Genomic DNA, 72,089 nt, shown 5'->3' with positions numbered 1-72,089 from the left:
TTCTCACCATGAGAGCAAGACTTGCATCATCAATCTCCTCATCACTTGAGCTATCATGATCAACACTTGCTTTGCCCCTCTTCTCTTGGCTAGCCTTGAATGCCAAATCTTTCTTCTTAGTGGAAGAAGAGCCATCTTGTGGAGTGATGTGTATGTACATCTCATGTGCATTGATCTTCCCTAATATTTGAGTTGGTGTAGCGGTGGAAAGATCACCTTGACGAAGCACCATCACAATATGCCCATACTTGTCAATGGGGAGGACACTCAAGATCTTTCTCACAACATCAGATGGTTGCATTTGTGTGAGTCCAAGCCCATTAACTTCCTCTATAAGAACATTCAAGTGTGAATACATCTCATTAGCACTTTCTCTAGGAAGCATCTCAAATGAATTAAGCTTTTTCATCACAAGGTGATAGCATTCCTAATGCTCACTCTTGGTTCCCTCATGGAGCGCACAAATGTCCGACCATAGTGCATGGACGTCTTTGTGGTTCCACACACAATTAAAGACATCCTTGCAAAGGCCTCTAAAGAGGGTGTTTCTAGCCTTTGCATTCCACTTCTCGTAGTTAACCTCATCGCCTTGAAGATTGGTGGGATCCTTAGGTTTTGGGAAGCCTTGTGAGGCGGCTCTAAGAACTCCAACATCTAAAGCCTCTAGGTATGCCTCCATGCAAATTTTCCAATAAGGAAAATCATCTCTCTCAAAGATAGGAGGGGGTCCATCCCCGTGGGACATCTTGCTCTAGGTGGTTATGCCTAATTTAGGGAGCACGAGGCTCTGATACCAATTGAAAGGATCAAAATACCCAAGAGGGGGGTGAATTGGGCAAATTCTATTTTTTTGCAATAGTTAAGCCCTACACTTACCCATTTCACTCCTTGTGTCTAGAATGTGTTTCTATTGTTCTACCGTACAAAAGTTTTGCATCCTAGGTTCCAATCCTACTCTAGCATGGCAATTCTAAGAATGTAAAGATATGAAATGAATTGCTCAAATGTAAATGCTCAAAATAAAGAGGGGGAAAACAACATGGTGATGTTTTCCCGAGGTATCGCAGAGTCACCACCCCCACTAGTCCTCGTTGGAGCACCCACGCAAGGGTGTAGCACCCCCTTGATCCACACAAGGATCAAGTGATCTCTACGGGCTGATTCTTTGACACTCTGTCATAGTGAATCGCCCACAACCGCTCACAACATGACTTGAGTCATCCAAAAGCTCCATTAGATGATCACCAAGCTCCTAACCACCACTAAGCTATCTAGGTGATGGCGATCACCAAGAGTAACAAGCACAAACTCTCACTTGACCAAGACAAGCCTAATGAGAAAGATGGATGCACACTTGCTACTCCCTATGCACTAGTGAGGTCCTTAATCTTGGATTATCAACTCTCAATCACCACACTAGGCTCTTGCTCTCCCTTGCACTCCAAAGGCGTTTCACAGCTGAACAATTAGGCAAGAGGCCTCCCATGAACGAGTGGGATAAGTATTTATACCCCCTCATTCAAAACATAACGGTTGGAGGCCAACTCAGCAAGTTTTAGGGTGACCAGACATGTCGGTCAGGGTGACTAGATGCTCTAGTCAGTAGTACACGTCACTGTGTCAGATAGAGCCATTAGCTCTAACCAAACTCTGACCTATGTCTAGTCATCACCCACCAGACGTGTCCGGTCAACAAAATACCCCTACAGATGCTCTCTGATGTTGATGGAACATAGGCAACCTATCATCTAGTCATGTACTATTTAGCATCATATCAGTACATGACTATAGCTGTTGATCAAATGAACTGACCAGACTATTCACATTGTGTCCGGTCATAATCAAACCAGCGTCCAGTCAGTCATTTGACCCTCCATTCACTTCCAATTTAAAATCCTTCGAGAATGAAGTTGACTTCTATAGATCTTAGGGCTATTCCTGAGCTACCTAGTGCTAAGTTTGACATGTGTGCACCACACCTAATCCATTAGACTCACCTAGGTTAAGCTACTAGTCCATACCCCCCTTAATAGTATGGCCAAAGGAAAAACAAAGTCCTAAACTACTCTAAGTGTCTCTCTAACGCCAAACGACACTTAGAACTAGTCCATCGTTAACCTTGTCATCCATCCTTTGAAAACTGAAATGATTTCCATCGACAAGGGCATGACAACCATGATTGCCCAATCAATTTCCGTTACCATGACCTAACTCAAATTGTCCTCTGCAAAACACATGTTAGTCATACTAATCTCGTGTCGTCATTAATCACCAAAACCCTACTAGGGGCCTAGATGCTTTCAATACTCTTAGATAAAGATGTCTATGTATGTGGAATATTTGGTGGCTAACCTAATTCTACTATGCTCCTTGAAACATATCTCTCTTGTTGAAACTTGAAACATTTTCCAAGAGTAGGGGCTATCTCTCTTTTTTCATAGCGGGCATCTATGTACCCACTGTTTTCAATACTCCGGACATCTTTGTGTCCATTTTTTCTACTTTTTTTCTTTATTTCTTTTTTTCACCTTTTCTTTTGCATATCCCCATGTCTCTTTTCTGCAACAAAACTTTTCAAGAGAGATATTCACAAGAACTTGGAGCATTTATTTGGTGGAATCCTAACAAACATATTTTTGTGTTTACCCCTAGTGTAGGAGTAAAACATTTTGAGGTGGATCAAAAGCATGTTTTTACATACTTCTAGTGTAGAAGCAGCACATATATGTGGCGTGTACGTGATCTTGATCTTGGGGGCATGATAAATCTCTCAACAAGGGTCAACAAGACTTGACAAAACTCAACACAAAGCAAGCAGATTATGTGGAAGGTTTGTATCCTAGAAGTATTTATATGGCTCTAGTAGGAATTTATCACCATTGAGGAGTATGTGACACTATTATTTTATAATATTTTTATCAAAAACAAATTCTCCAAGCACCTTGACTAGAACCGGTAGGATTTCTAAGCCAGAACTATATCACACTCCACAACAACTTAGTCAATATGATTTTCCTATATGATATTTTTCCACAAGCACCAAGTATATGTAAGCAATAAACATTATGCATGCCAATCTTAAAGAGCTATATTCGTATTTGTTTTCAAAATTTTAATCTTTAAGTGTGAAACTTGGTTCTTTTTAATTTGCATGTTTAAACAAGTGCAAAGCAGGGAGTAAGCATATGAACTAGTGAAAGAGAATCAAACCGAATTCTAGAAGTTGCGTGCATGCTCCTTCATCACTTCATGATGTGCTTCAATGCTTTTGTTCACAATGGAAGTTGGCACGACTATCGCAGAACTGACCAATTTATAAGAGCATATGTACAATGGTAGCCCACAAGCGGTCGCACTGTCGTACTTGAGCCTATATAAACCTGGTAGTCCATCGAGTACCACGATGGGTCTTGATAAACAATCCACATACAACCAAGATCGTACATAATTCAACATACATGTCACATATTACATAAAGTTCACAATTACAATCCAATCATTAGAGTACGAAATATGGTTATTACAAACCAAGTTTGATAGATAGTAGCGTAAGCAAATTAAAGTTCGAAACTAGCATTTGCCAACATAGTTCAACTATAGTGCCAACTCATGATCATAATCCACAAAAGCATATAGAAGGATTATTAAAGATGCCTGCCCAAGGCTCACTCCTCATCCACGGTAGGATAGAAGTAGTTCTTGCAATATCCGTGATAGGCGATACCATCTGCAGCAATGGGAATAAAACCCTAAGTACAAGAAGGTACTCAGCTAGACTTACCCATCATAAACCAGAAATAAATTGACTCCAAGGATTATGCAAGACTTTATAAGTGGAGGTAGCTTGACAATATTTTGCATAAAAAGCGATTAATTCAATTATACAAGTATACTTTGGTCATCTAGTTAATTATAGCTATTCATTTCTAGATTAGCAACTATCCTATGCCAAACATGTGGTATATCATATAATATATACAATAGTAACCATAGTAGGTGTAGTAGTTCCATGTTTATCCGAACCATCACATTCCATAATACAATTACTACGATGTTGGGGCTAGCCAAGTTTCTCATTATCTAGGAGAGATGGCGATTCAAATTGATTTCAACCAGCTAGGAATTTATTCCTAACACAAACCCAGGCAGACTAGATCAATGGTCAACTTAGGTCACCTTTGGTACAACTCAGGTACATATTTCGTGGGTTCGACTAGCGCCACACAATCAGGGACAACCAGCTACCAGGATGATCAGGACTACCCTGCCCTTAGACTCAAGGCTGGCTCCCCACACATCCTTACTACCATCCAAAGTGCACACTTTTATAGAATGGGCCCCAGCCTAAGTTGAGCTACTCGGCTTTGTGGTCAGAATGAGTTATCCGGCCAGCTAAGTGATAGGCATGCGTTCAATCTTGTCAGAAGTGCCAACAACGGTACGGTCCTTAACCAGTGCAGATAGAATCACATGAGCCAACCTATGCATAGACTCCACCTGGCCTCCATTTATATTACCCCATGGTTCTTTTCCACGATAGCAAATATAGCCAACTGTGCTCTGGTATCCACCTATATCTCACAGGTGATAGGAAATCACCCAACTTCTACTGGTCTAAGCATGGCTAAGCATATATTCGATCTTGGACCTACACAGGGTTAAAGGTATATGTATCTAGACAAGGTAGTTCTATGCATCAAGTGTTTCCAATCAACTCTTGTAACCTAATGCATCAAACATAAAGGACTCAAGTAGTATTTTGTAAAACATTGAGAGACTTAGAATGCTCTAGGGCTTGCCTTTGAGGAAAGAGGTGGGGCAGTGATCTAGGCACTCAGGGAGCTCTTTGGAAGTCTACTTCTCTTCTCCTAGAGCTGCGACTTGAGGAGTCTCTTGCTGATCTCCTTCCTCTTCTTTGTTGAATTTTAGCAACGTTATCTCCTCGGTCGATCCTATATGCATGAGCATGGAATAATATATCACGAATGCATGTATGATGACACATATAATATGATAAAACATGATGAATGCATCCTCATAAGTACTTTCAATATCATGGTATTAAAGTAATAACAAGTGCATCCTATTCTACTGAGTAGGTGCATATCTCTTCTCTACTACTTAAGTAAACACTTCTGTGATCTATTTACCGGACTACAAGACAACAGCTATTTGTTTTAACCATAACCAGAGTTATATACATCAAAATAATATGGTTGTAGACATTCTAGAAAGCTTATGAAAATTTATACAACTTTCTTCTAATACCCTTGATGTGATTCAATAGTTATCTAGGTCAAACAATTTAGTCAATCAAATCTATCCAGAAAGTAAACAATTAGGACAACAAACTTCTACTAGCCAAAACTCTTAAACCCTAAGGCCTATGAATATGAAAATTTAACACAAGGTAGATCAATAAGTTATCTACAACTTTGTTATTAACAAGTTTTACAGAAAAGACCATTATCAACATGAAATTATCCACTCAACCAAAACTATACATGCAGCCTTTTATTTGCATTATAAAGCAATAATTAATTAGTTGCATACAACCAATTACTTCTATGCCTTACTATTAACATCAGCAGTTACTATGCATCACAAGCACCATAGAAAACATTATGGTCAAGCACAATTTATTTATTTAAATGCCTTTATTAATTTAATTAGATAATTAGGGGAAATAACAAATATATACCAAATATGCACAATAATTTCTCATAAAATTATAGTATCTTCCAAGTGCTCACAATAGACTACTGTGAAAATTTCATACCATTTCGACATGTATAACATCCTCTAGAAAAATCACAAGCTAGCAAGGTCTATTTTAGTGAAAATAGTTAACCCTGTAGAAAGTGTCAAACAATAGGATCTATATTTTTATTAGCTTCATACTAGTGCCATAATACTATACAAAAATTTATAGGGCAAAATGTTACTTATTTTTATCCCTATAATTTTCTTCAGAAAACACCATTTATTAATAGATAAATAGAAAGATCATATTTCACTCAAGTATACTGCAAGTTTATTATTTTTCCTAGATAGAGCATATCAACACAAGACTAGAAAAATTAGAATCACAATTTTATCACATTCCTTGCTCAAGTTACACATTTTACAAAATTGTAAACATTCAAAAAGCACTTATCTAGCTATATTTTATTCACCAATAAAAATAATAGAAACTATACATCTCATATTTTTTATAAAATACTATACTTCATAAGGAACACAACAAAATTTGGTTCACCAAAATTGGACATCTACAACTCAACTTATGATTTTTCAAAGTTAGTACAAACATCTGTAAAAGAATTAACAGAAACCCTAAATTGCAGTCGCTGACAGAGGGGACCCACGGGTCAGCGGACCCCACCCGTCAGTGAGCCTAAGCAGGGCATGGTGGTCGACTGACGTTATCTCACCGACAGCGAGCACTCTAGTGAAACTAACCACACCATCGTGATCTACACACCAGCCCGCATCGACTGGTACCCGTGGTGGTAGCGCAGACACAACGGAGCATGCTCGTCGCCAGCCATGGTGGCACGGCGGCGCTGCGTGGAGTTACACCGACCATCTCTGGCCATAGCAAAGCTAGGCGAGGAGCGCACGAGCACCACAGTGACTACATGGATCTAATGAGACCTCCTAGGCTAGATGGGACACGCCGATGAGGCATGACCGCATGCGCGGTGGCGTGGCGGTGAGAAAAACAGCACAATGTTGAATCTTGTGAGCCAAATTCAAGCATGTTAGGGGCTGAACTAGCCTATGACCCAAAAATAAAAGTTGTTACACTACTTGATTTCTACAACTTTCTTTAGGGTACATAGCCATGCAAAGTTTCTAAATTGATATTCAACTCTAGTCAAACACACCACTTGAAAGTGATGACTTAGAGACCAAACTAGCCCAAGTCATGAATACCAAAGTTGTTCATAGGGACATTCTAAACATGTTTAAAGTATTCCTAAGGTCACACAATCATTTCATACATTGATTACATATAATACTTCCTAGGTCAACAAACATATCATCACTTAGGAGCTTAATTAGATAAAGTGATCTACATGAACATTGTTCCATTAGTCATCCTAAGTGTAGATAAGTTGTTGTAGTGACCAACATCAACCACTTACACTTATTCACACAAGATCATAAGCATACACATATGGAAACATAAAATAACAAGGCATGTTTCAATAGTACATTTCATATGTAAAAGATTATATATGAATGCTTGATGATTATGCTCATGCAATGCAAGTGAAATTATGCAAGCCTAACACCTAGGGTGTTACAACGACCCCCACACTTCTTCAAAACTATACCTGACTTTTATTCATAGATAGAAAATGGTGAAAACACAAGGGACTCTTCTGGCGAGGGACACCAAGGAGCCAAAATTTTATTGAACTATTGAATTAGCCTAAGATCTAGAAGGAAATAAGAATAAGATTGAATTTTTTATATTGGATCATTAAGTTGCAAAAATTCAATCAAGTCAATTTCTTCTAAGTTTTGAGGTTCAAGAAAAACATTCAAATGTTGACCATTTACCTTGAAGGTGTTACCTGTGACATCTTGGAGTGTGACGGCACCATGTGATGAGGCTTCAATCACCTTGAATGGTCCTTCCCATTTGCTTCAAAGTTTCCCATGATCAAAGAGCTTTACTCTTAAATTGAATAGTAGAACCTTATCCCCAGGCTTGAACTCCTTATGCTTGATTCTCTTATCATGCCATCTTTTTGTTCTCTCTTTGTAAATCTTGGAGCTATGATAATCCTTTTCTCTCCATTCTTCTAGCTTAGATATTTGCATCTGACGATTCTTGCCAGCTAGATCGAGATCCATGTTCCATTTCTTGATTGCCCAATGGGCCCTGAATTCTAATTCAACAGGAAAATGGCATGTTTTTCCATATACAAGCTGATAAGGTGACACACCTATGGGTGTATTTTATGTCGTTCGATATGCCCAAAGTGCATCATGGAGCTTGTACTTCCACTTCTTCCCCATCTCATCCATGGTCTTCTATAAAATGTTCTTGATTTGCTTATTTGATGTTTTAGCTTGACCACTTGTTTGTAGATGGTATGGAGTTGCAATGTTGTGCTTGACTCCATATTCTTCTAGGAACTGGTAGAAGGTCTTGTTGATGAAATGCAGCCCTCCATCACTAATTACCAATCGAGGTGTTCCAAATCATGGGAATATCACTTCATGGAACATCTTCTTAGCGTGCTTGGAATCAGCAGCTTGACATGGTAATGCTTCTACCCATTTGGACACATAGTCCACTGCCACTAAGATGTATTCGGCATCTCTAGACTTTGGGAATGGTCCCATGTAGTCGATTCCACAGACATCAAACAACTCCACTTGGAGGTTGTTCATGAGTGGCATTGCATCCTGGGCATTGATGTTTCCATGTTTCTAACATCTGGCACATCTTCTGACAAACTCCTTTGTACCTTGATACATCGTTGGCCAGAAGAATCTGCTTTGCCAGATCTTAGCACTTGTATGGTATGCTCCATAATGTCCTCCATAGTGTGATGCATGACATCTTTCTATGATTTTTGTGGCTTCAACCATAGGGATGCATCTCTGTAGCAAGCCATCAACATAGACCCAATAAAGATATGGTTCATCCCACAAGTGCAAACGGCTTTGTTGCTTGAGCTTCCTCTTGTCCTCCCCTGGTGCAACATAACCTGCAACCATATAGTTGACAATATTTGCATACCATGGGTCAGAGTCTATTACCTTGAGGAGTATGTTGTTCCTTACATAGTCATTAATAGGTAACTCATGTGTTTCCTTATATTGAAGCCTAGACAAGTGATCGGCTACTGAGTTCTCTACTCCCCTCTTATCTCTTATTAGTATGTCAAATTCTTGGAGCAGAAGAATCCATTGGATTAACCGACGCTTAGCATCTTTCTTAGTGAGGAAGTACTTAAGAGCAGCATGGTCTATATAAATAATTACCTTTACCCCCACTAAGTAGAATCTAAACTTGTCTATTGCAAAGACAACAACCAACAACTCTTTTTCAGTGGTAGCATAACTGAGTTGTGGCCCAGACAAGGTTTTGCTAGCATAGGATATAGCATAGTGCTTTTTATCCTTGGTTTGGCCAAGAATGGCCCCCATAGCAAAATTTCTAGCATCACACATGATCTCAATGGGTAGCTTTCAATCTGGTGGTTGGATGATTGGAGCTAAAATGAGCGCCTTCTTGAGGATTTGAAAAGCTTCATGGCACTCATTGTTAAAAATGAAAGGTGCATCTTTAGTTAGGAGGCTAGTCAGGGGTCTAGCGATTTGAGAAAAGTTTTTGATGAAACGTCTATAGAACCCTATGTGGCCTAGAAAGCTACGAATGCCTTTCACATTCGTAGGAGGTGGAAGCTATTCGATGACTCCATTTTTGCTCTATCCACCTCTATACCTCGAGTAGACACCTTGTGTCCTAGCACTATTCCTTCCTAGACCATAAAATGACATTTCTCCTAGTTTAGGACTAAATGCTTTTCTTCACACCATTGTAAGACTTTGTCTAAATTCTTAAGACGATCATTGAAGGTTTTGCCATAGATAGTAAAGTCATGCATGAACACCTCCATGATTTTCTCAATCATATCAAAGAAGATGGACATCATGCATTGTTGGAAAGAAGCTAGAGCATTACACAATCTGAACGACATTCATCGATATGCGTAAGTTCCATATGGGCAAGTGAAAGTGGTCTTACTTTGATCATTAGGGTGGATAGGGATTTGGTGATATGCGGAATACCCATCAAGGAAATAAAAGAAGGAATCGTTCGTTAGGCGTTCTAACATTTCGTCAATGAACAACAACGGAAAGTGATCCTTCTTAGTGGCCTTGTTAAGTTTTTGGTAGTCATTGCACATCTGCCACCCGGTGATAGTTCGTTGAGGAATGAGTTCATTCTTCTCATTCCTAACAACCGTCATCCCTCCTTTCTTTTGTACAACTTGGACAAGGCTAACCCACTCACTATGAGGCATGGGATAGATAATCCCAGCATGCAAAAGCTTAAGGACATCTTTCTTAACAACTTCTCGCATAGCGTTGTTAAGCCTTTGTTGTGGTTCCCTCGATGGCGAAGAATTGGGATCGATAGGGATACGATGAGTGCAAAGAGTGGGACTAATTCCCTTGTGGTCTTGGAGTGAGTAGCCTATGGCTGATTTATGTCTTTCTAAAACAGTGACAATTTTATGGGTTTCTTCTTGGGAAAGCTTGTCACTTATGATGATAGGAGTTTCTCGATTGTTATTGAGAAAGACATATCTCAAGCCAGAAGGAAGGGGTTTTAGCTCAATTGTAGGTTGTGATGGCACCTCCATTGGGTCTAGCTCAACAGGTTCTTCTAGCTCTTCCTCTTCTTGAATGAAGTGTTCATCATCGAGAGATGGTTGGGCCATGTCTTCTAGGGATGCTATTAAGACATCCTCAATAGGGTCTTGTTTGGGCTTGGATTCTACTATCGTGTTATTTGAGCGAGCAATTGAAACGACAATAGGAGAATTTCCTAGCTTTAAATTCAAGAGACCCTATTTTGGTCTCTCTCTCTCTCTCTCTCTCTCGAAAGAGTGTCCCTAAAGGTACTCCAATCAAAAAGGACATGTCCGAGATGTCATAGATGTGAAAATCTAGATGGTGCTAGGAGCCTCTCCATAAGGAATTCTCAAAAGCTTATGAGATGGGATCAAGGACTTATTGGGGCAAAGTTTTTTAGCCAATGCCTTTGAAATGATATTCATCCCAATGGTAAGACTATAGTGAGCCTCTATGGTTGTTTTCTTTAGGATGTAAGTTAGAACATCTAAGGGGGCAATTATTCAGGCTACTTAGTGGATAACTCCATTTTCGCCAACCACTCATGGCTCATGATGGCCGAGAGTCCTTTGCTTAGTTCCATTATGCAGGAATCATTGTGTGGACCATCATCATCCTCAAATGGTGCAGAGTGCACCATAGGCTTCACTTCAACTGGTAAATTCGAGGCATTCCCAAAATCTTCAAAGAGATCTTCCTCGATTTCAAAGGGGAACATGGAAGGATGGGGTTCATCATCCACCATAATGTGTTGTGTTCCCATAGTGGAAGGTTCTTCGATAACCAAATCATAAGAAGGATTTAATGGAATTTCATATTTGGATTTAGTTGTGTGTGCCTCCTCTTGTTGGTCGGGGCTTGGCTCGACTTCTTCTTCTTCAGGAAACTCATCAAAAATGTTAGTGTAGGTGGTGTTTTCAAGGATTTTCTCTAGAATGGCTTTCCCTTCACTAATGGTTTTATGCAAGAATGAACCTCCTGAAGATATGTTGAGGTGGAGAGCAGTTTCCTTGCTAAGGCCAAGATGGAAGTGGTGTAAAAGGAGATGGTCAGGCAAGGAAAGGTTTGGACTAGAGTGAATAAGGCATATGAACCTAGCCCAGGCTGCTCCTAATGTCTCCTTCTCCTTCTATTGAAAGGTAAGAACTTCTATTTGTAGAGCGGCAATTCGAGAAAGGGGAAGAAAGTAAGACAAAATTTGTCTTGAAGTTCATTGTTGGTATTTATTAACGTGTCACTTGTTTTAAGTAGTCATGCTATGTTGTTGACATCCTTAGCATCACTTTTACTAAGCTGTCATCCCTAGCAATGGTGAAAGTGCTACAGATCTCTAGGAAGTGTTGGAGATGAGCACTCGCATCTTCATGTGCCTTTCCACAAAACTGGCTGGCTTACACAATGTTGATGAGAGCTGGTTTGAGTTCAAAGCCATTGTCTCTGACATTGACCACCGGTCTAGTACGGATGTTGGCCATAGTTGGAGCAGAGAATTCATGGAGAGTCTTGTCAGCCATGGCTTCGAAATATGGTGTTAAGCTCCACCTTGTCTGGTTGTCTTTCAATTCTAAAACTGAGACTTTCTTAAGTTTGGCTCTAATTCTCCTAATTAATGCTTCTAGATCTTCAACGTAGTTTGTTGGAAGGTCAAAATCGGTCATACATTACCCTACATAAGATATAAAAGTGGATAAAACAAGGGTAAGCCTATTTGAGCAAAGGTCAATGGTTTATCTCGATCACATCAGTAAGTACAAGTTTTTCAATATTTCCTTCTTGCCTAGCTACCTTCCTAGGCAATGACACCAAAAATGCTTATTGGTATTTATTAACGTGTCACTTGTTTTAAGTAGTCACCCTATGTTGTTGACATTCCTTAGCATCACTTTTACTAAGTTGTCATCCCTAGCAATGAATATATATATATGTTTGTTGGTACTACCTAGTACCACTTCTAGAATGACACTAAGAAGTACTTTAATATTGCATGTGACTAGAAACAATATATATAAATGAAAGGAACCTACAAGCACATAGATACTTTACTCGTGAGTATTCTAGGTATCGTTATTTATATTTTTACCATAGGGAAGGATGGGCAGTTGGAATATATTGATAACTCATGTGTATGATGCAGAGATTAACCATGACCAACTTCTACTCACAACAGGGGTAAGTCAAGAGATTAATATATATGAATGGTAAATAATAACTAATTATTGATCACTCAGAGTACTCCTTTCTATGGCATTAGCATGGCTAAGTAGAATATATGAACTTATGTTTGAATATAATGATAATCTAGCTATACTAAGCGTATAATCAAAGAAAGTGATGAACATGATAACTAGGAACATGATTAATATGAGGAATAATGTCATAACAATTGTAGCAAACATATAAAAGTAATGAGAGATACAAAAGAGAGGGGGTACAAAAGTTATACCAAGCCACGCTCTTGACAAGATCAGGAATCCAAGCGAAGCTTGCCTCCCTCTAGACCTAGCCTAGCTAGCTATGCCCTAGAATATGGTGGAGCTTTGAGGATGATTAGGGTTTCTAGTCTTCTCAACTGACTTGATCAGGGTTTGATGCATCAGGGGGTGGCAGGGGCTGATATATATAGGGCGGAGCGTCAATCCTGAGCCTTCAGATCAAATCAACTTGAATAAATGGCATAGATGCAATCTAGGAGGCGATGGAGAACCGACATAACAAGACAGAGGCTAATAGGTGGGGCCCCATACCGGTCGGTCCCACTTGGCGGCCCCTCACCCTCTGCTTCAGTGTGGTGTCCTTTGGAACCTTCTAGAGCTGTTTATGCGATGATTAAGCATGATTAATTCTGACATCTAGGTCCACCTTGATGATTTTTCTAGATAAACCCTGTAGAAAATACAGATTCACCAAAACTCATGGAATTTGTTAGTTTAAACCCCTAAACCTATGTTGGGGGTTATATTCATATTATATTGATGGTTTATAATGTTCGATAGCTACCGTCAATATTCATCCTAACTTCCATTTACTCCTCCTATGGTATGAGCATACCATTGTTTCACTCTACCCAAAAGGGAGAACGGAAACAATTTAATGGTCTCTTGTGTCATGCCAGCAATAGTCAGGCAAGAACACAATTGCTCAAATTCTCTATGGTGGGTGTAAGGATTTTTGTCTTCTATGCCAGAGAAGGATTACTCCTGAACCATGGCTATGAAAGTAGGATGAAGCTCATAGCCATCAGTAAGAATGGGGTGTGAAGATGGTGGAGGCTCTAACAATTCACCCTTCGGAACCTAAAAGTTGAATGATAGGTGTGGAATCCATGTGATAGGGGTGGTTGAAAAAGGTAAAGGGGTATACGGACTGAACTTGGTTCTAAATTAGCACAGCTACTGTTCCCCGGCAACGGCGTCAGAAAGTTTGTTGGTATTTTTTAACGCCCACAGAAAAATTCACAAGCGCATGGATACCAATGTAGCTTTTACCCCGAAATATTCCAAGGTATCGATTTCCATAAGGAACACAAAGTGTACTAGAAAGAATCAAAGTCAGTCTAAGGAAAAGAATTGAAAAGTGTTTTTTGGGTAGAGGGATTTTCTATGGCTTATACTAGATAACTAAGGATCTGGATTACTATACTTTACTTACTTTGGAGCAACAGTACCTTTTCGACTCTCGAAGGAGGTGAGAAAAAGGTAGTCAGGAGAAGGCTACCAAAAAGCTCTACGAAACACAAATCCTAACAAAGATGGATTACAATGGCCTGACAGAGCTGATCACCTCTAGGGCTACCACAACTAACCGTAGGATAGGACTGTAAACTCAGGTAAACTCTAGCCTAGACACCATGTCTACTCTAATGATTACTACTGTAATCACAATTTATAATTAGAGCACTCAATGCAAGCGGAGTTCCCATAAATAAAATATAATAAGAACTAAACTTAATTAAATAGAGAACTTAAAAATACCAATAGAAGAACCTAGATGTAATTCAATGATGAATCAGATCTGTAGAGGTACAAAGTCTAGAAGAATCTGATAGATCCGGCTTCTCCTCAGATCTCTCTCCTCTTCTCTCTCCCTATTTTCTATAATTCAACTAGATGAGAATCATCTAGAGGGACACTACTAGAATTTGTGTATAAAATAATAAAGCTCTGAAGCATAGGGTGTGTAGATGTGTCTCCTGGAGGGGGTCTGGGCATCCTTATATAGGCCGAGGCATAGTAGGGAGCAAAAAATCACCACATCATCGATTCCGTGCCATGTTTTACGGCCACCATCAGATCAAACCTGACCTTACATGGACGGTGGAGATCATAGGGATCACAGTCTAGAAGCTTCCCAACTGACCTCCAAAGAAAATCGGTAGAGAACCAGACGTTTATGCCCTGACCGGAGCCAAATCGGGTGACTGCACGCTATTTTTCGTTTCTAGGAAGGAAACCGGACTCCTGGGCAACTAGGCCGGACTGGTCCAAGCGGCCCAACCGCTTGTGAGCGGGCAGACCATGCACTGCCTTGGTTCCCCCATCCCTGCGTTGACACGTGTCCCGCCTGGAGGGAAAAAGCCACGGCCGAGCGTGCGCTCTGCTCCTGCTCGTGAGCGACACCAGCGGCCAACCTACTGCCGCCACCTGTCCCACCTAGGTATAGCACCGCGGCTCCATGCCCATGGTCGAGGCCAGTGGCCAACCCGCCGCTGACTGCCTGGCCAGTCGATCCTGCTCCCCCTCGCGCGCTGGACACGCGCCCGTGCGTGGCCGCTGATGCCACAGTGTCGACGTGTGATGGGTTGGGCTGGTCGCCTGCCTCCCATCGCGGGGATAGCTAGGCCCCGCCTGGCTCGCCATGTCTCCATCGTGCGTAGGCAACGCCTACTGCTGCATGGCACCTTTGGGGTGCTGACGTCCGATGTCAGCACTCCTTTTTAATTTGTGAAATTCATATCTTTTTATTCTGAGCTTCAAAAATAGCAAATAATATATCCATTTCGATCAGTCTCGACTGAGCTCTTTGCAATGGTGCACTCCAATTCAACATTTGATATAGTTTTATTTGGTAAAAATTTAAATATCCTGCAAAACATGTGAGAACACCAAAACTCATGGAACTTGTTAGAATCAAACTCTGTAACTATAGTTTGTGATTCATTTCATGTTAATTTATGCAATAGTTGACGGTTAAATTTGGAGTTTAATGACCATCAACACATACAAATCTCCAGTCATCCAGATATATACATATCAATATTGATCTACATAGAATCTACCACATTGATCTGAAGAACCTATCACACTCATTGCGGATCCTACATTCCTCGCTGCATAACATAGTCCACTCCTCCCAACCTTCCCATCCTACATGGACGCTGTAGCCTTCGCCTCCGCACTGATGTCTATCCTGGAGACGCATCGACATGGCCAGAGGAGACAGAGGACTAGACTCACCCGACATCGACCGCAAAGCCAAGTCCTGCAACATGAACATGACCTGTTGGAGGCATCGTGTGCATATCTCATTCTTCCATGTCACATTTGCCACCAGGCCCACTTCATCAACTTCGACCTTCCTCAACCACCACGGGCAATGTTGTCGTTGTCGGCATCGCTATTGGACCTGTGGAGCAAAAGGGAGAGAACAAATGCAGCAACATCATGGCCTGCCATGGTAGAGTGCTCAAGCATGTTGAGCCACTGGCATGAGCGCACTATGGTCTTCCACGAAGACGACGTGCATCCCAGCATAGAAGCAGGCCTCCAAGTTGCTGACGTTAGCAAGCCTGACTGATGAGCTTGGCGTCGTACTCATGGTCGTAGAACCGGTTCCAGGTCCCAAGTTGTATCACACGTAGCAACACTCACCGCAGTGGTATGCTCCGTCCCACTATGGCGTCGCCACACACCCTACGCATCTGTGAATAGGTTGCTAAAAGCTCTAGTTTGGTATTGGTAAATTGATAAAACCCAAAGTGCTAACCTAGTTTATCTAAGTGATTATGAGATAGGTGACACATTCCAAGTGGTGAAGCAAATGAAGATCTTGACATGATGATGATGGTGATGGCATGGTGATGATCATATGCTTGGACTTGGAGAAGAAGAAAGAAAAAGAAAAAGCTCAAGGCAAAGGTGGAATTAATGGGAGTTTTTTGGTTTAGTGATCGAGACACTTAGAGAGTGTGATCACTTTTAGGATCAATAGTCATACTATTAAGAGGGGTGAAACTCGTATCAAAATACGATTATCAAAGTGCCACTAGATGCTCTAACTCATTGCATATGCATTTAGGATCTAGTGGAGTGCTAACACCCTTGAAAAAGTTTTATGAAAATATGCTAACACATATGCACAAAGATGATACACATTGTGTTTAGCAGCTGGGAGCAAGGGTAAGAAACTTCACCGGTGGAGTGTTCGATGGTGCCATCGGTGCCCTATATAGAAAAGACAGGAATTCACAAAGTGCACCGAACACTGGCCTCAACTGGACCAAAGCGTCTGGTCAATGGAAGCAGTGTAGACGCTGGCGTCAATCTTTGACCGGACGCTAACAGGGTGCGTCCGGTCTTGCTGATGTGGTAGCGCATAGAGAAAAGGGTGACTGATCGAACAATGGGTGAGTTCGGTCAAGGGTAACCGGACATGTCCGGTCGCAAATGGAACCTTACTGGAAATGACCAGACGCTGAGGTCCTGCATCCGGTCACTTTGAAGTAGTGCGTCCGGTCATAACTTAAATGTACTGATGATCGTTGAGATCGGGTGATCTACGTTTGAAGCAGGTGCCACGTGGCATGCATCGCGCGATCAGACGCTGGGGTCCAGCATCTGGTCGATCTGACCGGTGCGTCCAGTCACCCCGATTTTTAGTAGACTGAGGATCCAACGGCTCTATTTTGTGGGGGCTTCTATTTAAGCCCCATGGCTGGCTCAAACTCACTCTCGTGGCCATTTGCATTGACATAGCAACCTTGTGAGCTTAGCCAAAGCCCTCCCACTCATCTCCATCATTGATTCATCTTTGTGAGATTGGGAGAGAATCCAAGTGCATTGCTTGAGTGATTGCATCTAGAGGCACTTGGTGTTCGTGTTTTGCTATGGGATTCGCTTGTTGCTCTTGGTGGTTGCCACCACCTAGATGGCTTGGAGCAGCGAAGGAGGATTGACACGAGTTTGTGATTGTTCGTGGCCATCTCCGGTGATTGTGAGGGGACTTGTGCCTTCCCCTACGGAGCACCGAAAGGTAACCTTAGTGGATTGCTCGTGTCATTGAGTTACCTCACTTGTGGGTAGGTTCTTGCGGTGTCCTATTATGTGGACGAGGTTCGTGCAACAACTCTTAACCACCAAACCATCAATAGTTGGTCGACACAATGGGGACATAGCGTATTAGCAAGCATGTGAACCTTGGGAGAAAATTGATTGTCTCTTGCCCTTTGGTATTCTCTCGGTGATTGAGTTAGTATTCATCTTATGATTGGTTCACTCCTCTATACGGTGGTATAATCACCTCACTTACTCATTTACATTCCCGTAAACTAGTTGTAGCAAGCTCTTTAGTGTAGCTAGAATTAAGAACTTGCTTTGTAGATTAAGTTCATCTAGTGGAGCTCTTTAGTGTAGCAATTGTGAGAGCTCTTAGTGAGTATTGACTTAGTAAATTGTGTGTCTAGTAATCATAGTATCTAGAATTGTTGGATAGGTGGCTTACAACCCTTGTAAAGCTAGAGCAAGTTTGCTTTTCACTATTTGTTATACTAATCAAATTGCTCTAGTTAGTTTATAGATTTTTAAATAGGCTATTTACTCCCCCTCCAGCCATATTAGGACCTTTTAGTTGCCCGTAGGATGCCAAGATCTTCCATGGGATCCGCTATAGCCGCAACGATGTGGCTAGCAATCTCAACAGCCACATCCGTTGGGAGCAATCTCAATAGCTATTGAGATGTTCGAGTCCTTAGGTCATTGAGTCCTTGAGTTGTCTAGCCCTTTTTTCCTTTTTCTCCAGCCAGCTTTTAGGAGAGAGCTCATCCCCTTTTATAATTTGAAGGGGATGGCCTTAAAAGTTAGAAAGAGAGTGTGTGTGTGTGTATGTGTGCTACCTAGTCTTGTTGCCCACGCTGTTGGGTACGAGACAGTGATCGGCAAACACAATACTATTTATGTTCGGACACATTTGGAAGGCTCTACTGTGTTCGCCTAGTATGGCAAACGTCGACGCCTATAATACTATTTGTGCTCTGACATGTTTGGAAGGTCGTATAGTGCCCGTCTGGCATGGCCTGGTGGCACCGTCCTATAGGTGCGTAGGGCAAGGTAGGGTATGGTCCTCGGTATTGTAGTTGACTTGAGTGCCTTACCTTATCTACTTTGCCTGATCCCTGGGCCATCACCGAGTGGGCGTCCTCAGTCAGTCATTCCTAGTCGGTCCCAACCATGTCGGTTAGAAAAGAGCAACAAGCAGAGGTCTGGCGTATCCTTGGTCGAAGAAGGAGGTTAGAGCTAGACTGCAGTCCCACCTTGGCTAGGCCTTCTGGTCGGGGACCAAATTATTATCCTGGCCTATTATTATGTACCTACGCTGGCCTAGGCGCGTGTTGTTGTTGCATCGCCTGCTAGGCTAGGTTTTATAGGGAAGCGGGTCTATTGGGGACCCTAGGTTTATGAACCCAACAGGTGCCCCCAAGCCCCTTTGGGACTTCTGTGAAGTCGTGAAGGGGTTGTTTACACTCGTTTCATGAGCGCACCCGATGGGTGTTAGGTTATGGGTCACTGTCGAACGAGATAGAGCGCGAACCTAAGGCATCGAGGGAGATGGAGCCTACGGCGTGACCATGGGATTGGATGAGACGAAGTGTGAATCCAAGGGTCAGGCACGACCAAGGGGTCAGGCGAGATGGAGCACAAACCCAAGGATCGGGCGAGACAGAGCATGAACCCAAGGGTCGGGTGAGACGGTGCATGAACCCAAGGGTCGGGCGTGATGGAGCGCGAACCCAAGGGTCAGCCGAGACAGAGATGAGCATAGTCCCTGAGTCTATAGTTGGTTAGAGGCTAAGCACATTGGTACTCTTGTGTTCTTTCTTGTTGGGGTGTTCACCCATGTCCGTTGTGACCGCAACCTACGTTGTCGGTCGGGTTCCTAAGTAGGGACCTGGCAGCTCGGCCCCCTAGGTCCCATTGGGCTCGGTAGGGGTTGGCTGAGTTTTATGCGTCACCCCATTCATGGTTTCTACAATCGGAGGGGTTGAGCTAACGACACTTGCCTCGATGGCTCAAGTGTCGGCTCGACAAGCTCACTAACGGGTATGTCCGAGTGGAATCTAGGCTCGTCGTTTGTGATGGGGTTGGCATAGCCCTCATGTGGCATTCTACTACTCCTTAACCTGCCTCTCGGTAGATGCTCGAGTCCTTTTGAAGACCGACTCAGGTGGCCCGCTGGCCTCCCCTCGATGGAGATTCTATGGGTTTGGCTCGAGGTTAGGATCGAACGAGAAGGTTGAGATGACTCTGTCCGCTTTTGAGCGGATCGGGTGAGGGCCGCTAGGGCTTATCTATGTTTTCTCCCCTAGCTCTGTTTGAAGTGAGGCGGCCTCAAGCCCTTTGTGGCCTAGCCTTTGAACCCTAGTCGGTCATCGTTCATATTGAATGAGATGACTACCACTTCATGACGCGATGTGAAGCGTTGTGATGCAATAATTGCGTATGCAATGCTTTGATGTATGGGATGAATGTATGAATGCATACATGAGAATGGATGAATGAATGATCATGCACTAAAAAAGTAGAATGGGGGTTGGTAAAGTTACCTCGATGGCTCGAGTGACGGGTCTAGGGAGCTCCTATCGGATATGTCCGAGTGGGATCTATGTATGTCGTTCATGACAGGGTTGGAATAACCCACATGGGGCATCCCACTGCTCCTTACCCTTCTCTCGATAGCCGCCCGAGCCATCCGATTAACTCAGGTGACTCATTGTCTTCTCCTCGATGGAGATTCCATCGGTGGGCCCCTCCTGACCCTGCCTGGGAAGGCATAGGGTCATTTGCGTGTTGTTACGCCTTATTTCTTGTGTTCGGGTTGCGGTAGTGGTGGGCCCTGCCTAGGCCACATCTAGGTAGCCAGGCGATGTTTCATCAGGCAGGCTGCGTCCCATCAGCCAGGGCCACATCCTGCCGCATGCCTTTTCGCATTAAATAAGGGGAAGGGAGAGGATTTTCCTCCTATTCTTTCACCTTTCCTCAACTGCTGCCGTTCCTCCTTCCTCCTTTTTGCCAAGTCTATTCGTGTGCCATGGCAGTTTCTAGGAGAGAGAAGGGTAGAGTGAGGGAGAGGAAACCTCATAGATTCATTCATAAATCTAAGGTGCAATGTCGAACTGGAGGCCTTCCAATGTGGATGAGGAGGTGCTAGCCGCCTTTGCCAAGAAGGGGCTACTCCCATCGAAGGAGGTGGCACATTGGAGGCCTCCTGTGCCAGGGGAGGTTGTTCCACAACCCTAGGCCGATGAGGTCATCTCCTTCCTTGCCTTCCATGAGCGTGAGCTTGGGTATCCCACGCATTGGTTCCTACACGGGCTCCTCAACAAGTGGGGCCTAGAGTTGCAGCACCTCAACCTAACTAGGATACTGCACATCACCGGCTTTGAAACCATCTATGAGGCCTTCCTTGGGATGGAGCCGCATGTGGACCTCTTCTGGTGGTTTTTCAGCAGGCGACCCCTATCCGAGGGAAAGCCGCCTAGAATCACCCTAGTTTGGGGGGTTTGCCCTGCAAAAGAGGCCAAAGCCATCGATCCCCTACCCCACTAACTCCCCTTGTGACTCTAACCAAGGGTAGCATGGTGAGTGGTTCTACATTAGGAACCCGGTGGAGGTGCCATTCCTAACGTTCACTAGGGAGAGGCCAGAGAGGAGGGAAAGTTGGTCGTGGGGTCCTACCCATCGGCAGAACAAGCTAGAGATTATTGAGATGGAGCTTTGGAGGCTCATGCGGCATGGCCTCGATGGGTTGCGAGTCTTCCATACCTTCTTCTGCTGTTGGGTTGCCCCATTAGCGGAGAGAACACGGCCAATGTGGGAATACTCTGGCCCGATGGATCCCAATCGCGCATCTCTAGAGGAGTTGCCAAAGGATCAAGTCTGGAGTCATATTGATCGAGTGCTACAGTTGAGGGATGAAGACTCCCTTGAAGGGACTCTCGGTCCCCTTCATGCCACTAAACTGTCCAATTTGGTATGCTTTGTTCTCATGACCTTTTCCTTCTTGTTTTGATGTTTTGACTGATTTTGAGTTGCCCATTTCAAAGGGACTCGTGGTCTATAAATCACAACCACATCTTCCAAGAGAGCTGAAAGGCGTGGTTTAGCAAGCTACCTAGAGGGAGGTTGTGCTTGCTGAGATGAAGAAAAAAGCCGAGAAGGTCTGGAGGAGGTTCGATAAGGAGAAGGAGATCAACCGGTGGGTCCGAGGGGCGAGAGCCAGAGCGACATGGAGGCAGAGCTCGAGTCAAAGGAACCCATGAAGATGGGTCATGACATGAGTTCCTCGGAGGATGAGGAAGATAGGGGTGCAGCTATAACCTTGGTGGAGCATCATGAGCCCACGACCACATCCATTGGCGATGGGCGTGGTATGGAGACACGCGGCGATGTTTCTGAGTTGAGGAAGCATGCCACAAGCAAAGACACTGCCCTTGAACAAGAGGCGAAGCGGGTGCGGTCGCTGCGCCCTTCGAAGGCATCATCGGCTCCATGGCCCCCTGCTCTGAGTGTGGCATAGCACGCAGTCGGTGGGGGGGCGTGATCATTCCCCTACATCTTTGGGGTCGATGTGTGTGCGCGACCCCCAATGGGGAGATGCCCCGTTAGTTGCTTTGGTGGTTTCACCATGAGTTGGCGGTCATGGCCGTTCATAGGCCGATCGGGGATCAGTCGGGTTGCCTCCTCCCTTGGCTGATGCGAGGGGGCACGGGTCACGACCCATGAGCGATCCTCGTCCGGTCATCTCGTCGTCAGCTGATCGAGGCTTTAGGGCTCTGTCGCTTTTGTCTTGGTATGCATTCATGGTCCCTTTTGTTCTCATAGTTGATTCTTTGAGTGTGACTAACCTACGCTTGTTTGATAGTGGCTAGGGGTTGGCAGGACTGGGGATCTCCCTACCTCCCATGTGAGAAGAGTGGAGTCCCAACCTACAGTGGGTCACAATGAGCAGCAGGGGAAGTAGGTTGGCGGCAGCGTGACCTTCCTTACTGGGGGTTGTGTCTTCCCGGCTGGTCATGAGCACAGCGGCAGTGGCGACGGTGGTGATGGCGGTGATCCCCATGGTGATGACAAAGGTTGGGTCAGAGGTGACTATCATGGTCCCTCCCCTAATGGTTGCAAAGGAGGAGAGGAGGGAAACTAGGCTCCCTATCTCGCCTGGTGGAGGAGCGCATGGTTCACTCACCTAGTTAGAGCTGGAGGGGTCCAGAGGAACTATGGCTAGGCCAGAGGTAGAGCAGCCATTGGTGAGCCATGGAGTCCTAGCGGTGGACATCCCCTTCTCCGGTGAGGAAGACACTGGGGTGGAGCCACCAGCCATCCCACTATCCTAGGAGTTAGTGATGATCCAGTCGTCGCATGATACTGCGATGGCTAGATCTTCTAGCAGGTCAGGGGTGACCCATGAGCTAGTGTAGCCTTGTCCCAGCGAGCCAGAAAAGTCTCGGCCTTCATGACGAGGAGGAGGTGAAGCTCTAACACCTGCTAGGGGAGAGAGGATTGATCTCGCCCTTACTAAGGTGAGGCTCAAGGAGGCCTTGGAGAGGGTTGAGTTCATCCATCAAGCCATGACAGTCAACTTGCCATGTGTTGCAGAGGTAAGTTTTATGCGTTCTTGGTGTTGTCTTTGATACCTAAGCTTTTAAATGGTTGTCTCAGTACGCCGCTTCTTGTCTCATAGGACCTAGAGATGATATCGATCTATAAGTCCCGATTTCTTCGAGAGGAGCATGGTCGGATGGAGCAAGAAACAATAGCATCATGGTGGGTCAATGAGCTCAAGCACCAGCTAGAGTCTACCCGTCATGAGTCTCAAGAACCAGGTGGCCGAGGAGATGAGAGCATGGGTGGTGGGGCTATGTGCGGTCGAGCAGGTGACTGCTGTCGAGCAGGAACTTGATGCGGTGAAGGTCCACTTGGCGAAGACAGAGGCAGCACTCCAGAAGTCCTTGGAGGCTCTAGTGGTGGAGCAAAAGACCTAGTCAGACGCCGAGCAAGAAGTGGTCGGACTCTAGGGGCAGATGCTTGGGGTAGAGAAGTCGAATGCTCGGCTGCTCAGGAGGGTGACCCAGCAAGAGGAAGGGCTCTCCAATCTCGAGAGCGTCTGCCTTGGTACGTATCTATTCTGCCTCGATTGATGCCTTGATTTTTCCTTTCCTTTGCTTCTAAATTTGTCATTTGATTCTAGAACTGGGTGGAAAGATCAGCTCTCTGGATCAAGAGCTGGAGATGGTCAAAGTGGCAGTCGCTCAAGGCACAGAGGCGCTAGCCTAGTCCCTTGAGGAGTGACACGCTCTTGAGGGAGAGCTCGACCAGATTTGCAACATCATGCAGGTGGTCGTCTATGAGGTGTTTGGGTTAGGACCAAGCACCAATACGCCCGTTGTCCAGCTAGCGGAGGTCCCGAATGAAGTTCAGGCGCTCATCTCCGACAGCATGTTCTACGGGATGTCAGGGTGCTAACCTCGATGGTGACCCATCACCCCAATCTAGACTTCATGGCCATCTTTAGAGGATATGCCGATGGGTGGAGCGCAGACGAAATCCATGTGCTGGGGGAGAATTTGGTGCCACATGCACAGAAGGTCACGGAGCAGGTCACCGCATAGTGGGTGATGGAGGCTCGCTGTTCGATTGTGGCTAAAGACATGCACCGAGAAGATGTCATATAGCCTATGGAGGGAACAAAGGCTGGGTCAAAGGTGAGCGTCGTCCTGCCCCAACCGAGCCAAACATCATCCCGACCATAGCCGAGCTGCCTTTGTCCTCATCAACCATACCGTCAGCCGACGCTGTCGGGGGGTCATAAGAGAATTAGAGTAGATGTAGTTAGTTTATGTAAAAGATGAGTTCATGGGGGGAGCCCCCGTGTGAACAGTTTTACATTCATGAATATTTTAAGTTTGTTTTGTGATGAAATCACTCGTGAGGGGAAGCTTGTCCCGTCTGCCCTTGTTTTTACCCTTGTGTAGCTTTGTTTTTTGTCCTTTCCTTTTTGCACCTGCCCATTGACCCATAGGCTACAACCTTAAGAACCCGAGCATGGCCCGTGAGGCTTAGCTGCTCGTAACCATAGGTCGTGGCAGGGTGTGATCGGTCGGAAGGTTAAAACGCAAGTTACGTAGGGTAATCAAAGGAACAGAATGCTCTTTCGTTTAGGCGATGCCCTTTCATTTGGGCGAAAAGTTTTACTACATGATAGTAAAAAGGGAGGGTGGTATCACACCCTCGTGGAGCCCCTGAGTGACCTAGGCCAAGAGTGCTCATGATGGGGTGTTGTAGGAGCAAACGCTAAATGGAAAGAAACGGTAAGACTGAGCTTTAGGGAAAGAAACAATGTAACTATTTGATGTTCCATGTGTTGGTGAGAACGTTGCCATTGTCGTCCTTCAGTCGGTAGGTGCCTAGTTGGATCACCTCGGCCACCGCATATGGCCCTTCCCATGGGGGAGAGAGCTTATGTTTGTCCTTGGTTGACTGGGTCCTCCTAGGTACGAGATCACCAGCCTTGAGGATCCTCCCCCTGATTTTTCTTTCATGGTACCTGTAGAGAGTTTGCTGGTAATGAGCAGAGCGGATGACAATTGTCTCATGAGCCTCCTCGAGTAGGTCAACCAAGTCCTATGGAGCCTCCGCAACTCAGTCTCGGTCGAAGGCCTTTACTCTTGGGGCACCATGATCAAGGTCGGAGAGCAACACTGCTTCGGCTCCATATGTGAGGAAGAAAGGGGTGAACCCTGTGAACCAATTTGGGGTTGTTATTAGGCTTCGGAGGGTCGCTGGGACCTCTACAACCCATCGCTCGGCATACTTTTTGAGTTGGTCAAAGATGTGGGGCTTGAGTCCTTAGAGGACCATGCCATTGGCCCGCTCAACCTGACCATTAGTACGTGGGTGTCCGACTAAAGCCCAATCGACCCTGATGTCATATCCATCACAGAAGTCTAGGAACTTCTTCCCGATGAAGTTTGTTCCATGGTCAGTGATGATATAGTTAGGAACACCAAACTAATAGATGATGTCAAGGAAGAACTTGACCGCCTCTTCCAAGCAGATATTGGTGATGGGCTTTGCCTTTATCCACTTGGTGAACTTGTCCACCGCTACAAGTTGGTGAGTGAAGCCGCCTAGGGCCTTTCTGAGGGATCTGACCATGTTGAGGCCCTAGACCACAAATGGCTAGGTGATGGGGATGGTCTGAAGCTCCTGCACCAGTAGATGAGTTTGTCGAGCGTAGAACTAGCATCCTTCACACCTATGGGCAACCTCCTCTGCATCTCGGAGTGCAGTGGGCTAGTAGAAACCTTGGTGAAAGGCTTTCCTAACCAGTGACCTTGGGGCTATGTGATGTCCATAGATTCTGGCATGGACCTCGAGGAGGAGCTGTTTCCCCTGGCCGGTCAGGATGCACTTCATGAGTACTCCCGATGGACTCCATTTGTAAAGTTTGTCGCCGATAGCGACGAACATCTTGGCGCGTCTAGCGATTCATCGTGATTCAGCCCTTTCTAATGGGAGAACCTCCTTGTGGAGGTAGGCAAGCAGTGGTGCTCTCTAGTCGACCGAACTGAGTGCCATCATGGCAATGTTGCTAGGCACTCGGTCGGGGTCAGGGCACGTTGAGAGGTTGGAGCCTCCGAGTGCTAGATTGGTGTTGGAGCATGTTTGAGTCAGATCCTCTCAGATGCAGGTAGATGGCTCATGGAGGTCATTTATAAAGACCCTACCGGTGAGCGGTTCCTGTTTGGCCACTAATTTTGTGAGGAAGTCGGCGGCATCGTTGTCCTTTTAGGGGACATGATGTAGCTCGATCCCTCAGAACTTGTCCTCAAGCTTGTGCACCTCCTGGCAGTATGCTGCCATGAGAGGGCTCTTGTAGGTAGACTCCTTCATGACTTGGTTGATGACCAACTCCAAATCGCCACGAACATATAGCCACATGGTGCTGAGCTCGACGGCAATGCACAGTCCGTTGATGAGGGCTTCGTACTCTGTGGCATTGTTCGAGGCTAAAAAATGGAGACAGATTGCGTAGTGAAGCATGCTCCCATCTAGGGAGATCAGAACCACTCCAACCCTCGAGCCAGGCGCCATGATTAACCCATCGAAGTACATCGTCCAGTACTCATGGGTGACATCCAGGGTCAGGAGCTAGACTTCTATCCATTCGGCGATGAAGTTGGCGAGAGCCTAAGACTTAATAGTAGTGCAAGGATGTACCTGATGTCATTGCCCATGAGCTCGAGAGCCCATTTGGAGATTCGTCCCATGGCATCATGGTTGCGGATGATGTCTCCCAGCGAGTACAAAGTGACGACGATGACTTCATGATTAGTGAAGTAGTGTAGGAGCTCTTGGGTCACCATCAAAATGGAGTATAGAAGCTTTTGGGCCTAGGGGTAGCAAACCTTGGCGTTGGCGAGTACCTCACCAATAATGTACATAGGTCGTTGGACCTTTAGGGGGTGTCTTGGCTCCTCCATCTCGACAACGAGGGCGGCGCTCACAACATGGTTGCTTGCCACGATGTAGAGGAGGAGGGATTCTCTCTGCTCAGGAGCGACAAGGATTGGGGCCAACATCAGTGATGCTTTGAGGCTTTCTAAAGCCTACAGTGCCTCCTCTGTCTAGACGAATGTGTCTATCTTTTTAAGAAGTTTGTAGAGAGGCATCCCTCGTTCACCTAGTCAGGAGATGAACTGGCTCAGGGCGGCCAGACAGCCGATGAGCCTCTGTATGCCCTTGACGTTGTGTATTGAGCCCATGTTGGAGATGGCTATGATTTTTTTGGGGTTGGCTTCGATGCCACCTTTGGACACGATGTATTCGAGTAGCTTCCCCTTTGAAACCCCAAAAACATATTTTTCGGGATTCAATTTGATGCTGAACCTTCGTAGGTTCATGAATGTTGCGGCCAAGTTTGTGATCAGGTCGCTGGTTGAGCCGTTTTCACCACTACGTGATCTACATAGACGGCGATTGTTGGTTTTGGCTGCTCGACTTGGTCAAGTTGCTCGGGTGGGTTGATTTGGTCAGCGAAGCATCATTGCATGCACCGTTGATAGGTGGCACCAGTGTTCTTCAGACCGAAAGGCATGGTTACGTAGCAGTATGAACCAAATGGGGTGATGAATGATGCCACGACCTGGTTGAACTCTTTCATCATGGTGGTAGCCTGAGTAGACATCCAGGAAGGAGAGGATTTCGCACCCTGAGGTGGAGTCAACTATCTGATCTATGCGTGGTAAAGGGAAGTGGTCCTTTGGGCATGCCTTATTGAGACCAGTATAGTCAACACACATTCTCCATTTCCCATTCTTCTTTTTCATAAGAACAGGATTAGCTAGCTAGTTAGAGTGGTATACCTCTTTGATGAATCCGGCTACTAGGAGTTTGGTGATCTCCTTGCCTATGGTCCTATGCCTTTCATCGTCAAAGCGACATAGGCATTGCTTAGTGGGTTTTGAGCCTGGTATGATGCATAGTGCATGCTCGGCAACCTCCCTTGGTATGCCTAGCATGTCAAAAGGTTTCCATGCAAAGACATCACGATTGGCACGTAGGAAGTCGGTGACCTCGCTTTCCTATTTGGCCGAGAGCTTGGTCCTGATCCACACCGTCTTGGTCGGGTCGGTGGGATTGATCCCCACTGCCTTGGTTTCCTTAGTTGGATGGAAGGCGCTTAGGAGGTTGGCTCATTGCAATTGAGGACTACTAGAGTCGCTAACTTCCCAAGTTCTGGGAGCTCAGTGGAGTTGATGACGGTAGTGGCAAGCTCATAATGCTTGTGATCGCATGTGTAGGCGTGCAAAAAGGTGCTACCCATGGTGATGATGTTGTTTGGTCCCAGCATCTTCAGCTTGAGGTAGGTGTAGTTAGGGATCACCATGAACTTGGCGTAACATGGCCGCCCCAAGATGGCGTGGTAGGACCCTAGAAAGTCCACCACTTCGAAGGTCAGGACCTCTAAGTGGAAGTTGGCTCGGTCACCAAACGTGATGGGCAGGTCGATCTGTCTGAGTGGGTACGCCTGTGTCCCTAGAATCAAGCCATGGAAGGGAGAGCTCACTGAGCAGAGTTCTGATCAGGGGATGTGCATGGTGTCGAGGGTGTCGACATAGAGAATGTTGAGGCCGCTGCCTCCATCCATCAGTACCTTGGTGAGGCGCTTCTTGCGGACGATGGGGTCGATAACGAGCGAGTAGCGACCCGGTCGAGCGACATGGGAAGGATGGTCTCTTTGATCAAAAGTGATTGGGGAGTCCGACCAACTAAGGAAAGAGGGGATGGCTGACTCAATGGTGTATGCCTCTCTATAGCGTACCTTATGCTGGCGCTTAGAGTGGATGGTGTCAGATCCCCCAAAGATCATGAGGTATTCCTCGAGGTTGGAGAAGCCATCTTCATCCTTGCCCACCGCGCCTCCTTTCTTGGCCTCCTCCTCCTTGCTTTTCCCTTCCTTTGGCTTGCCAGCCTATCATAGAAAGCGCTTGAGGAGCTTACATTCCTTATAGAGGTGCTTGACGGGGTAGGCGTGGTTGGTGCATGGACTCTCCATAAGCTTGTTGAAGTGGTCGGGCTGGCCCTGCTGGGGATGCTTGCCCACGTGGTCGGTCATGGTCACCAAAGCTAGGTTGGCCGGTCAGCACCGATCCTTCTTGTTCTTCTTGCCCTTTTGTGTGGAGGGGCCCTTGCCTTGGTCCTTGAGCTTAGCCTCCCCCTATCCTGACTACCGCTAAAGACTGCCCCGACTGCCTCCTCACTGGAGGCATGGTTTGTGGTGATGTCAAGTAGGTCATGGGTGGTATGGGGCTTCAAACAGTCAAGCTTGTCGATGGACTTGCAGGTTGTCCTAGAGAGGAACGCACTAATGATGTCTGCGTCAACGACATCAGGAAGGGAGTTGCACCGCTTTGAGAACCTATAGATGTAATCCCGTAGGGACTCATTGGGCTCCTGCTGGCAACTCTTGAGGTCCTAGGAATTCCTAGGACCAACATATGTCCCCTGCAAATTTCTGATGAAGACCCTCTTGAGATCCTCCCAATCACAGTTGCTGTCGAGTGGAAGGAATTTGAGCCATGCTCGAACATGCTCCCCCATGCATATGGGGAGGTATTGGATGATCAAGTGTTCATCATCCACTCCTCCAGCTCGATAGGTGAGCCAAAAGTCTTTGAGCCATATACCAGGGTTTGTTTCCTCAGTGTATCTAGTGATGTTGGTGGGTGGTCAAAAGTGCTGTGGGAACGATGCTTTTTGGATGCAATGACCAAAGGCCCATGGCCTTGGGCCTTCTAGGCTAGGGCTCTGGTCATTTGGTCAGCCACCATGCCTAGGGTGCATGTCCCCATACTCCTCGATGGTCAAGCCTAGGCCCATGCCGCCTGGTCTCGCCGCCATTCGATAGGCGTTATCATCATGTCGAGCATGGCGTTGATTGTTGATGACACTGTGTGCATCACGATTCGGCCTGAGCCATTCGTGCATAGGTGGTTGGTGTGGAGCGGGTGTTAGGTTGGGCTATGGTGTAGCCGTGGCTTCCTGCTCCACACCCGGCAACTACTACAGTGAGTGGATGGAGCAATTCGACTGGTGTGGCCCTAGTCCCCTGGTTGGGCAAGAGGCCACAAGCTGGTGTCATGACACGGAGCTCTCTGCCTACTGAATGGTGGTGGTCTCCACTAGTGCCTAGAAGTTGCGGTGGATTTCCTATTCACTAGGGGGTCAGCAGCCTCTGGGAGGCCACACAGAAGCATCGCCGTAGCAGCGATATTCTGACCAGCATGAGCAAACTAAGGGGGCTCATCCCCTCTGTCCAGTATGTTACGCTAGACCTGATGGGCATGACCCTGAGCACCGCTTGCCAGGTTATGCGCATGTGGCGCATGGTGCCACGCCGAGTGCGCCAGCGTAGGCGATGGCTGGCTCTGTCACCTTTGTCGTAACTCCTCGCCGTGCTCCTATGCACGCGCGAGGGCCTTCATATGGGGGTCTGGAGGGGTGTGAGTCTATAGAGACTCCACTACCACTGGTGGCTATCCTGGGGCATTCGCTATAGTGCACTCCCAGGACAGAGGGTGGCTAGATGCCATGACATCGCCGATGCTGGAGCCGTCGCTTTCGACCTCGTCATCGACGAGGTCATGAAAGGAGGCGGGAGCATAGCCCGCCATCCCCATAAACTAGGACGTGAGAGGGGGTGGCGTTAGCATCCTTTGGAGCCCCCATGCACACGTGTTCATGGGGGACACAAAGCCATAGGGGAATCAGTCGCATGGCGGTCGTGGTTGGGACAACGGGGTCCCTCTGGAGAGTCGGCGGAAGTTGTTAAATAGTGAGTAAAGAATAATATGTAGATCACTCACCATGGGGTTTCAGCCCAGCATGGGCTCAAGGCAAAGCACAAGTGTCTCGACGTTGTGGTCGTCGAGTGGCCTGGGGCCGGTGGAGGGTGCTCCTCCTCCAGTGGATGCCAGGACGAGCGCCTCCTTACGGAGGCAGAGTACACCAAGCTAGTCGGTAGCGAAGTCTAGGCTTCCAAAGAGGAAAGTCTAGAGTAGCTCAAAGACAGGAGGAACCCACATCCCAATAGGTGGGAGCATGGGAAACTCCAATGATCCAAAGTGAATCGTATCTCTCGAGTCCGTTATGCTAAAGATGGTGGAAAGGTGGGCCATACGATGACCAAAAGCATGAACGCACGTCGTCTTCCCCATAGGCGGCACCAACTATCGGTGCGAAAAGTGACCAACAAATAAATATTTATAGTTTTGCCATGTGTTGTGATCGGATGTGGCCTAGCACTCAATGACATAGGATTTATACTAGTTTAGGCAACGTGCCCTACGTCCAGTTTTAGTCGATCGGTGACTTTATTCCTGAGCCTAGGTGCTCAAAGTTTGCTGTGGGGTTACAAACGAATAGGAATGAGAAGGGGTGTTAGAGGTCTAGTCGGACTCCGATCCGAGTGGCTGAAAGTGACGGATGCTCTAATGTGCGCTAAGTATTAGAGCATATGCTTTGTGTAGCTATTGAGTTCTAGAGCTATTGAGTTGTTCGAGTCCTCAGGTGAAAGCTCTAGTTTGGTTTTGGTGAATTGATGAAACCCTAAGTGCTAACCTAGTTTATCAAGTGATCATGAGATAGGTAGCACATTCCAAGTGGTGAAGCAAATGAAGATCATAGCATGATGATGATGATGCCATGACAATGATCAAGTGCTTGGACTTGGAAAGAAGAAAGAGAAAAACAAAAAGCTCAAGGCAAAGGTATAAATGGTAAGAGTTATTTTGTTTTGGTGATCAAGACACTTAGAGAGTGTGATCACATTTAGGTTTGATAGACGTACTATTAAGAGGGGTGAAACTCATATCGAAATGCGGTTATCAAAGTGCCACTAGATGCTCTAACTCATTGCATAGCATTTAGGATCTAGTGGAGTGCTAACACCCTTGAAAATGTTTGTGAAAATATGCTAACACATGTGCACAAGGTGATACACTTGGTGGTTGGCACATTTGAGCAAGGGTTAGGAACTTCACCGGTGGAGTGTTCGCCCGTAGAATGCGGATAGTCCGACGGTGCCACCGACGCCCTAGACAGAAAAGATGGAGGTCACTATAAGTGATCGGATGCTAGTCTCGGTTGGACCGGCATGTTCGGTCAGTGGTAGCAGAGGGCGTGCGTTTCAGTCTCATGACCGGACGCTAGAGGTAGGGTTCGGTCCTATTGTCAGGCAGCGCACAGAGGCTAGGGTCTCTGACCGGACGCTGGTAGGGTCCAGTCGTGCATGACCAGACGTGTCTGGTGGGTAAAATGCATTTCTAGAACCTTACTAGAAACGACCGGACGTTGGTGGCTCAGCATCCGATCAGTTATAGCGCAGCGTTTGGTCAACTCAAGTGACCATTGAGATCGGGACACATGTTTATCATCAGGTGACCGGACACTGAGGTCCAGCATCTGGTCAACTTGACCAGAGCATCCGGTCAGCCCATGTTGTGCCCAGTGAAGGGGTACAATGGCTCTATTTCATGGGGGCTTCTATTTAAGCCCCATGGCTAGTTGAAGCTCACACCTTTGGCCATTTGCATTGACATAGCAACCTTGTGAGCTTAGCCAAAGCCCTCCCACTCATCTCCATCATTGATTCATCATCTTTGTGAGATTGAGAGAGAATCCAAGTACATTGCTTGAGTGTTTGCATCTAGAGGCACTTGGTGTTCATGTTTTGCTATGGGATTTGCTTGTTACTCTTGGTGGTTGCCACCACCTAGACGACTTGGAGCAGCGAGGATCGTCGAGTGGAGGTTGGTGATTGTCTCCAGCTCTGATCGTGGTGATTGTGAGGGGTTCTTGACCTTTTCCTGGTGGAGAGCCAAAAGGTACTCTAGTGGATTACTCATGGCTTGTGTGATCCTCATCTTATGTTGGTTGTGTGGCACCCTATTGAGGGTTTGGCATGTGAAGCCAATTAGCGCGTGAACCTCCAAATGAGTGAATCGCCACAACGAGGACTAGCTTGCCGGCAAGCAAGTGAACCTCGGTAAAAAATCATTGTGTTCATCATTGATTCCAAGGTGATTGGTCTTCATTGTTATTCATCCTTGTGATTGATTGGTTCCTTCATCTACACAGTGGTATAACCTTCTTGATCACTCCCTTTACATTACCGCAAACAAGTTGTCATGCCTTTGTTCAGGTAGGTAGTTGTTTTGCTTCTATATATAGGTCAATTTGGGCTTCATAACTAAAGGAGTGTGTGTGTTGAATATTATTAATTGTGCTGCTTTGTACAGGGGGAGCCTGAGTACTTTTGAACAATTTTCCTGCATTGTCTAGGAGGAAGAAGAGGGGTTCCATGGTGCATTGCCTACCAATTCGAATGATGCACTAATTATATTTATTTTTGCCAAGCAAGCAGTAGTGCCACATAGGAGGAGCACAGCTACGTCATTTCGTTATGTAAGTCTGTAGAGATTAGTACCTTTAGTTTGTAATTTATGTACCGCTTGTGTTAGGACAACAGTTGAGAAAGATATTATAGTAAGCGTCCATTATTATTGTAAGAATATAGTTTATGGATGCAATGATTATATTTGTATGCTTTGTGTTCAGTAAGCTATTAAGGGTCATTTATTGTTTTGCTACCACCACCATCGTTGGTGGTGCAAACGTCCAACACCATCGCTATACGTATTATGCGGTAGGGATAAAAGTGTATCACCGTCGAATCGTTTAGTAACCCGACACCGACTAAACGATCATCAAAGGTGGATCATGATGCAAGGTGATGGTGACCATGACCTTTGTACTGGCGGATCATACGCTGAAGCGACGGTGGTGTTAACCTCTACATAGGCGTCTCGGCCGTCGAACCGACAATGAACCCGCACTGTTGACAGTCGGGTCGAAGTACAAGGCAACGGTGCTGGTGACTACTACATAGGCGGTTGACGTGCCCACACGACGGTTTTGATAGCCTCGACACAATCGGATCATTTGCCAATGCGACGGTGTTAGTGTACATCCACAACCGGGTCATGCTCTAATATGACTAAAGTAAGGACCTAATCACGGACGGATCATAAGTCAATCGACGGTGTTAGTGTACACCGTAGTCGGTCCCAAATGCCGACGGTGAAGGCTATGACCATCACTGTCGATAGCTTACCGCCGAGTCCAAAATAGGACTACGATGTGGGTTACGACGTGGCTGTGAAAGGTGCGAGTGTAGTACTGGATGTATTTAAGTACATGATAGGGAATTAGTAGGATGTTAGGAGGCCAGGCCCCCAGCCCCCCTTCCTCCACCCTTGCATCCGACGATGTCTACTAGTCTAAACACCATGTTTACACTAGCAAACACTACTCATATCCTTCGAGCAAGAACAAGAGCAAACCAAGGGCACGCCAGACCGATATTCAAGTATGAATCACCTGTTCTACTATCATATTGCAAAGTAGTAACATTTAAACTATGTAACCAACATGATAATATGATCATACTAGTATGAGCAAACACAATCATAATATCATATGAACCATGAACACAACATAGTAAAGATGAACATAACTTGCTAGCTCCTAGAGGCGGGTGGTTCGGTTGGACCCCAAGAGGGTTCGGGTGAACCCTCCATAGGCCAGGGATCCGGCGATCCTTGGTGGCCTCCTTCGAGGTCCATCTTTGGTCGGGTGTCCCACCATGGAATTGTTATTCTAGGCCTGCCTACATCCCTCTGGTTTGGGTCGTGTAGGAGTGAATTTGGCCTTTGAACCCTTTATGTGTGCTTCAACGATTTATCGTGTTGATCGGAGTTGAACTTCTTTGCCATTTGTACACATATTTTTATGTTTTATGCTAAAGTGTACCTACAACCAAATAACTTCAAGAACAACTGGAAAAAGTATTACTATATAAAGAACTTTAGGAGATAGCCAATTTTCTTAATGGAAGCGGTCACAAAATGAACCTGATCCTAAAACACCTAAAGGTTTTTGGAGGCGGTTACGGAGACGACAAAATTTGACCACCTCCTAAGTTGATTAATAGAGGCACTATTTTAGAGGCGGACCTCTTAAGAGGTCCGAAGCCCAAAAAATCCATTACTAGGTTTGGAGAGCATGCTATCTCTTCTCTCCTCGTAGCGGTCTCTCTTATTTCTCTCTTCTCTTCCTTGAGACCACGACTCCTCTCCCACGGCTCACGAGACACTAGGCGACGACGCGGCCCTCGAAATGCGGCATGACCAGGAGGCAGCGGCACGACCAAGAGGGTAAAAAAATATTTCCTCAAACTTTTTTTCTTGAAATCTGAAAATAAATAAAATAATATGTTATGTGTTACGGCAAACATTTTCACTATGCAAATTATCGCTAAAATGGACCTTCATTTGGTGGCAGCTAAAAATCGATGGGCCAGAAAACGGTCTACCGAGCGACCCAAATAGCCTCCTCCGAACCGTGTCGCCCAGACACTCTTCTCTCCCACTTGACTCTCTCCCAGACTCCTACTCTGCGCCTGGTCCCCGGAGCCCCGAAGGCGGCGGTGGACCGGAGACGGCGGCGCGGCGCGACTCTCCCCAAGCGGCAGTGGCGGCGGCGGCTGCAAGGCAAAGGAGGCTGCGAGGCGCCGCCTACGGCGGCTACGAGCGGTGGCGGAGGCAGATACGAGCGGTGGAGGCGGCTACGACGGGTCAGCGGCTGTGAGATACTGAAATCCCCACTCCAGTTCTCTTCTTCCCCAATCAGCACCACCAACTCCAAGTGGCAATCACCATGGGAGAGCAATCTGGCAAGTTTCTTCTCTGCTCACATTGCATTCTCATCTTTGCTTGTATGTTGTGGACATCTTTAGTAAAGATTTAAAGATATTTAGTAAACATCTTTAGTCAATTAGTTTTATTGTGGCTTAGTTTTAGACTTGTCATATGATCTACGCTTTCAAGTAGTAAAGGTTATGAATCAGTTAGTAATGGTTATCAGGTTGTGCCAAGGTTCTGTGTTTTTTCCCCCATATTTTTTGCAAAAATAGCTAAATCGCTTAGCTGCAGCTATCTACGGCTATAGCTGCACTTGGCTGTTGTGGAGGACAACAGCTAAGAGGCTTAGCCGGAGATTTAAAACCTTGGATATACATTATCTATATCATATTTCATACTCACTAATTTCGAATTTTGGCGAAAGAACTATTGATGTACACCCGTGTCCTAAACTGTGTCCTGGCCTTGTGCTGCTGACTTTTGCTGGTTTATTTGATGTTCTGAAGGTTTTAGAAATGGAGCACAACAGAAGTCCGTATCCTGATGCTGTTACATTTCAGGGGCCCAGAATGCTTGGGATATGCTCTCTGACGAGCAGTCACAGAAACACATCACTACTGGTTCTGGTGACCTCAATGACATACTTGGTGGCGGGATTCACTGCAAAGAAGTTACTGAGATCGGTTAGTTTACTTTCTAATACTGTTCCTAACAAGGATCAAATGGGAGCTATTGGGCAATTTTTTAATCAATTAGCTAGGTGTATATGTAACCTGTGCTTCTTTTTTGCTTCATGTCTACTACTGATGATCTCTCAAACTTTTGTGCTATTCTGAAGATTCGTAGTGCTTAGTGTGTCTCTTGTTCTATCATGCTTCGCTCCTAGTGTTCAGAGATCAGAAAATGCCCTTAATTTCCCTCTATCAAGTAATTTAATAATTTTGATTCTCTCAGTCGATGTATCTGAAGCGACTGACCTAATGCACAGTACTAATTTTATTCAGGTGGTGTCCCAGGGGTTGGTAAAACTCAACTGGGGTATGTTGTGCTTACTAATGAATACAAGCGCAGCAGATCTTCCTACTAAATACGATCTTTTCTTCAGGATTCAACTAGCAATCAATGTACAAATCCCAGTGGAATATGGTGGCCTTGGTGGGAAAGCAGTTTATATCGGTAAATAGCTTCACACAGGAATACATATCATCTACATCTAGTGCTTTACTGAGAAAGCCTAATAGCAGTTGTCTTCATCATAACAGATACAGAGGGCAGTTTCATGGTTGAACGTGTCTACCAGATTGCTGAAGGGTGTATCAGGGACATACTGGAGCACTTTCCACACAGCCATGAGAAGTCCTCTTCTGGCCAAAAACAATTACAGCCTGAGCATTTCCTGGCGGACATCTATTACTTCCGAATATGCAGTTACACCGAACAAATTGCAGTCATAAACTACCTGGAAAAGTTCCTCGGAGAGCATAAAGATGTGAGTTCCTTCAACAGTTGACTTCTCAAGTCTAACTTTAGCACAACTATTTCTGTTGTGTTGTCAATCTTTTTTATCTTGATACTTTACCTTTTCTTTGCAATCAGGACATTATAATGTACGCTAGTTTTTTCTCTCCCAGTTTTGCAATGTACTCCAACTGACCTTGTGTTCAAAAGTAAAGATTTGGCTATCTACTTTGCAGGTGCGTATAGTTGTTATTGATAATGTTACTTTCCACTTTCGACAAGATTTTGAAGATCTGGCACTGAGGACCAGAGTGCTAAGTGGATTATCATTGAAGTTAATGAAGATTGCAAAGACATATAACTTGGCAGTAAGTTACCCATCATGTGTATGAAGGGTATTAATTCTGACTGTATGTTACCTATTTGATGAGGCTAACATATTTATCTTGTTCTGCTGAGCAGGTTGTCTTGTTGAACCAAGTCACGACTAAATTTACAGAAGGGTCATTTCAATTGACTCTTGCTCTAGGTCAGTTTTGTGTCATACAATTACAATCCTCCATTCCTTCATCTTCAAATTAGTACTGGATGCTTGTGGTCTTTATTGTTCACAGAGCAGGAGGAAATTGGCAATAAAAATTTCCTAATTATGTGCTTATGTTATCAAGGTTGCCTTTCTGTTTTATTTCTGGGCACGCATTTCCAGTGATTAAGTCAAAACGGCTGAAATGCATATGGGCAAGCTTTTACTAATTGCAGCCAAAACTTTGGTGCCGTGATAATGTTGCCGGATGAAATTATCTAGGCAAATCATACACAAAAAACTGAAAATCTTGTGCTTTTTGTATAGTTGTAGCATATGTGATGTACATAACTTTCAATCTATACCGCAATCTTGTGGCTCCATGACAATTGGTGCCACAAGCTGTGCCAAACCTTTTGCACCAGCCATACACCAGAGACTCCCTTAAAAAAATTCTTCTAAGGACAACTTGGACACTTGGTGCAGCACCATTAAAAACACACTCATTTCTATGTCGCTAAATCATCCATGCTCTCAAGGAGATCAACGAGTTTACTCCACTTTTCCAATGTCCTGGAATTAAAGTATTTATCCGAAGCCTACCAAACTTGTCCAGAAGACACAGTTTGTCAAAATTTGTTGAATTGTCTCCTGCTCTTGAACACATAAAGGACACTGATTTGGATGTTGGCAGCCCTCTGCAGGCAAGTCTATCAGCAGTCCAACACCTATTATGAGCTGCTAACCATAGGAAAATTTGACATTTCTTAGGTGCCCATGATTTCCAAATAAGCTCCCATAGGGGAATGGAGGTGCCATGATCTCTTTTCAGTCATTCATATTCATATTTGTATCCATGTTTGTGTCATCAATATTTTTGTACAAAAGTAAAATGCGCAGACCCCCCCCCCCCCCCCCCCCCCCAAACACACACACATGGATATATGACTTATATAATCAGATCGTGTCCAACAATCTCCACATTTCCCTACCTTTGCAGTAAGAAACTGGTATTACAGGCTAAGTTCCGGTAAATTGATAAACTGGTTATAGTTCTGATAGTCCAAGTTATGACAATAACTACAATTTTTTTCTCCAGTGGGACTGGATGGATGTTTGCCAAAAAAAAAAGAAAAAGAAAAAAAGGGTTTTCAAGTAGATGGGTGACTGTAGCTTACATCTTCTGTTCAGTGACATATTTCTTCTGAATATTTCATGGGCACTGGACACTTGAACCGATTATTCCAAGATAAGATAATGACCTTGTTATGCAGGTGACAGCTGGTCCCACTCATGCACGAACCGGCTGATTCTGTACTGGAATGGGAACGAACGATACGCACACCTTGACAAGTCTCCTTCACTTCCAGTAGCCTCAGCACCGTATGCAGTGACAGGCAAAGGGATTAGAGATGCTGTGAGTTCACACCACAAGCGAGCCCGAGTAACGTAGCATTCTTGGTGTCAAGCACTTCCATCTCCACTGTGCTCACCACGGATCTTTTGGCCAAGTTAGGTGAGACTGGAGAATCATACCATTTTGCTGATTCTCAATTGCTTTGTGCTGTTAGCTACATACCAACCTTAGAGAAGTAGATGCAACAGAACAGGCTACTACAGTGTTTTTGTATCTGAACATGTGGCACATCTTACATTCAGTAAGCCTATAACAACCGGCATAAATGTGCTTCTCTGATCACCGATCAGCAAATCGAAAAACAGCTGCAAGGTGGGCAATTGCCAATTGGCATGGATAACAGTTAACAAAAACGTGTGGAAGAATGTTCTGAAGTGTAGAATATGATGGAGGGTTGCTCAGTTTCCTATTTTTCATTGCTTTACGATTTGTGGGCATATCAAGATTCGCACAGTGGGGGCCTGTTTAGTTGTCGGCCGAAGTTGGCGTCGCCGGAATTCAGAGCACCGTAGCGCACCTGTAGCATTTCGTATTTCGTTTTTCGTTTGTATTTGGTAATAGTTGTTCAATCGTTGACTAATTAGGCTCAAAACATTCATCTCGCAAAGTACAATCAAACTGTGCAATTAGTTTTTGATTTCGTTAATATTTAGTACTCCATGCATGTACCGTAAGTTTAATGTGACGGAGAATCTTCTTTTTATATAGTGCCAAAGTTTGAATTTTGGTGGAACTAAACATGGCCTGGATTGAGAATGGTAAATACGAGCTTTGATTATGCTTGGTTGAGAAACTAAATTCCAAAGCTATTTTTCCTTTCACCTTAGACACTAGGGACTTATCACTGTTACGAAATGGTGTCTCTTAACAGACGTTCCTTCGGTGATCTCATCAACGACGTCATGAATAGATATATGTTCACGAAGTGATCTCATCCATCAATTACAAGATTAGTGGATAGGATTAGACAATTAGTTTTACTCCAAAGAGCATGTCCTTTGGGAACAGTCGTGTCCCTTCGTGACACCCCTTCACTTATATAAATATATTTCAGAGATCCATGAAAGAGACATTTCTCCCAAAATCTTGTTCATCTACATTCATACTTTAACACGTTATCACGCACTTTCGCTCTCCACCGAGTGAATCACGATCGCAAATTGGCATTTACTCGAGAAGGATGTTGTTCTTTCGGAGATGGGCCTACAAGCAGATCCCTGGAGAAATTTCATTCCAGTGCTACTCAACGCCGAAGATAGAGAACAAGCACGAAGAAGTTCACGCTGGTCCTCGCTGCAAGATCGCCTGTGTTCTCAGTTCTCAATCATCAGCGTTCTGCACAAAAACAAAGATCCAGACGTCTCCTTCGCATGAAGAACATCTTCGGAGGAAGAAGAATCACGGTAAAACCATCATCGTTTACCTCTAGGCACTCGTCATTGCGGTTGCTTTTCTGCGCCGCCCTTCGCAAGCGTACCGATCCGCGCTGCACGGAGGTTGTCGTGGCTTGGAGCGACGGCTGTCCCACACGGCGTCCCTCTTCGAAGCACGCAACTGCACGTCCATGGCAAGCCTGGCGGCGGTTGGCGTCTTCAGATCAGCCCCAGCAGCGTCCACGCTTCAGGATGGCGAGCCCGCGTCTGGCCAGCAGCGCCGCCTGCGGTTGGCAACTCCAAGGCTAGGCGCCCTTCGCGCCGTGGCCCCGCGCCTGTGGCCTCGCGTCGTGGCCGGCGACCACCGCAGCGGCACGGACAGAACCGCCCGCGCGGCCTTGTGCCCGTTGCAGGCATCCTCGTCCTCGCGGTACTGGCCCCCGTGGCCGTGCACGCACGCAAGCCCCGCACTCGCGACCGTCCTGCGGCCGACGTCAGCGACCTTGCGTCGCGGCCGGCAACCCTAGCGCGACTCCGAGCTCGCGGCTGGCGACGGCGGCGTCGTGTACCCCGGCTGCGGTTCTTGGCTAGGCCCTGGCATGCGGCGGCGATGGTTGTGCCCCGTTCGCCCAAATCGGCAACGGTGGCTCCGCTATGACCGTGGCACGCGGCGACGGCCGGCCCAGTCCGAGTCCCCTTCCCCGGCGGCATCTCGTCCGGGCAGGGGGACGGGATGGATGGGAACCGTCTGCTCGAAGGTAATCTTCCTGAGAAAGGATAAGGAGGTGTGTTTTTGCATAAAAATCCTTATTTCTCCTATGAATTATATGATAATCCTAATAGATTATTGATGTATTTCAGATTTATGTTTAAGCCCTTAGGTTTTAACATACTGCGGTGTACTATATTTACCCCACGCAAATGCTCATTTTACACCTTAGGTTTAAAATGCATTATGATGCATAATATTTACCTCCTGTAAATAAGTATTTTTGAGACTCATGTGTTATCAAGAATTGCATCGTGACATGTACTGCTGCAGATGAATTTACCACTGTAAACTCGCTTTCCAGATCCTATATTTTCTGGAATTTTTTTAGTACTGTTCAAAGCGTTTGTTCAAATTGACAAACCCAATAAACATGTGTTATTATTACATTGTTCAAAATGTTTGTCCAAATTGACAAACCCAATAAACATGTAATATTATTATCACGACCTTTGTATTGCAACTACTTTGTTATTTGTAATTTTTATTTTATGTTAAGCCCATTTATGCTTTATTTAAAGCTTATTGCACTTACATTTTTAATGCAAAATTCATTAAGTGTATTAGCTCATTATTTGTATATAACATAAATATTCCACATTGTATGTTGGTCATACACAAGGTAGCGCCATAGTTGTTACTGTGGGATCTACACTAAATTCTTAGTGACTATCCTCAATATGCGTACCCAACATCACAAATTGGAACATATGGTCTACATCTTTTCACAAGATGACTACCATTAATCAGCATTCCTATTGGCCATACACGAGGTAGCACCATAGTTGCTACTGCGGGATCTACACTAAGTCCACAACTTAGTGACTATCCTCAACGTACGTACCCTAATTCGTTTGTGGATTAACTAAGGTCTACATCAATCTTTTGATGACTACCTTAAAATATGTTTATACAAATTATATACACCACTTGGCATCTACTGTTCAACAGACTATGTCTATATTATTAGAGGTCTATATCTTTATGATGACTACCTCTAATGTGTTAGCATAAATAAGGTTTACACTATTAGTGAGATAGATCTTGTCTCCTATTTATTTTGCATTAATTAATACAACATCACCATAGCAATTTTAAATTTACTCTTAGCGTAAATTCAGAAAATCTATGGTTTAAACCTTGTTAGAATAATAGCCAGCAAAGAGTTTGATCTCTTGCTCTTGATGGTCACCGTTATCTAACATGATCAATGGATGTAATGTTAAACTTGATGTTCTATGGATTCATGACAATATTTGATGCTCCTCATAAGAGAGCATCACCACTTATGATCAATTTAAATATGGAGTTTTATTTAAATAAAACACCATATACATCCAGGTCACAGGTATGTGTATCTCAATGGGTGCAAATCGAAGCACTATATGGCTAGCTTTCAATGAGTGATACAAACAACACAAGGCAGTTATTCTGTCCAATGCCAACTATGATTGACCATAACTTTATCTATAGGATCTTAAGTCAACTTGAGAATATAATTATGTTGTTCTAAAATATCCCCCAATATTACGTTTTTGCGAAAGCACACTACTCATCAAATGTATTCTAGATTAATTCCTACATTACTTCAGGTCTAAGTGTATGATAAACTCTTATCAATGAATCATCATTAGCATTATAGTGATGCTCTATCATCTGAAGTACATTGAATTTTCAGAATCATAACAAGTTCGATGCCATGTAATAATGCCATCCATAGAACTTTAATGGTAAGATTTAACGCAAAAAGAAGTAGTAGCCCCGTGCATTCTTTAGGGTCAAGGCATTTCCCAAATATGACAGAACCATATTTTGTACCAATTGTGTATGTTACTGCCACACAACATGGAAATGTCATGCCTTGAAACATTTAATTGATCGGTATTACAAATCCATTGGACATAAATATCCGGCCCAACAATAAAGATATGAAGCACGCTTCTATCTTCAACCTGACACCACCAGGAAGGCCAGTTGTTCATAACAAGTTTCATGAAGAAACCAAGTAGCAACCAAACACTTAATTAATAAGTGGGTCTTATGAGCATGGAGAGCACGATCATCGAATTTACTTCGCTTAGATCCATTTTGGGGACCAAAATTTGTCTCCCGTTTACAAACATACCTAGTTTCTACGTCCCATTTTGGTGTTGTAATATAAAATATTGTCATCAATTTCAATTGAATATCACAATAATGTGCCATCACATTTGATATTCCATTAATTAACTTGTATGAAATCTATATATCTGCAAAGATTGTCATTATATTCTTCATGCTATATATAGACCTATACGGGAGTCAATCCAAATGCAAAGAGGAATTTTGCCTAGTGGATAGTTGCACCACAAACTCTATATATAGGGAAGCAAAATATTCCTAAACTCTTACATAGAGATAAGAAAATATTTTGTTAATCGCTTGACGCGATGTCATGATAGTGGGCTTTGGTCGTGCTACTATCATCCTCCCTATTGGTACTCAAATAATAATCATGAATCCATTCTTGTATTCTAATTCCATAATGTACCCAATTAAAATTATAAAGATATCCGTCAATGTGGTTTTCATATGGAAACCCCAAGATGACAACTAAGAGGAGTATTTTTCTCTTAACAACGGATATGACAATACTTAAACAAAACATCCTTAGTTCGATTTGACTACACATATATAACATGTATCCAATGTTGCGTACAAATAATTCTCTCTCTTGATGTCAACAAGACTTGGCACATTTGCCTTGGTTATTCAACTATAGAGATAACTTGAGAATTATTATCAATTCTATTGGTCATAGCATCAATATGAGCCACTACATTTCTTGAAGAAATTTAAGAACATACATGTGACTCTATTTACCATTTTATGGACCATAAAGATACTATGTAATGCACATTTATGCATCCATAATATAGTCCTAGGTGTGTCTCTTAGTCATGAGAACCATCACTATACTAAACTCATTGCTCGAAATCTTCAATTTAGAGCAAATTATCCTGAACACGGGATCAAATCCATTTTATATGGAACAGTTTGGCTTTTGGGTACAATATATCAAGTACCTTATGTCCATACCAATAATGGTTTTATTGAGTCTCTTATTGAGAATCAAATTGCATGACATATTAAAATAGAATTGTAATTTACTAGAACTAAGTTGATTTCATGTGGATTTACACACCGCATCATTAATTCAAATTTATCAAGCTACACTTATACAACTCCCTCCGTTGCAGTATGTACATGAAACTTTGGCCGCAGCCAAACATTTCCCATCTGCGCATCGAGTATATTTTCACATATCCATATCACCACCCCCAACATACCAATGGGCATTAGGGATCCCAAGAGGTAACTCTGCAGGTGATTTATAAATTGCCCGTATGTTGATCACATTTGAGGATAATTCCAGGCATTAGGGGGAGATTTATACCACATTAAGAATGCCAGGAATCAAAAGAGCAATCCTCACATCCATGTACCAAAAATTCTAAACCTAATCGTTTAGAATATTTTATATTTGTATCATATTGCAAAGAATCTGCCAGAAACATTTACTGATAATAAGGGTGTCACAAAATTCTCTTATCCAACTTATAATGCGCCCAAAAGAATGGAGGTACCAATTAAAACCATTTAACTCCCACTTCCAAAGAAGAGGGGGAGAAGTACGGTCGCTCTTAAGGATAATGCTCCAAGTAAGCGTCCGAGGATATCGAGGACAATATCCTTCAAATCAGTAAATCCAAGTCAACCTCAAGTTGGTAGACACCCAAAATGGATGAACATCCAAAACCTGGATCAAAATCCACCCGGATCAACGGTGCACTCAAATTCTAATCCTGGGACATTGGAACACACTGACTCCATATGGGAAATGACTAGGAGTCCAAAAGGGTTAACATTTTCACATGCTATATTGATTTTAAGAACTGAATCAATCATTTAAAGACTACAAATTGTTGCGGCATATACTCCTCAAAGATTGCCTTTTTACCTTACTGGATCCTAGACCAAAAATCCTAGGCAGAGTGTCTTCACACTCAAATTTGGTCAAACTAAAAGGTGGCAATTAAGGAGATTGCTCTTGTTCAATGATGAGAAGTATTACCACAGTAATATCTTCCCTCACAGAGTTTCTTTTCAGAAGCAAGGTGGTGAACAATGAGAGCTTGTAGCATATGGTTTCACATAGAGACCTAAGAGCATCTCCTACAGATGGGCTAAATACATTTGTGCATGCTATTATAGCTATTGTGGCCCAAAAAAGTTATCCAATAGCTTTTCTATCCGGTGTTCTATTTTTCAACGCTCACCATCTCGAAGTCGTTGCTGGCCAATTTTCCCATGCGAGACTCGCTTGCTATCCCGCGGCGCCAATGGAATCCCGCGCTCAGGCTCGCCTCTCCCGTGCTCGTTTTTCTTCTCCGCGCCGCGGCGGCAATGGAATCCCGCGCATAGGCTTCGCCACTCCCACGCTCGATTTCCTTCTCCGCGCGCCAGCCTCTCCCCCTCCCATGTGCGCCCCCCTGTCCTTCTCCTGTTTTTCTTCCCATCCCACGCTTCTTCTTCTCGGCACCTGCGTCTTCCTCTCTCCTCGACGCGGATCCCTTCAAGGACCTCGGAATCGTGCGGAGGCACCATGTCGCAGGCACAATCAGAAGCGGATCTGATGTCTGGGAGCCACGGCCACGGGGACCCCAATTCTTCTGAGCTCCAGTCGTTCCCCATCTTCTCGGTGGCCAGCGGTTGGGAGGAACATCAGTTGCCGTCGTTGCCTTGGTTACAAAGAGCAGGGGTACCTGGGCTGCGGCGTGGAGTTCTTCCTCCCAATGTTGCCCCCGCTGCATCAGCCCCCTTGTCTGGCATGTATTCCGGTGAGTTCCAAATACCTAGATCCAATTTTTTTTGTTTTTTAATAATGAAGCCTACTCGAAATGTACATGAAAGCATTCTTGGCAATTGATTGTGAATGAAAGCATTCTTGTGAACTCAGATTTGGTGAGCTATGAATCATGAACTGTGCATATAATGAGTTGAGGTTAGATTTTTGTGAAACTTGTTCAAGTGACTGTCTAATTTGCTATCAATAGTAGTTTTTTAATCTTCAGTTTGTTTTTCAGTTGAATCTCTGTAGCTGTGCAGCATATTGAATTTAGTCATCTTCCTATGCAGCACATTGAATTTAGTCATCTCTGTACTTGTGAATGAAAGCATTCTTGGCAATTACTTGTGAATGAAAGCATTCTTGTGAACTCAGAATTGGTGAGCTAGGAATCATGAAAGCATTCTTGCTAATTTCAGATAGTAGAATTCGACTAGTTGCAATAAAGTGAAGGTAGTGATTGTGCATATTTACAAATTTATTTATTGAACTAGAGCTTGTGTATTTCAGTATGTTTAGTAATTTTATTCACTGTGGTATTTTTTTCACTATGGTATTTCACTGTAAAATGTATTAAAGGAGTCACCCACTCTTGCTAGTCCTCTTTTTCAACACCCTAAGATGTTTAGTTGATTAGAATGCAGGTCAATACTGTTGTCTCGCAGGTCTAGTGGAGAACTGGAGATAGATATATAAGTCATGATACAAACTACTGTACTTACTGAAGTTTAGCCAAAGTAAAACTGGCTAAGTTGATTTACTTTAATTTACACTGAATCGATAAAACCAGTTTAGATGATTTGTGCAATATTAGCTAGCCCTTCATGAGAAAACTGGCAACCTGAGAACTAGCTAAGATGGTTTTGTATAATATATGATTCTCTTTCCCTAACCACTGGCATTGTCGTATTGATTCTCATTGCCTGGGGTTTGTTCTTTCAACGTCGTCTTGTGGCTAACATAGTCAATTGTCTGCACTACCATTTGATGAGTCGCACCGGAGTGATCAGTCAAGCTTCAAGAGTTCAAGTTGCAATCCTTGCGTACAGTTTGTACCTAGGATTAGGCGATATGCTTTAACCTGACACAAACAGATTCTTTTTATTTGGAAGCATTATTTCATTCATAAGTTGTTTCCCTATCTGATTTATCAGTTTAAGATGATCCTTTTATATCATGATTTTTTATTTAGCACTACTTGTCTGTCGTGGTCTTTCCACTTGGCGGTACTTTAGAAATATTCCATGTTGAGTGGGCTGGCTGGAAAGTGCTTGTCTATTTGTAATTACTTTGACTTGGGAAACTAGTTAAAATTAAAATCGTTTAACTCTTTGGGATGTCCACTTATTTTAGGTTTACCCATTGCCTGATGATACTGCCTGCATTTCTCTAGTGTAGTAGGTAACCTTGTTAGTTCTGAACTGCCCTTTTTATTCAAACCACTGACATTGTCGTATTGATTCTCATTGCCTATGGTATTTTTTCACTGTGGCATTTCACTGTGGTATTTCATTCTATGATCTTGATTGTCCCTGTGGTTTCTTTTCACAGGCGCCATGGATTCGGAAAGATCTTTTACCAACATAATTACAAGGGGTTGTAATCTTGCTGCTTTGTCTGATAATGTCCCAACTCCTAATGAAACGACAGCATGTGATGAGGCCCTAGCAAGTGTCAAAGGGAGTCAGAAAAGGTCCAAGAATTTCAGTAAAGACGAGGATGAAATGTTGGTCTCAGCATGGCTAAATGTGAGTTTGGATCCAGTGCATGGAGTTGATCAATCACGTTTGACTTATTGGAAAAGAATATATGATTACTTTCATATAAACAAGACATTTGATTCTGATCGAACGCAAAGCTCCCTAATGAGCCAGTGGTCTGGTATTCTACATGATGTGAACTTATATGCTGGTTGCGTTTCAAAGATAGAGGCTAGAAATCAAAGTGGTTTATCTTTCGCTGATAAGGTAAAGATAATAGACCTTGCCCTTCAAATTGTATATGATGTTTCTCTATGTCATGCAGTCTCTATGTGTTTGAATTTGCAGGAAAAAAATGCATTAAAAATGTTCAAGTCTGAGGACAAGCAGCACCGGAATTTCCCTTACCTCCATTGCTGGGAAAAATTGAAAGACAAGGCCAAGTGGAAAAATAGAAGCAATCCCTGTGGAACGACTTCAAGGAAAAAGCAAAAGACCATGGTGAATTCAAGTCCTGTAGCAGCTGCACAATTAGTTGTCACTGCGAATGGTGAAGAGAGTCAGGCAGCAATGTCTATAGTGGACAGACCTATAGGGAAGAAGAAGGAGAAAGACAAATTACGACAACGTTCCAGCATCGAAGCATTGGATTATTTGTTGGCAAAGAAGAAAGAGGCTGACATAGAGAAGGATTTGAAAAAAGAGGAGAGGTGCAAAAAAGCCTTTGCATTGCAAGCAGAAAGGATCAGAATCGAGGAAGAAAGGAACAGAATCGAGGAAGAAAGAATCAGACTTGAGAAAGACAAATTTGAGTTCGAGAGGAACCTTGAAGAAGAGAGAATTATCAATGTCGATACGAGTACCATGTCCACCAAACAGCAGCTACTATATGAACAGCTCCAGAATGACATACTTGCACGGCGTATAAAAAATTAGATAAATTATCATATTGTACTGAGTACCATATTTCTTAAACATTGTGCTGGTTGTTTTCTACATTGTAAATCATAACATTCTACAATAATTATAATCATGGCATCATTACAGTCCAATGACAATTGAAATCAATCATTAATGGTATTATTGTATAAATCTGGATAATTTTGCCACAAGTGCTCAATAAGATCAGCCTGAAGTTGTGTGTGTGTTTCCTTGTCCTTGATGTTCTTGTAATTTTGAATGAAAGCATCGAGCTCAGGGGTACTATCATGGGATACTGTCACCTTTTCTCCCATATCGTCGTAATTGAAATCATCTTCATCATCCCCCTCATCCTCAACAATCATGTTGTGCATAATGATACAAGCGTTCATGATTTCTCCAAGCGTGTCCTCATCCCACAAATGAGCTGGTCTTCGAACAATAGCAAAGCGAGCTTGTAGAACCCCAAACGCTCTTTCAACATCCTTTCTACATGCTTCTTGTGCCTTAGCAAAATATTTCTTCTTGTTACCTTGAGGTTCTGGTATGGTCTTCACGAAAGTGGCCCAAGATGGATATATGCCATCTGCGAGATAATAACCCATTGTATAATTGTTTCCATTGATGTTATAGTTAACCTGTGGACCGTCACCTTCAGCAAGCCTTGCAAAAACAGGAGATCTTTGGAGAACATTGATATCATTATGCGAGCCCGGCATCCCAAAAAAAACCAAGCCAAATCCAAAGATCTTTAGAAGCAACCGCTTCTAGTATAATTGTAGGATCCTTTTTGTGCCCCACGTACATACCCTGCCATGCAACAGGGCAATTTTTCCAGGTCCAATGCATGCAATCTATGGAACCAAGCATACCTGGAAAACCTCTTCTCTCACCAATTGCAAGCAATCTAGCTGTATCATGTTCATTAGGCTTTCTCATGTACTCATGCCCAAATATATGAACAACAGCTCTGACAAACCTTCTCAAACTCTCTAGAGCAGTACTCTCACCAATACGAACATAGTCATCCGTAGCATCAGCCGCTACTCCGTAAGCTATCATCCGAAATGCCGCCACAACCTTCTACAAACAAGAAAGTCCTAGGGTACCAGCTGCATTTCTCTTTTGCACAAAATAGTCGTCATGATCCTCGATAGCATTCATTATACAGGACAAACACATGACTGCCTCATTCGAAATCTATGCAAGAAGACAAATTAATTAGGCGACAATCGAATATATATACAAGGTACAATTGAAAAAAATAGGGTACATGCAAACCTGCTCCTGAAATAATTTGGCCCGTATGTAGGATCATCTGAAAAATAGTCTCGATAAAGTCTCACGTGCCCTGACTGTCTATCACGATTTATTACACGATGTCCCTCAACGGAACCACGATGACGTGGTTCATTGCCAATATCCGTTGCTACTATGTCTGCAGCGGTAATATACAATTCATCGTCATCATCCGAAGACGATGAATCGACCACTTCATTCAGCAGATTGAACTCAGGCTTCAGAATCCATTACACACCTACGGTTGCTGCTCGGCTGATGGATTCACCTGACAAAATCTGAATGCATGAAGTGCTCACTGCGGCTGCTGCTCGGCTACACCGTTGCACCTGAACGGCGCTGGCCACACAGGGACAGCCGTACCAAGGCGTGCTTTGCGCCTGGCGGCGGTGCGTGCGTTGCTTGCAAGCAGCGGCGGTGGTGCGCGTGTTGCGCTTGCGAGCAGGCTTGGTGGGTGCATTGCTGGCGACTAGGCCTGGCGGCAGTGGTGCGTGCGTTTGCTTGCTAGCAGGCCTGGCAGCCAATGCAAGGACCTTCAGGTCCGTCTTGGCCCATTTAATTATACAAAAGGAGCATCTTTAGCTAGGCTACTGTAGCCATCATGTATTTGAGAGGCTTTTCTATTTTACATGATGGCTAAATCAAGAGATTTAGCATTTATTTTTAGCTAACCTGTAGGAGATGCTCTAACATAGCATACCCCATGGTATGTGTGAAAATGAAGTTTTCCAAATTCACTAATTGGCGGATCAAATGAATTTGATAGATTCGGACGTATAAGTCCCAATGGACTTCATATTCTGAATCCAAATACAAATCGCAACATACATTGTGTATAATTAAGCATGATTGTGCATATTGGTTATTTTGATATCATCATGATATAGAAATAATTATGCAATCATTTGAGATACAATTTCCATCATGTGGATTTGAGATGAAGGATTTGGGTAAGACCAAATGTTGCCTTAGGCTTACAACTTGAGCATCGTCCTTCAGGGATTTTAGTGCATCAATCAGCATATATCCAGAAAATATTGAAGAAATTCAATATAGACAAATCATATCATAATAAAACCCCGATTGTTGTTCGTTCTTTAGAAATAAAGAAAGATCCATTTAGACCATGAGATTTTAGAGAAAAGATATTGGGACCAAGGTTCCATATCTTAGTGTCATTAGAGCACTTATGTATCTTGCAAATTGCACCAGGCCTAATATCGCATTTGCAGTGAACATACTAGTTAGACATAGTGCCAATCCAACTCACCGTCATTAGACAGGAGCGAAGCATATCCTCATATATCTTAGTGGCACAAAGGATCTTGGTTTACTCTTTAAGAGAAATCATGATCCCAATATGATTGGATACACGGATGTTGGTTACTTATCTGGTCCCCATCCCAAACTGGATTTGTATTCTTACATGGTGGTACAGCTATTTCATGAAATCTTCTAAACAGACTCTAACGGCGACCTCTACTAATCATTCTGAAATTATTGCTCTATACGAGGCATCACAAGAATGTGTATGGCTTCGCAGAATGATTAACCACATACAACAGTCATGTGGTATTGGTTTAATTGAATCACCTACAATTATCTATGGAGATAATTCTGCTTGTGTTACACAGATGCAGACATGTTACATAAAGAGCAATATCACTAAGTATATTGTTCCTAAACTGTTTTATCCCCATGAATTACAAGAAAGTGGGGAAATAAACATCTTGCAAATCCAGTCATGTGATAATCTCGCTGACCTATTTACTAAGTCCTTACCAACTTCTATGTTTCAAAAATTGGTATATGGAATTGGTATGCGGTGACTTCGAGATTTGCTAGAATCAGGGGGAGACATCTCCTAAATATTGACCTGTACTAGCATCATATTATACTATTTTCTTTCACAAGTTTTACTTACAAGGTTTCTTGTCAAAGTTTTTAATGAGGTAATATTAACACAAGCATGTGTCATATTTTCTATTTTCCTCACCGGGGTTTTTGTGGGAAATATCAAAGACACATATTGCCCTCACAACTCATTCATGGTTTTTCCCTAAGAAGTTTTTTCATGTGAGTTATCCTAAGAGGCAATACCAATAATATGTCATCATATTTTTTTCTAATTTTCCCACTGGGGTTTTATAGGAGTTTTAGCGATATATCACTTTATATTGCTCCTCATATTTTTTCTGAAAAGGTTTTTGGAGGAGTTATCTTTATGTCGTATCTCCAATATTTTTTCTCCATTGGGGTTTTTAATGGGATACCAATGACATAGTGGTTTACTTAAATCACAAATAAATATGCTATTTTCTCCTTATTTTCCAATAAGGTTTAAAGGAATTTTTATGGCATATCATATATTCCTCAGATTTTTCCCATAGGGGTTTTCGAGGAATTCAGCTTACAGCTGCATTGATCTCAAGGAAGATTCGATCAAGGGGGGGTGTTACAAAACGGTGTCTCTTAACAGACACCCCTTCGGTGATCTCATCAACGACGCCATGAACAGACACATGTTCACGAAGTGATCTTATCCATCAATTACAAGATTAGTGGATAGGATTAGATAGTTAGTTTTACTTCAAAGGGCATGTCCTTTGGGAACAGTCGTGTCCCTTCGTGACACCCCTTCACTTGTATAAATATATTTCAGAGATCAATGAAATAGATAGTTCTCCCAAAATCTTGTTCATTTACATTCATACTTTAACAATCACCATCGTGTGATCCTATGGGGTGTGATCCTGTGTTTGGTGAGCCACATCCACATGGTTGCTCTTGAGTCTTGACTGTTATAATTATAATTACAAGTGAACAACCTAATTGTTTATGTCGTTCCACTTTATCGATTAGCATGGCATCTTCTTTCGCTGTCAGCTGCTTAGTAGACTTCAGGTGCATGAATCTGTCACAACTCATAATCAATGTAAAGAAAAAAACTGGTGGAATAATAAGTGAGCGAAAATTAGCTCTGTAGTCTGGAAAGATACGAGAATTGTAAAATACCACCAGAAGTTCTCGTCTCGGCAAATACCACACTGAAATAATGAACTCACTGTTGATCTATTCTAATCACATAGTCATAGATCTAGCCAGATACATCTTGTAAATGGATAATATGTCCTAGTACATTTACTAGACAGAGATTAGAGAGAGGAATAGTGCTAGGTTACCGACCATCGTAGGCCTTCGATCCAGAGGCGTCGGCCATGGTTGTTGTGCCGGTGTCTGCGCGAGGCCAGCGACAGTCGGTGAAGAGGATGATGAAGTCGTCGACATTAGTGGAGCAGGGCAACGTAGCTGGTGGCTTCCCATCACTGGCTGCGCCCCCTCTCTGATTAGAATTAGGGTTTAGGTTTTGGTGGGGAGCTCGGCTCAGGCGAACCTCATACTCAAAGCCGTCGACCCCCACCTCTATTTATTGCGCAGTGTGACATGGGCCCTCCAGCCATAGTGGGCTGGGCACCCCCCGATCAGGGCGTGGATCAAAGGCCCAACTAGGCCATTGGGCCTAGTTTGAGATTAGAGATCAGTCTAACAATCTTCCCCTTGATCTCCTACCATCTTTTAATTTCGTATTATTTACTTTTGTTCATTCCATTACAGATTAGTGCATAGAGCATGTTTCATCGTCATGGTCAATTGCCGATAGATTTAACAACTACAATATACCACTCTATTCTGAAATAGATACTTAACTTTGGGCCTTCTTTTATCTAGGAATTATAGGCTTTCCCTTAAACCCATGCTGGCTACATATTCTCTGAACACGTTGGGTGGTAAGCCTTTTGTAAGCGGATCCACGAGCATCTTTTTGGTACTTATATGCTCAAGACTTATGACATGATCCCGGACTTTATCTTTCACAACATAATACTTTATGTCAATGTGTTTGGCAGCACCACTTAACTTATTGTTGTGAGCATACTGTACTGTCGAATTATTATCACAGTATAACTTAAGTGGTCTATAGATGTCGTCAACCACCTTCAAACCGGGTATGAACTTCTTTAGCCAGTTCACCTGCCCCGTTGCTTCATAACATGCTACAAACTCGACATACATTGTGGACGATGTAGTGACGGTTTGCCTTGAGCTTTTCCATGAAATAGCTCCCCCTACGAGAGTGAATACATACCCAGACATGGATTTTCTATCATCTCCTGTATAATGAGAATCTGAATATCTCACTATATGGAGTGAATCTGATCTTCTATATGTCATTCATGAGACTTTTCGTTCCTTGCAAATAATGCAAGACTTTCTTTACCAATTTCTAGTGTTCTGTTCTAGGATTGCTCTGGAATCTGCCAAGTAACCCGGTAATAAATGCCAAGTCAGGCATGTATATACTTGAGCATATTGCAAGCTTTCCGACAGCTGAAGCATATGGAACCATTTTTATTTGATCGATCTCATACTGATTCCTGGGGCATTGAAAATTCTCATATCTATTGCCCTTGACTATAGGAGCAGATGAGGGACTACATTTGTGCATACTAAATTTCTTTAAGATCTTTTCTATGTATGTCTTTTGTGACAGTCCTAATACCCCTTTACTTCTATCTCGGTGAATCTTGATCCCTAGAACGAACAAAGCTTCACCAAGATCTTTTATATCAAATTTTGAGGACAAAAACTTCTTTGTCTCCAATAGTAGACTGACATCACTACTAGCAAGTAAGATATCATTCACATACAGGACAAGGAAGATAAACTTCTCATTCTTAAACTTTACATAGACACAATTGTCCTCTATATTCTATTTAACCCCAAAATTCATTATTGTCTAATCAAACTTTAAGTACCACTGTCTTGAAGCTTGTTTTAATCCATAAATGGAATTCTTTAGGTGGTATAACAGAACCGACCAATTATATGAAATTAAGTAAGCTAAATCATCTGCCAGAGCAGACGATTTAGCAAACTTAAGCCCGTATAACCCGGTAGTCCGTGAAATCACGAAGATTTCAAACCAACTTCCATTCTAGCCAAGATCGTAATAAGTTTAGCTGGTCACCATCACATATTACATAAAAGTTCACTAATCTCAGATACATTAGAGTTTCAACATAGTTATTACAAAACAAGTTCGAATAAAAGTAGCGGAAGCCATTTGTTCAAACCACACACACACTCACGCGGAGTTCAAATATAGTGCCAGCGAATGATCATCTCCAACTAAAAGCATTAGATGAGACAGTAAGGAATGACCTATGCCCATGGTCCTAAGCATCACCCATCACAGGATAAAGGCAGTTGATACAGTAGCCGTAATACATCTGCCCATCTGCAACAAGTGGGAAATAAAACCCTGAGTACGAGAAGGTACTCAGCTAGACTTACCCGACATAACCGAAAATAAATGACACCAAGGATTATGAAGGGCTTTATAGTAGGGTAGCTGACTCATTTGCAAAAGAAGCATTTTTAGCATTTCAAGACCCTTTTCAAAAGCATTATTGCCAAGTTAATTATTATTAACCTATCGACTAGATTTGCACCTATACTAGAGCAAACATGTGATTAAGCAGATAATGATAACCAATGATCATTAACAACTTCCATACTGTCATATTTACTATAACTGTCCCTAGTGTTCCATAAACATTTACTATGATGAAGTAACTCAAGTCAAGTGCTCACTATCCAGGAGCGATGGCGATTCGAATCGATTCCTAACCAGCTGGTGATTTATTCCTTACACAAACCTCACTCACCCGCTAAAGTGAGATATTGATCATCGAGTCAACTTTCTAGGTATCTCGAGTTTGCCAGGAACCACATGTACCCGGGGGCCGACCGACTGCACTTTGGTCTTATCATCTCGCCCCCGTGTCCTACCACACCTGCTCCGGCACAGTGCGCTGCGGGCAATCTACTCGGCCTAAAAAATCTCCCACCTTCGCGGTCGGAAGGTACTTTATCCGGCCAGCTAAATATAAGGCATGCGTTCAACATGACTCAAGGCCCAACAACGGTCGGTCCTTAATCGACACAGATGGAAACACTATAGTCCAAAACTCTACAAGTCTCCATCCGGTCTCAACTTCATTTAACACTTAGTTATACCATGACTTCATAGTCATCCAAGCAGATCTAGGTAACCACCTATAGCTCGCAGGTGACAGGGAATCTACCCGGGTAACAAGGATATAGTATAACAAAGATAGACAAGGTATAATGCAGCAACGGTTGCAAACAACTCTTGAACATAATGCATCAATTAAAGTAAAGCATTTAATTTAATAATTACAAACTAGGAGAAAAATGCTCCGGGGCTTGCCTCTCTCGAAGGAGCTCGAACGGTGATCGAGGCACTCCGGAAGTTCCTCAACGTCCTCCTCGTCGGCTTCTAGCACTTCCTGCGACTGCACCTCGAACTGCTCCTCAGGATCCTCGGGTATGACAACTGGGTTCTCGGTTTGCGATCTTATATGATGCAATGTGCGTAAGTGCTTATGCAATCGGTGCATCGGATGAGATGAATACAATGGATATGTTTGAATGCAAGGTAGTCAACATCATCCAAGAAAATATACTACAAGCACATGTCATCTACTGCATTCTCTTCTACTACTAATATGTTAATTCAACACATTTTATTAAATGCTTCAAAGATACACCAAAGCTTTACTAATTTCTTAAATCCCACAAAAAGCAACACTTAATTAAAACCTAATTAATAATAGGTTTGAATAGCAACCTCTATTTTTCTTGCTTAGAAAAATCTTAGAAAATTACTACAGCATAGTACTACCCTAAGTAGTTTACTAACAGATTTTCATGATATTTGAATGAGTGGATTAGCCTACACAAAAATAACAAGCTATGGCATGATTTTGTACATGAAAATACTTTGTACTGTGAAAAGTGTCAAACAACAGAGTTAGTATTTTTCCTATGTTCTTCATAGCATACAATGACTGTACAAAATTTATCACATGCATGTTTTATACAAAGTTTGCTCTCTAGCTAAAATAACAAAAATCAACCATTAAAGGTACTTGAACTACACCTCAAAATTTTCCCACAACACATGCATGAAACATATTTTTCCTAGGAAATACATGACATAAGAAGATTAACAAACTTGGAATCATATTTTTCTGAAGCCTATAGATTTTTCTACATATTTTTCAAGTTATCAGCAATATACATGATTAAATAAAATTCTACAGAAAAGTATTTCAAAAATGACATGCAATAATTTTCCCAAGTAGATCTGATGATAAGGAACCTAGACAAATTTATTTCAACAGATTTGGAGCAACTTTGAGTATCCAAACATTTTTCAAACCATTTCTATTTTCAAATAATAAAGAAAAATGGAAAACAAATCATTCAATCGCTACTGGGCCAGCCCGAACGGATTAGGCGGCCCACGACTGCTTTTGGCCTGTGCAGCCCGAGCGCAAGGGAGGGGGAAGATGGCCCAGCAGGGCATCGGCCCACGGCCATTCGGCCTGGCTGGCTGAGGCAGAGGCCACGCCGGCGCTTGCGCTGGCGCGGCGGCGTGGCTCGGCCACGAGGTCGGCGGCCATTCCCGGCCGAGACAGGGCGAGATAGCGGGTGCACGCGATGCGCAAGAAGCTGGCGAATGCAGTAGGGTAGCTAGGCGGGGTTGGAGAAGAGGAGGAAGGGGCCTTCCATGGCGGCCGAGCACGGTGGCGCCATGGCCGGCGGTGGCGAGGCTTGAGACGGCTCTACCTGAGCTCGGTAGGTGGCGCAAACGCGAGCATGACTTTAAGGAGAGCAAGGCGGAGCTGCGGGCGCATGATTGCTGGCCGAGGTGGAGGAGCCATGGTGGATTTCGCCAGCGGGTGCGGTGGCGCGGCGAGGGGTAGAGCTACGGGCGCTCGGCTCTGGCGGAGAGGAAAGGCAGCGCGGGAGTGAGTGAGCGAGCGCACCGGCTCCAGCAGGTGTAGGCGGGCGTGTGGGCGTGGGCGCAGGCTGGCTGCGACATGCGGCGGCGTCGACGGCGCATGGCCGCCACGCGGCGGGCAAGCTCTGCCGCGGTCGGGCACGATGCGGCGCGGCGCGTCAGCGGGCAGGCGCGCGGAGGCAGGCCAGGCACGGCGCGGTGCTGGGCTAGGCTGGGCCGAGCGAGGCGAGGCGCGCACGGGAGGCTGGCTGGGCCAACTTTGGCCATGGGCCAGAAGCGAGGCGGCGGCCCATGAAGGAGAAAAAGCCCTTTTTCAAATATATTTTCAAGGAATTTTTAAATGCCAACTTTCAAACATTATTTTGAGCAAGAAAATGACATCTTTTGAAAATGTACCAAAAATGAAAGTTGATCAGAATTTAATTTTCTACAACTTTTCTTTTATGACCATAGCCAAATTCTTTCTAGATTTTGAATTGTAAGATCAAAGTCCACGTTTAACTCAAAACCCTAATTTTCGGGAAATTACTTTGGAAGCAAAATTTTGAATTAATTTGAATACAAACCTTGCTCCAAAAATTGAACTAAACATTGCTAGATGATTTACAATAGTAGCCAAACATGTTTTACTAACCTAGTAAGCAAAATCAGGGCAAAACAACTCTTAAACAGGTGTATGCAATATTCAGGTTTCACACATGTTTCAAATGTTTCGAAGTAGTGTTTCAATTGTTATTTACATGATTAGGCATGTGTGATTAGAATGCTTGATGATGTATGATATGCAGTGCCTAAATGTAGGCATAACACCGGGGTGTTACAGCCCTCCCCCCTTATAAAAATCTCATCCCGAGACTTGAGTTACAAACCATTTGTTATAAAAGTCTTCATAAGCTTTTTGTAGATACTCTCCTGTTTCCCAAGTTGCATCTCCCTCATCATGACGATCCCACTGTATCTTGTATGTTTTCACCACACTATTCTGAGTAGCACATTTCTTAGTGTCTAACACCCGGACTGGTTGCTCATGATACACCAAATCTGATTTGAGTTGGATACCTCGAGGTTCTATTCTTTCCTCTGGAACACGCAAACATTTCTTGAGATGTGATACATGGAAAACTGGGAAAATAGTACTCATTGTTTTAGGTAACTCTAACTTGTAGGCTACCGGACCTCTTTGTTCCAAGATCTTGTATGGTCCTATGAATCTCGCAGCAAGCTTTCTTCGGACTCCAAACCTTTTCTTCTTCATTGGCGTGACTTTTAGATAAACATAGTCACCAACTTCAAACACAAGGGGTCTCCTTCTTCTGTCTGCATAGCTTTTCTAATGTGATTGGGCTGCTTTCATATTCTGCTGAATAATATGAACTTTCTTCTCGGCTTCTTCTACAAAGTCAATGCCATAATACCTTCTATCTCTAGGCTTGACCCAATTCAATGGTGTTCTACATTTTCTGCCATATAAAGCTTTGAATGGGGCCATCTTGATGCTTTCTTGATAACTATTATTATAAGAAAACTCAGCTAACGGTAACCATGACTCCCATGATCCCTTAGCAGACAATACACAGGCTCTTAACATATCCTCCAAAACAGCATTCACTCATTCAGTCTGACCATTTGTCTGAGGATGAGAAACGGTACTATGAATCAAACTAGTTCCTAAGCCTTTGTGTAAATGTTCCCAAAAGTGAGCCGTGAACTGTGAGCCTCGATCAGATACTATGGTCTTTGGTATACCATGCAACCTCACAATTTCTGCGATATACTTCTCGGCATATTGAGGTGGTCGATAATCTGTTTTGACAGGCAAGAAATGAGCGGTCCTGGTAAGACGGTCCATAATTACCCAAATCGAATCATGTCCTTTTTGAGTAGTGGGCAAACCCGTGATAAAATCCATGCTTATATCGTCCCACTTCCAACTAGGGACTGATAAGGGTTACAACATACCAGCAGGTTTTATGTGAATGGCTTTCACTCGACAACATGTGTCACATCTGACAATATATGCTGTAATTTCTTTCTTCATTTTGGTCCACCAATAACGAGATCTTAGTTCTTGATACATCTTACTACTTCTGGGATGGATAGATAGCTTAGAAAGGTGAGCTTCATCCATGAGTTTATTCCTAAGCTCTCGATCCTTGGGAACCACAAGACGGTCGTCAAACCACAACACGCCCTGTTCATCTACTTTAAAGTGTTGAGACGGCTTTTCTTTTATTTTCTCTTTGATGTGGAATATCCCCTTGTCGGTTTTCTGGCCTTCTATTATCTTACTCTCCAAAGAGCAACTAATCTGAATAATATGTAACACAGTAGGATGCATTAGATCGAACCCATCTTTAAGTAATGGTTGCACATTCAAGTTGTAATCTTTGATCAATTCCAACCATCTGCGCTATCTCATGTTTAACTCTGGTTGGGTAAAGATATACTTAAGACTCTTGTGATCTATGAAAATATTGCACACATTACCAAGTAGATAATGTCTCCAAATTTTTAGGGCATGTACAACTGCAGCAACTTCAAGATCATGTGTTGGATAGTTGACCTCGTGCTTTCTCAATTGACGTGATGCATAAGCAATGACTCTCCTTTCTTGCATAAGAACACAGCCTAATCTAGTTTTTGATGCGTTGCAAAACACATCAAATGGTTTCTCGATATCTGGTTGTGTGAGAATAGGAGCAGTGGTCAATAGTTTCTGCAAAGTGTGGAAAGCTGCTTCACACTCCTCTGTCCACACAAACTTGTGATCCTTCTATAGGAGACTTGTCATCGGTTTGGCAATCTTCGAAAAGTCTGGTATAAAGCGACGGTAATAACCGGCTAGTCCTAAGAAACTTCTAATCTCAGGAACTGTGGTCGGTGCTTTCCAATTCATAACTTCTTGCACCTTACTTGGATCGACTAAAACCCCATTCTCTGACAGAATGTGACCAAGGAAAGGAACTTCCTTCAACCAGAATTCGCATTTGCTAAACTTAGCATACAGTTGATGATCCCTAAGTCTGGTCAAGACAGTTCTCAGATGCTCTTCATGATCTTTCTCGTTCTCGGAGTACACCAGAATGTCATCGATGAACACTACCACAAACTTATCTAATTCTGGCATGAAAACTGTATTCATCAAAAACATAAAGTATGTAGGAGCATTTGTCAAGCCAAAGGACATGACAAGATACTCATACAACCCGTATCTGGTGGAAAATGTAGTTTTTGGTATATCCTGTGGCCTAATCTTGATTTGATGATAACCGGATCTCAAATCTATTTTTGAGAACACCTTAGCCTTGGATAATTGGTCAAATAGAACATCAATATGAGGCAAGGGATATTTATTCTTTATGGTTACAGCGTTGAGTGGCCTATAATCTACGCACATTCTCAAAGTGCCCTCTTTCTTCTTCTTCACAAACAAGGCGGGACATCCCCATTCAGACTTGCTTGGTCGAATAAACCCCTTTTTTGATAAATCTTCTAATTGCTTCTTCAGCTCAGCTAGTTCATCTAGAGGCATCCGATAGGGTCTCCTTGAAATCGGAGCCGTTTCGGGGACTAACTCAATTCCAAACTCAATCTCCCTATCCAGCGGAAGACCAGGTAGCTCATCCGGGAACACATCCGGAAATTCACACACTACCAGAATCTGATGAATAGGAATGACTGTCGTAGCACATGTAACACTTATAAGGTCTGTTCTCTGAGGCAATGGTACTTGGAAAGTACCCTCACCTAGGGGATCCTTAAGGGTAAGTACTCGACTTCTAGTATCTATGACTGCTCCCCAATCCTTCATCCAATTCATCCCTATAATGACATCCAAAACTAATCCAGGCATAACTATTAAGTTCACTTGGAACTTCCTGCTACCTAACTCAAGGGTTGCCCCTCGAACTATCCGGTTGGTCAAAACATCAGCCCCTGCTGAACTTATACGGTAACCATAACCTAGTTCTGTGCATAGTTGTTCATGTTTCTGTGCAAATGCTTGACTCATAAAAGAATGCGATGATCCAGAATCAAATAGAACAACTACAGGGTTTTCGTTGATAGGAAACTTACCAGCAGTGATGGGCTCTCCCTCTGGAATTTCATCCACTGTCGTACTATGCACTCTAGCATTATAAGTCTACTACTTCTTGGGTGGGTACGGACAAAACCTTGAAAAATGGCTGGGTTGATCACAGTTATAGCAGGGTCCTCTCACTGTCCCGGCAGATCCCACAGCTCCCTTGGAACTGCCTTGTACCGTAGTTATGGCTGCTTTGTTGGGCTATACTGCCATCTTGTAGGGCTTCTAGGGTCCACGGAAATTCTAACTTCGTTGCTGAGGTGGCCGAAATCTAGCGCTAGGTGTCGATAGGCGATATGGAGGACGACCTCCCATAGGTGCTCTAGCTTGGGACGGACCACCTTCAAAGGCTCTCTTGCGTGTATTAGCTACAGTGCTGGCGTTGTTATTCTTCTCCTGCTTTAGATAGTCGCTGATGAAGTCATTGAATCTGACGCGGTTGTTGGTACCAACATGCTTCATCATTTTTGGATTGAGTCCCCTCTTGAAACTAGCTATCCTTTTAGCATCTGTGTCAACCATGTCGGGAGCATAGCGACACAAGTTGTTGAAGGCATGCAGGTATTGCATCACGGTCTTGGTGCCCTGACTTAACGCCAAGAATTCTCCCAATTTCATCTTGGTCAGCCCGGGTGGAATATAGACTCCATGGAAGGCCTCCGCATACTCTCTCCATGAAATCTAAGCATTTGGAGGGAAGGTGGTGCGATGGTGCTTCCACCACATTCCTGCTAGTCCTTGCAACTGAAGTGCAGCATACTCCGTTTTCAGCACCTCAGTCATCCTCAACACACGGAATTTATCTTCCATCATGTTCATCCATTCCTCAGCATCGAGTGGCTCTGTGGCTTCCTTGAATACTGGTGGCCTGGTGTCCATGAAATCTTTGAAGCTGCTATATTGGTTCACTCCCATGCCACCACCTTGATTGTTACCACGTTGAACGTTGTTGGCGATGGTACGTAGAAAATCCTCCATGTTCTTCTGAGATTATTCTGCATTGCGCTGACTTCTGAGCAGCTGTGCGAGGAACATCTTGGGGATAAACGGGGGAGGAGGTGGCAAATGCGGTTCATGGGGAGGTTCATTGTTGTTGCCGTGGTTTCCACCACCACCACCACCGGTCCCCGCACCGTTAGCACCGGTCTCAGCGGCCTCATATGTGGTTCGGCGAGTGTTTGTCATCTGCATATTTCAGCAACAAGTAATGATTGAGTGAAGCTGTAATAATTGTGAGTGAAGGAAAAATTATGTCGTACTGAATTTACTGGAGAGAATAAATTCAAACAATAAAACAGAGGCACAACAATCGCATCCCAATTAAAACAACAGCACTTAATCAAATTACTTCAACGGCAAACATCGCGTCCATACAACCAATTTGCCAGCATACATACACTGGACTTTTATGCGTTCAGATATCGCATTCGAAAATCAAGTTCCAACCACATGCCAAGTCTCATACGTTTGAAGCAACATACAATAGGTTACATGTCAACAAAAGAAAGGTCATCGCGACAGGACCTAGATACTAGCGCAAGGCAACTAGCCTACTCCTCGGGACCATCATTAGGATCGGAGACATCACCATTGCCCCTAGGTGAAACTACAGGCTTGTCCTCATTGTCGTCGTCGATATCCATGCCAACGGCGTCTGGTGGAGCATATGGGCCAACCCCATTGTAGAGCACGTGAAACTCCTCATGCAGGTTGCCGTTATATTCCTCTAGCTCATCGACCCTCTGCAGCAGAAGGTCCCTCTCGTCCCAGGCTTCATTCCTTTCCTAAACCAACTGTCCAATCATGCGGTCTACATTGTTGTTGGCTTGAGTCAACGTATGCACCCGTTGCATAGCTCTATCACCTCTCTCAACCGCCTAATCTCGCTGTAAGTTCATATCAGCCAACTGCTCCTACAAGCTAGCTATAGCACGTGCCTGTCTCTTCTTCTGCTTTCTCCCCTTGAGCTTATCCTCACCACGCAAGCCAGTCAAAGTCCAGTAGGTACTCTCGAGACCCTCATACGCTCTGATGGTGGCGAACATAGCACTCATTGCCTGGTTGTCGCTAGCCTGTCCTTTAGCTGGACCTCTGACCAATGCACTTCCCTGAGGCTGAACCCAAATGGCATCACGAGGATCATCCCTAGGAAAAGTGCCAGCTAGAGCTACTGCAAGCTCACTAGGAAATCTGCTCATAATGTCCTTGATGACATGGAAGGCTGCTCCCTCTGCACCCTTAGCTGGAGTGCGACCCTCAAACTCCAAATGCCAACCATCCCAATCTGGAGCATCACCGAGAGCAGGAACTGTGATCTCCACCACTACGAGTCCATCCTCTGCTAACTGGCTCTCATTCCAAGAGTACACTGGCTCTTGACCCTCTGGGTACCCCACATCATGGAGCACTCTCCAAAGCAAGGTCAGCATGCCAAACTCGCTCAAGAAGGTGTCCGTGGTGCGGTGCTCCCTCAGGGCCAACGGACGTCGAGGTGCTCTTCCTCCGGTGGACTTACGGGCGGTCTACTTCGTGCGGGCCATCTGTAGCAAAAGTTCTCTTATTACCTCGGGGAAACATATTTTAGGTGATACAACTTTTATCAAAAGGAGATAATCAATTTATAAGGGGAGGAATGCATGACATGAATGAAATGCACAAGTAACATGATGTATGTACGTGTCGTACGTTCTCACAAACTTAGGAAATAAATAATTTCTAACGACGAATTCGGTGGCATACAAACGATCTCTCAATTATATAGCTAATACGTTCTACACGATAGCGTTGTTATGTACCTACAGAAGATTCATTTCAGCCCAATTCCCAATGAATGCATAAAAGCAGTAAAATTTTATCTACACGCTCTACACGAATCCCTAGATACGTGTATAACGGTAGTAACTACCCAAACCATCGTCCTATTGACAGCATCGCCTCCACAGATGGAAAACCCATACATGAGATGCCTTTGTAAAACATGCGTAGAACATGTAATTACTCCAGCATCATATAAGCATTCACCCTAGATCGGCGGTGTATCCGATCATGCTCTCACAACTCACACTTACCGAGGCATAGAGGCAAATGATCCATACATTACCACTCAAACAAGTGGCACTCATACAATAGCATGCCGTATGAGCGACGAAAGAGAAATATGATGCAAGAACCCCAGTCAGTACTTAATTGAGCCACCTAAAGTCCTTAACTAGGCATAAAGGATATGATCACTGGCACACTTTATATTTTGAAAATCATGTTTTCCAAATGCCTTTTTGTTTTAAATACACTTGTGAACAGTAACATGCTAAACCATGCTCTGATGCTAGCTGTAACAGAACCGACCAATTATACGAAATTAAGTAAGTAAATCATCCGCCAGAGTAGACAATTTAGCAAACTTAAGCCCGTATAACCCGGTAGTCCGTGAAATCATGAAGGATTTCAAACCAACTTCCATTCCAGCCAAGATCATAATAAGTTTAGCGATCACCATCACATATTGCATAAAAGTTCACAATCTTAGATACATCAGAGTTTCAACATAGTTATTACAAAACAAGTTCGAATAAAAGTAGTGGAAGCCATTTGTTCAAACCACACACACACTCACGCGGAGTTCAAATATAGTGCCAGCGAATGATCATCTCCAACAAAAGCATCAGACGAGACGTAAGGAATGACCATGCCCATGGTCCTAAGCATCACCCATCGTAGGATAAAGGCAGTTGATACAGTAGCCGTAATACATCTGCCCATCTGCAACAAGTGGGAATAAAACCCTGAGTACGAGAAGGTACTCAGCTAGACTTACCCGACATAACCGAAAATAAATGACACCAAGGATTATGAAGGGCTTTATAGTAGGGTAGCTAACTCATTTGCAAAAGAAGCATTTTTAGCATTTCAAGACCCTTTTCAAAAGCATTATTGCCAAGTTAATTATTATTAACCTGTCAACTAGATTTGCACCTATACTAGAGCAAACATGTGATTAAGCAGATAATGATAACCAATGATCATTAACAACTTCCATACTATCATATTTACTATAACTGTCCCAGTGTTCCATAAACATTTACTACGATGAAGTAACTCAAGTCAAGTGATCACTATCCAGGAGCGATAGTGATTCGAATTGATTCCTATCCAACTGGTGATTTATTCCTTACACAAACCTCACTCACCCGCTAAAGTGAGATATTGATCACCAAGTCAACTTTCCAGGTATCTCGAGTTTGCCAGGAACCACATGTACCCGGGGGCCAACCGACTGCACTTTGGTCTTATCATCTTGCCCCCGTGTCCTACCACACCTGCTCCGGCACAGTGCGCTGCGGGCAATCTACTCGGCCCAAAAAATCTCTCAGCTTCACGGTCGGAAGGTACTTTATCTGGCCAGCTAAATGTAAGGCATGCGTTCAACATGACTCGAGGCCCAACAACGGTCGGTCCTTAATCGACACAGATGGAAACACTATAGTCCAAAACTCTACAAGTCTCCGTCTGGTCTCAACTTCATTTAACACTTAGTTATACCATGACTTCATAGTCATCCAAGCAGATCTAGGTAACCACCTATAGCTCGCAGGTGACAGGGAATCACCCGACTTCTACCGGTCTAAGCCAGCTAAGCATTGACTCGACTGCGGATAGCCGGGTAACAAGGATATAGTATAACAAAGATAGACAAGGTATAATGCAGCAATGGTTGCAAACAACTCCTAAACGTAATGCATCAATTAAAGTAAAGCATTTAATTTAATAATTGCAAACCAGGAGAAAAATGCTCCGGGGCTTGCCTCTCTCGAAGGAGCTCAGACGGTGATCAGGGCACTCCGGAAGTTCCTCAACGTCCTCCTCGTCGACTTCTGGCACTTCCTACGGTTGCACCTTGAACTGCTCCTCAGGCTCCTCGGGTATGACGACTGGGTTCTCAGTTTGCGATCCTGTATGATGCAATGTGCGTAAGTGCTTATGCAATCGGTGCATCGGATGAGATGAATACAATGGATATGTTTGAATGCAAGGTAGTCAACATCATCTAAGAAAATATACTACAAGCACATGTCATCTACTGCATTCTCTTCTACTACTAATATGTTAATTCAACACATTTTATTAAATGCTTCAAAGATACACCAAAGCTTTACTAATTTCTTAAATCCCACAAAAAGCAACACTTAATTAAAACCTAATTAATAATAGGTTTGAATAGCAACCTCTATTTTTCTTGCTTAGAAAAATCTTAGAAAATTACTACAGCATAGTACTACCCTAAGTAGTTTACTAACAAATTTTCATGATATTTGAATGAGTGGATTAGCCTACACAAAAATAACAAGCTATGGCATGATTTTGTACATGAAAATACTTTGTACTGTGAAAAGTGTCAAACAATAGAGTTAGTATTTTTCCTATGTTCTTCATAGCATACAATGACTGTACAAAATTTATCACATGCATGTTTTAAACAAAGTTTGCTCTTTAGCTAAAATAACAAAAATCAGCCATTAAAGGTACTTGAACTACACCTCAAAATTTTCCCACAACACATGCATGAAACATATTTTTCCTAGGAAATACATGACATAAGAAGATTAACAAACTTGGAATCATATTTTTCTGAAGCCTATAGATTTTTCTACATATTTTTCAAGTTATCAGCAATATACATGATTAAATAAAATTCTATAGAAAAGTATTTCAAAAATGACATGCAATAATTTTCCCAAGTAGATCTGATGATAAGGAACCTAGACAAATTTATTTCAACAGATTTGGAGCAACTTTGAGTATCCACATATTTTTCAAACCATTTCTATTTTCAAATAATAAAGAAAAATGGAAAACAAATCATTCAATCGCTACTGGGCCAGCCCGAACGGATTAGGCGGCCCACGACTGCTTTTGGCCTGCGTGGCCCGAGCGCAAGGGAGGGGGAAGACGGCCCAGCAGGGCGTCGGCCCACGGCCATTCGGCCTGGCTAGCTGAGGCAGATGCCACGTCGACGCTTGCGCTGGCGCGGCAGCGTGGCTCGGCCACGAGGCCGGCGGCCATTCCCGGCCGAGATAGGGCAAGATAGCAGGCACATGCGATGCACGAGAAGCTGGCGAATGCGGTAGGGTAGCTAGGCGGGGTTGGAGAAGAGGAGGAAGGGGCCTTCCATGGCGGCCGAGCACGGCGGCACCATGGCTGGCGGTGGCGAGGCTTGAGACGGCTCTACTTGAGCTCGGCAGGCGGCGCAAATGTGAGCACAACTTTAAGGAGAGCAAGGCAGAGCTGTGGGCGCATGATTGCTGGCCGAGGTGGAGGAGCCACGGCGGATTTCGCCGGCGGGTGCAGTGGTGCGGCGAGGGGCAGAGCTGCGGGCGCTCGGCTCTAGCGGAGAGGAAAGGCAGCACGGGAGTGAGTGAGCGAGCGCACTAGCTCCAGCAGGTGTAGGCGGACGCGTGGGTTGCGGGCACAGGCTGGTTGTGATGCACAGCGGCGTCGATGGCGCATGGCCGCCACGCGGCGGGCAAGCTCTGTCGTGGTCGGGCGCACGGCGCGGCACGTCAGCGGGCAGGCATGCGGAGGCAGGCCAGGCGCGGCGCGGCACTGGGCTAGGCTGGGCCGAGCGAGGTGAGGCACGCGCGGGAGGCTGGCTGGGCCGGCTTCGGCCGTGGGCCAGAAGCGAGGCGGCGGCCCGCGAAGGAGAAAAAGCCCTTTTTCAAATATATTTTCAAGGAATTTTTAAATGCCAACTTTCAAACATTATTTTGAGCAAGAAAATGACATCTTTTGAAAATGTACCAAAAATGAAAGTTGATCAGAATTTAATTTTCTACAACTTTGCTTTTATGACCACAGCTAAATTCTTTCTAGATTTTGAATTGTAAGATCAAAGTCCACGTTTAACTCAAAACCCTAATTTTCGAGAAATTACTTTGGAAGCAAAATTTTGAATTAATTTGAATACAAACCTTGCTCCAAAAATTGAACTAAACATTGCTAGATGATTTACAATAGTAGCCAAACATGTTTTACTAACCTAGCAAGCAAAATCAGGGCAAAACAACTCTTAAACAGGTGTATGCAATAGTCAGGTTTCACACATGTTTCAAATGTTTCAAAGCAGTGTTTCAATTCTTATTTACATGATTAGGCATGTGTGATTAGAATGCTTGATGATGTATGATATGCAGTGCCTAAATGCAGGCATAACACCGGGGTGTTACAGGTGGCATCTCATTCGTTCTTTTCCTTCCATGACAAAACCTTTCGGCTGTGCCATATAAACATTTTTCTCTAAGTCCTCGTTGAGAAATATCGTCTTTACATCCATCTGATGTAATTCTAAATCATAATGTGCCACTAATGCCATTATGATTCTGAAGAAATCCTTACATGAGACTGGAGAAAATGCCTCATTGTAATCAATCTCTTCTCTTTGCATAAAGCCTTTTGCCACAAGTCGCACTTTTTATCTCTCCATATTTCCTTGAGAGTCAAGTTTTGTTTTGTAGACCCATTTACAACCTACTGTTTTAGCTCCTTTAGGAATTATTTTCAAGTCCCAAACTTTATTGGCATTCATAGATTTCATTTCATCTTCTATGGCCTCAAGCCACTTTGATGAATGATCACTTCTCATGGCTTCTTCAAATCAGGTGGGATCATCCTCTATTTAAAATTCCTCAGTGTTGTATATTTCATAGTCAGCAGGAATAGCTGATTTTCTAACTCTTTGAGACCTTCTAGGGGCCTCCACATTTGGCACATCTTCTGTTTGAGGCTATTGTTGCTCCCCCTCATGTGTGGTAATAGGTTCTACAAGATCCTGAAGAACAGGTTCCTCATCGTCATTCATTATTGCCATAGGCGAAATAACAACAGGTGCTGGCACCACAGTATCTTTGCACTGTTGGTGCAGTGATAGCAGGTAGTGAGAAAAATGACTCATGAAACATCGGAGTGGCGCATACACCCGCTTCTCTTCAAGGTCAATTTCTCGAGCTACCATGCCCCCCTCATCATTTCATCCTCTAGGAAGACAACGTGTCTTGTTTCCACAAGCTTTGTATGTATGTCTGGACAGTAGAAACGAAAACCTTTTAACTCTTCTGGGTAGCCAATGAAATGGCAACTTACTATTTTGGGATCTAGTTTCTCAATGTTTGGGTTAAATACTTTAGTCTCAGTAGGACTCCCCCACACACGTAAGTGGTTTAGTGAGGGTACTCTTCCTGTCCACAACTCATATGGTGTTTTGGACACTGACTTACTTGGTACTCTATTGAGAATATGAATGGTGGTTTTTAATGCCTCCATCCATAGGCTCAACGATAAGGTGGAGTAACTTATCATACTGCGCACCATATCCATTAGGGTACGACTACGTCTTTCAGCTACTCTATTCTGCTGAGGTTTGCCCGGTGTAGAATACTGGGTTACTATGTCATTCTCCTGTAATAACCTTACAAAAGGTCCAGGAACTTGGCCATATAGGGTATGCCGACCGTAGTACTCCCCCCCCCATAGTCGGACCAAACTATCTTAATCTTTAAATTGTGTTGGTTTTCAACTTCTGCCTTAATTATCTTAAATTTATCTAATGCTTTTGTTCTTTCTTTGATTGGATAAATGTAGCCATAACGAGAGTAATCATCTGTCAATGTTATGAATGAATCATAACCATCCACACTCTTTACAGGAAACGGACCACAGACGTCTGTGTGAATAATCTATAAAATTTCTGCGCTTCATTTGGCATCTTTCTTAATTTTCTTTATATACTTTCCTTTTATGCATTCTCTGCATTGTTCTAAATCTGATAACTCTAATGGAAGAAGAATATCATTCTTAACTAGTCCTTCTATTCTCCCCCTCAAAATATGGTCTAAACGATAGTGCCATAATTTTGACGACGCATCGTGAGCTCTCTTTCGTTTTCTGTTTACCTCCGCAAACGAGGATACATTCTCATTGTCGCACGCAATGTTCCCATCATCGCATACAACATTCACATCATCACGTAGTGATAACAAATAAAGCTCATTTTGTAAGATAGCAAGACCAACACAGTGCATTATTAAATGTTATCTTATATTTGCCATTTCCAAAATAGCAATCATATCCATCATTGTCCAAGCATGAAACACTAATCAAGTTTCTCTGTAAAGAGGGAATATAAAGTACATCTCTAAGTAAAAGTGTGAAGCCATCAGCAAGCTCTAGAGAAAGATCGCCAACGGCGTCAACATTTGCTCGGACTCCATTTGCAACTTTAACATATCTTTCTCTTCTTTGCGTAGTCCTCGTCGAACGGAATCCCTGTAAGGAATTAGCAACATGAACAGTTGCACCTAAGTTATTCCACCAAGTAGATTTCAAATACTGTAAATACAGGGATTTATTTATGAACATAATAATGTTCTCACATTTCTTTGCCATGATCATCTTTAAGTAATCGGGATAATCTTTCTTATAATGTTCCGTCTTCTTGCAATAGAGACACTGGTCTTTCTCTATAGTGAACTTGTTCTACTAAGGCTGATGCAGCATGGGACCCTTTCCCTTTGACTTTGAGGAGTTAGTATTATTATTCTTTTTCTTGTTGTCTTTCACATAATTGATAGTGCCACCATTGGCAGCTTTCATTCTCTCCTCCTCTTGCACACACATAGCCATGAGTCTCTCTAAGTCCCACTTCTCAGGCTGTATGTTGTAGTTGACAACAAAAGTGTCAAATTCCTTTAGCAAGGAAGCAAAAAATAGATGGATAAGGAACTCTTATTTGAGAGCCAGATCCATTGGTTTTAGCTTGGATGCTAAATTACTCATCCTTAGTATGTGCTC

General features: G+C 43.7%; 2 protein-coding genes and 1 pseudogene across 5 annotated transcripts; 2 read left to right on the top strand and 1 right to left on the bottom strand.

The window, feature by feature from the left end:
- Nucleotides 1-35,635: 35,635 nt before the first annotated feature.
- Nucleotides 35,636-39,811, top strand: LOC136458398 (DNA repair protein RAD51 homolog 3-like). Of its 4 annotated transcripts, none has more exons than XM_066458344.1 (8): nucleotides 35,636-35,952; nucleotides 36,427-36,603; nucleotides 36,925-36,958; nucleotides 37,026-37,096; nucleotides 37,183-37,409; nucleotides 37,615-37,746; nucleotides 37,841-37,907; nucleotides 39,176-39,809. In XM_066458344.1, exons 2-8 carry the CDS (start codon nucleotides 36,501-36,503, stop codon nucleotides 39,352-39,354), a joined length of 813 nt encoding a protein of 270 aa, XP_066314441.1. In that variant the 5' UTR covers nucleotides 35,636-35,952; nucleotides 36,427-36,500; the 3' UTR covers nucleotides 39,355-39,809. The 4 variants fall into 4 exon arrangements, with proteins under 4 accessions (XP_066314441.1, XP_066314440.1, XP_066314438.1 ...); XM_066458343.1 differs by having other exon boundaries at nucleotides 36,481-36,603; nucleotides 39,176-39,807; XM_066458341.1 differs by having other exon boundaries at nucleotides 36,925-37,096; nucleotides 39,176-39,811.
- A 1,613-nt stretch (nucleotides 39,812-41,424) lies between these two features.
- Nucleotides 41,425-48,984, top strand: LOC136458397 (glutathione S-transferase T3-like). The gene is made up of 3 exons (XM_066458340.1): nucleotides 41,425-41,449; nucleotides 47,900-48,315; nucleotides 48,397-48,984. Exons 1-3 carry the CDS (start codon nucleotides 41,425-41,427, stop codon nucleotides 48,982-48,984), a joined length of 1,029 nt encoding a protein of 342 aa, XP_066314437.1.
- Nucleotides 48,985-49,112: 128 nt separating this feature from the next.
- On the bottom strand, nucleotides 49,113-50,031 carry LOC136460717 (protein ALP1-like; annotated as a pseudogene).
- Nucleotides 50,032-72,089: the final 22,058 nt, after the last annotated feature.

Source organism: Miscanthus floridulus, chromosome 6, assembly GCF_019320115.1.
Source record: "Miscanthus floridulus cultivar M001 chromosome 6, ASM1932011v1, whole genome shotgun sequence".
In the NCBI taxonomy this organism is placed as follows: Eukaryota; Viridiplantae; Streptophyta; class Magnoliopsida; order Poales; family Poaceae; genus Miscanthus; species Miscanthus floridulus.
Note: the sequence above shows the minus strand (reverse complement) of the source record. Positions and strands in the feature narration are given on the sequence as shown.

Excerpts from the sequence above, each read along its gene's own strand:
- LOC136458398 (XM_066458341.1), top strand. The coding sequence starts at position 36,436 with ATGGAGCACAACAGAAGTCCGTATCCTGATGCTGTTACATTTCAGGGG. Across the intron at positions 37,097-37,182 it reads TGGGAAAGCAGTTTATATCG|ATACAGAGGGCAGTTTCATG; the intron begins GTAAATAGCTTC and ends TCATCATAACAG. Across the intron at positions 37,908-39,175 it reads TCAATTGACTCTTGCTCTAG|GTGACAGCTGGTCCCACTCA; the intron begins GTCAGTTTTGTG and ends CTTGTTATGCAG.
- LOC136458397 (XM_066458340.1), top strand. The coding sequence starts at position 41,425 with ATGGATGGGAACCGTCTGCTCGAAG. Across the intron at positions 41,450-47,899 it reads TGGGAACCGTCTGCTCGAAG|GCGCCATGGATTCGGAAAGA; the intron begins GTAATCTTCCTG and ends TTCTTTTCACAG. Across the intron at positions 48,316-48,396 it reads GTTTATCTTTCGCTGATAAG|GAAAAAAATGCATTAAAAAT; the intron begins GTAAAGATAATA and ends TTGAATTTGCAG.